This window comes from Anabrus simplex, chromosome 2 (assembly GCF_040414725.1).
Source record: "Anabrus simplex isolate iqAnaSimp1 chromosome 2, ASM4041472v1, whole genome shotgun sequence".
Lineage (NCBI taxonomy): Eukaryota > Metazoa > Arthropoda > Insecta > Orthoptera > Tettigoniidae > Anabrus > Anabrus simplex.
The window spans coordinates 830,958,443-831,030,531 of record NC_090266.1 but is presented as its reverse complement, the minus strand read 5'-3'; the positions used below and the strand labels follow the sequence as shown (position 1 = coordinate 831,030,531).

The 72,089-nt window shown below is 39.5% G+C and overlaps 1 protein-coding gene across 5 annotated transcripts; it reads left to right on the top strand.

Annotated features, from left to right (window-relative positions):
- Positions 1–17,966: 17,966 nt before the first annotated feature.
- Positions 17,967–64,835, top strand: LOC136864494 (uncharacterized). Of its 5 annotated transcripts, none has more exons than XR_010859318.2 (3): positions 17,969–18,152; positions 48,711–51,783; positions 61,310–64,835. XR_010859318.2 is itself a non-coding variant. In XM_067141536.2 (3 exons), exons 2-3 carry the CDS (start codon positions 48,736–48,738, stop codon positions 51,459–51,461), a joined length of 1,512 nt encoding a protein of 503 aa, XP_066997637.2. In that variant the 5' UTR covers positions 17,969–18,152; positions 48,711–48,735; the 3' UTR covers positions 51,462–51,835. The 5 variants fall into 5 exon arrangements, 4 of the variants coding, with proteins under 4 accessions (XP_066997636.2, XP_066997637.2, XP_066997633.2 ...); XM_067141536.2 differs by lacking the exon at positions 61,310–64,835 and having other exon boundaries at positions 48,711–50,212; positions 51,427–51,835; XM_067141535.2 differs by lacking the exon at positions 61,310–64,835 and having other exon boundaries at positions 17,967–18,056; positions 48,711–51,835.
- The last annotated feature ends 7,254 nt before the right edge of the window (positions 64,836–72,089 follow it).

Sequence of the window (72,089 nt, the reverse complement as noted above, 5' to 3'; positions counted from 1 at the left end):
TCCATAGTCTGGGAATAGCCCCTGTTTCATCGGCCTATTGCCTTTTAGGTTTTAGAATGCATATCTAGGAGTGCAAGTACTCGCCTCCATTCAATTTGGTGTTTCGGGCCATTTACTTAACCTGTTCTTTTCTGCTAAGGCCCAGTAGGTTGGGTACAAGATACCCCTGTTTCATTTCTGTAAGTTATGCCTTGATGGCAAGTAATTGTAAGGTTCTGATATTGCCTTGAATAAGCTTGAAAAACTGAGAGCGGGTCAGCTCTTTTCTAGTGTTGTAATAGTGCCTCTGGGAAGCTCGATATTGTAATTAGGAGCAAGTGCTCCATGTTTTAGTGGATTTCTGTACTTTGAACAAATTAGTGTGTTGTAATGTCGAGCTAGGAGCTAAAAATTGTAAAACTAGGGGTTTGTAGCCCAAGAGTGTTAAAATTCTGTAATCTTGGATCCTTCTAAGTCTTGTTTCCAAATTGTTATTTCACTCAGTGAAACGTTGTTATAATTTAGTTGTTTCTTCTGAAAATATAACCTTCGTTAAAATTTTTAAATTAACTTTGACCTTGTAGTTAGACCCATGCATCCCGGTACCTTCTTTCACCTCTGCGTACCACAGATAACCCCGGAACGATAATGTATGGAAAAATTCAAGTTGATGCAAGGTGGCATTTTTAACCACGTCCTTTAAGAGTTGAATAGCCATAAAAGCTTGAATTCGAGAATATATCCGTCATAATAGCTCATGTAGTGATTAGCGTGATTAGCTGCCACCCCAGGAGGACCGGGTTCAATTTTCGGCTGTGCCAAAAATTTGAAAAGTGGTTCGAGGGCTGGAACCGGGTCGACTAAGCCTCGGGAAGTCTGCTGAGTAGGGGTGGATCCGATTCCCACTTCAGCCATCCTCGAAGTGGTTTTCCGTGGTTTCCCTCTCTCCTCCAGGTAAATGCCACGGTAGTACATAAGTTATGGCCACGGCCTTCCTTCCCTCTTCCTTGCCTGTCCCTTCCAATCTTCCAATCCCTCCACAAGGCCCTAAGTCTCACGCTCCAGAACACTGCTCTTGAGGTGGTAGAGGTAAAATCCCTCTCTGAGTCCGAGGGAAATCTCTTGAGGGTACACAGATTAAGAAATAAATAAAGATGATACCTCATGCGATGAAAATGAATTAGACATAAATGATCGGGAGTGACCTTTCCTGTAACTTTTCTTATGAACAAGTTTTAGATTTAGGGGGATGTTTGGAAATTTGTGAAAAATAATATAATCGTGAAAATCTGTTAATATTCCCTACACGGTGAAATCGCTAAAAACGTAAAAGATAGGAAATTATATTTTAAACATCTTTTATGATGTACAGGTTTTCAACACGGCGAGTTTTAACGGAGAAATCTTACGTTTAATGCCTTGGCCTCCATAAAATTACGAACCCATTTTGTTATTATTGTTACCATTATAGTGCACGAGACAACTCTATCGTTGCTGGGAGCGTCTTATAATGTGCTACTTTCAAAGCTGAAAACAAACAATAGCCCAACTTCATTTTAAAACCCTTCCCTTATCTGTTTTTGCACCCATAAGCACAACAGCCGGGCGTAATTTTCTTTCATTATCAGACCTCAGAAATACGTAAATGCAAACACATTTCGAAACTAATAATACTAAATAATCCCACGTGTTTAATAAAAACATATTTTCGGTAGTATGAAAGTTAAAATAAGTAGCCTGTTCTTCGCTGAAACTGCATGAAGTGTGGTCTTACCCCGTGCGGAATACATACGTTTAAATCAGCTGACGGGGCATTTGGCTAAAACATGGCGGAGCCAATCGGAATGAAGCACTCGTTAGCCACAATGTACATAATTATTGAGTCACTGTAATAGCTACTAGCAAATACAGTAGAGACAATACGCGACACTCCCTGCGAGATATCGAGGGAAAGCGATTAGAGCGCTGTCTAGCGGAGTGACCTGGAGTTACTGATTCTGTCATAAGAGCACGCACATTTGTTTGTGAAGTTTTTGGCGTTATTTATGCGTTTGCATTAAGTTGAAATAAGTAAATAGTAGCGTGTGTCATTCCTTTACATCTCCTGTCAATATGAGTGGAAAGATATATGCTGCATTTGGCTGCAATAACTATGAAGTGCAGAAGGATTCGCGGTCTTTCTTCCGTTTCCCTCGTGACAAGAAAATGTAAGTAAATACTGTGTTCGCATATCGTCCCTGTTTTACCAAAACGGCGAATGTAACAATGCTCTTCCTATCTATTATTTCCCCTAAGACTGGTCACACCGCCCAGCCACATATTGATATGCAGTCCATCAGAACAATTTTCGTTGAGTTCATTTTCCTATGCGCGTGTAAAGGAATAGCGTGGATAGGAAGAGCATTGTCACATTCGCCCTTTTGGCAAAACAGGGACGATATATATTCTTCCAGTTACAAAGATATTATTATAGTACTACCTAAACTTCTGACCTGCGCGACCCATATTTTATGTATGTATGTATGTATGTATGTATGTATGTATGTATGTATGTATGTATGTATGTATGTATGTATGTATGTATGTTTAGTCATCAGCCTTAAGGCTGGTTGGATCCTCAACAGTTCCACCATCAGCTGTCACAGATGGCCTAGGCATCACTGAAGAAGCGTACTAGGGAAACGAGGAGTGAGGTAGTTTCCCGTTGCTTTCCTCACCGAGCCAGAAGTTGCTATTACATATCGGTCTGCCAAGCCCACTGAAATGCATGCACCATGAGCAGCAGTTTCACACCATTCATAGCAGGGACTGGGTGCGTAAGGAATGGCATTACTAGTATCGCTCATACCTCAGTCACTTTCATTTTGTCAAAGCCAAGGATAAGACAGAGACAGATCAATGAAAGTAACAAAATTGCTCTAGCCCATACCAGAAGACTTAATGCACTGTAAACACTAGGTCCCGCCAGCAAAGACATCCCATATTTTAACTGGCTTAAAATATAATAAGCTTATTTTATTGTGTTAGTGCAGCAGTTAACCTTCAATACCGATGTGTTGTTGTAGGCGTGATCTGTGGGTTTTGATTTAATTCAGGAAAATGCATATGCATATATGTATGGCTGGTTGTGTTCCATATTGCCCCATTTGGAATGCCGTAATGCGTTGTCAAGCACTAAAGAAAATATGGGTGATTTAAGAAATGTACAAATTTTGTTGAAACAATTCGTACGATGATGCAAATTTGCTTTACCCTAATGCAGAGCCTCTAAGAGTGCATGCACTGTGCACGGTGCAAAAGACGACTTCGCTTGGTTGACCAGAGTGCAGACCTCCATTCCTCGATTTGGAACAATAAATCTCTCTCTCTCTCTCTCTCTCTTTTCCCACGCCTGTCTCGTTCGCTCCGCCTGTCTCCCTCTTCGGAGCTTCAAATCCGAGCCGAGTTGAGCCGAGCTTAGCCGAGTAGACCAGAGGCGAAGCGTTTGTCCGTGCCGAGCCGAATGGGACCGATGCACTGTGCACAGGAACGCTGCGCCTCAATTTGCACGCGTGAGATTTTGGGCGTTTGAGAAGCCCTGCCCTAATACAATGGCAAGTATTGCTTATAGGGAAATTTTGAATGGTTTTGCGCCTAATTTTATAGATTTTCTTTCTATTAGTAGGCTTCAAGTTAAAAGGAAATTTGTCCAGCTCTTAAATGTAAATTCATTGAATCATGTGTGTAAAATGTGCCGATATTTTTATTGACAAGTGTCCTAATGTGATGATACAATGCTTTTCAATGAGAAAAAAGACAAATCTAGCTTAAGCCATATGTTCAGTCTGTGGCACCCCCGAGGGGGAGCATTTACGGTGCCAGTACCGGTATCGCCTAATTGCGCTCCTCTGCTGGCCTGTTTAGGAAAATAGGTATAAGAATAATAAGTTTATAGATGCTGGTATTAATAATAATAATAATAATAATAATAATAATAATAATAATAATAATAATAATAATAATAATAATAAGAAGAAGAAGAAGAAGAAGAAATGGTGAAATGAATTGCCTGTTTCGTGAATTGCGGTTAAGTGAGAATAGGATGAAGAATGTTACATTGCGCGTTGTGTGCCATGGCTGTATTAGGAGTATTTCTAAATATTTACGGACCAGCGGCAAGGGCTGAGCCTGGATGGTGACCCATCCAAACCCTGACCACGCCCGATGTTGCTTAACTATATCGGGCCCTGTCGCTGGATTGTTTTACCGGAATACACGCATGTGTGGATGAATGCAAGTGTCGGGATTGTCTATGGTGTGCCTTAATTGTTTTTTGATAAAGGGGCAGCCAGGAAACGAGGCGGCATGGCTGCCTTGGCAGTTGGCGCACCTTGCCTGGTCCTGTGGCGCCTTGCAATCTGTGTGGCGGTGGGGGCCGCCGCACCTATTACAGCGGGTGGTTTCAGAGCAAGAAGCTGCTGTGTGATTTAATTTTAAGCAATTAAAGCACTGGGTGATAAGTGTTGTGTCTGAGAGTATCTGGGTTCGGTTCTGAGATGTGACTGTGTAAGCAGGTTGGCTACGTCTGCTCTTGGTTTGTGTATGCGTGTCTGTGAGGGATGGCTGTGTGTTGGTTTGGGCTGCTGAAGATTGGGTAGGTGGTGGCTGTGGTGGAGTAGGTTTTGGATCGGTTTGAGCTGCTGTAGACATGACAGGTGTGGGTCTTGTAGGGGTGGGGTGTGGGGGCGGGGTTTCTAGTGGTATGGTTTGTGTTATTTTGGTCTTGAGTTTGGTTTTCTGGATTTGGGTCGGTTTCTGTTTGTCTGTTTGTGTGGTTCGAGTGCGGGTTGGTGGTTTGGTGTCAGTGAGGGAGCTGGCATCGTGAGTTTCTGGGTAAGGTGTAGGGGTGAAGTTGGGGTTGGAGGTGAAGTGGAGGGGGTTAATCATGATAGATTGAGGGGGCCCTGCATTCTGGATTGTTTCCATAATGATGGGAGTGAATTCATTCTTAATTGGAGTGATCAGGAGTAAGTTATTGTGAGTTTCTTCGGCGATTGCAATAAGGTCTTCAAGGATAGGTTTAATTGACTGAATGGCGGTTTTTCTTGTGAGTGGGACCGGGCCGGATGTATGGAGAGGTAAGATGAGGACATCACATTTCTCTGATGTAGGGAAAGGTGAGTCGAAACGGATATAATGGAAGGGGGTTTCATAGTCTTCTACTTCTTCTTCGGTGATGGGGGGTAAGAGATTTCCTGGACCAGTTGCTGTAATCGAAGGAGTCGGTACTCATGATGGGAATGGGAAGGGCCGGGGTTCTGGCTACTCGGTCCACCAGAATTATCCCGGCTCAGGGTTAGGAACTGGGGCTTGGTGGGGTTAGGGGTGCTGTGAAGAACTGGAAACGGTCTAACCCTCTCTTTCGAGGACCGGCGTCTAACTTGCCGCACTCAGTGGCAGGCGCGGTTCTGCCTTTAGGTCACATGGTCACGTGCCCCTCCACCGATTAAAACTATTATAAAAATCAGAACAACATTATGCATGATTACTGCCACGACCACCTTCAGTGAGTTCAAGAGGCTATGATTCACCATGGTTGTTCTTGTTCTAGTAGCCCTGGACTAAACTAGGCAACATAGTAAAGGTCTAATTCTGGATGGGACCGACTCGTTCTTATACCTGAACATCATCCCCTCATTTTGCGAGCTGTGAGGAGTGAAGGGGGTTATGGCAAATTCCATTGACCCGGTCACAGTATTTCTACGACGTGACACTTCGGCGCTAGTTCGTATTTTGAACTTACTTCTCCTACAGCCTTCTAGATAGCACCCAGCTACACTTTCTTGTCGGCATATGTATTATTAACGCGTGCAAAAGTAGTGTTTGTAGTAAACCTGTGTACGTCTGTGACATTAATCGTGTCCATCGATGTCCATTGTAGGCCAAAGTCTGAAAAGTGTGTGAAGATTAGTGTGATGTATCTGAGTGTATTCCTGTGCGAGCATAAGTGTTTTTAAAATGAATCAAGTGAACTACTTACAAACAAAATCTCTTAATTACGAAAACAATTTATTAGCTAAAGAAATGGGCCGACCAAGACCAGAGCTTAGCATAAAAAGAAGAAAACAAATAGAAGGGGTCCAACACTTCGAAAGATAAAAATAGAACCTACAATCGCAGTTTTATATACAAGAAATAAAAGGGTAAGATTAATTTAATTTATTTAATTTATTCCTAGTGTTCCTAATATGTTGAATGTTCTCCACCAATTTTTATCATCACGAGCCGCCGCTGCTCAGTGGGCACCAGTCGTATCAGGTTTAGTTTTAATTGGATCACGCCAAGACAAGATACGAACTAATGACCGCACTGAGCACTAGACAAATTGCTTGTTTGCCCGCACAAAGGTTAGGCAGGCTGGCTGGTGTGGCTGCTATTGGCTGCCGGTCTTGGTGCTGCCCTCTGATTGGCTGGCAGTCCGTGCGGGAGCTTGTGGGATCGCTTGGCGGTAGGCGAGCTGGCTGGTAGCGGGGTGCTGGCTCGGATGGTGCTTGGCTCTCCTTGACGTGCTCTCTTCGAGCGCTTGGCTGAGTGTGTGTGTTCACAAATCTAGCTGTGAAAGTTCAGGCAGGTATGCTAAAGCTAAAAAAGTAATGCATAAATGAAAGATCAAGCCCTTTCACAGCAGTCCATTTCACATCTTGTCCGGCTCAATGGCTAAATGGTTAGCGTGCTGGCCTTTGGTCACAGAGGTCCCGGGTTCGATTCCCGACAGGATCGGGAATTTTAACCATAATTGGTTTCTTTCCCGGATACTGGGACTGGGTGTATGTGTCGTCATCATCATTATTTCATCCTCATCATGACGTGCAGGTCGCCTACGGGAGTCAAATCAAAAGACCTGCACCTGGCGAGCCGAACTTGTCCTCGGACACTCCCGGCACTAAAAGCCATACGCCATTTCATTCTTTCAGTCTTTAAATAATAACCTGTTAAATAATTCTTCATTCATTTATCCAGAAGTTAATATTTTAGTAACACTTTCTTTCTAGACGTAATTTATTTATCCATTTCCGTACATACATTTCCATTGATATTTAAATTTAGCGCGAATTTCCAAGTCATGCCACTGGGAGCGCCACTTGCGAATTGTCTCCCATTTTAACAAGGCTAAATTCGGAAGTGTCGCGTATTGTCTGATGTCTCTACTGTTGTACTGTATTTGCTACTAGCTACAGCATTCTCTCTGGCTACAGCAGATAACAGACCTGTGAACGTGATTCAAGTACATGACGTAAACGATATTTTGTCACAGACCCTTCCGTCACAGCGTACCGGTATCTGATATATCGGCGACAAAGTAGCAGACTGTGTTTTAAATGAGAAGCAAGTAAGGTAGCTACTTTAGCCAAGGACGATGGCGGGTGCTGCTGCGAATCGAACCCACCTCTACTCAGTTGACCTCCCGAGTAGCGCTGTTAACGGAGCGGTTGTTTACAGAGCGGGAGCTGCGGGCGCTTTCAATCGGTGCCTCCGGAGAACCTCCGATTGAATTACAAGCGCATAGTTTAAACTTGGTACGGGAGAAATGAACGAGCATTTGTACAAGAATTTATAACTTGTCGCTATTAATGTGCGAAACGATGTCCCTCCGTTAATACTTAAGTTATTTGGCGATATTACATCTAACATTCTTACGTACAAACATAATAATTATGTAACAGAACCTCCGATTGAATGACAAGCGCGTAGTGTGAACTTGGTAGGGAGAAATGAACGAGCATTTTCTCAGGAACTTATAACTTGTCGCTACTAGTGTACGAAACTAGGCCCCTCAGTTAATACCTTAATTATTTGGCGATATTATAGATAGCATTCTTACGTACGGGTACAAACATTGAATGACAAGCGCGTAGTGTGAACTTTGTACGAGAGAAATGAACGGGCATTTTCTCAGGAACTTATAACTTGTCGCTACTGTTGTGCGAAACTAGGCCACTCAGTTGATACCCTAATTATTTAGCGATTTTATAGATAGCATTCTTACGTACGGGTACAAACATTGAATGACAAACGCGTAGTGTGAACTTCAGACGGGAGAAATGAACGAGCATTTTCGCAGGAATTTATAACTTGTCGCTATTATTGCGCGAAACTACGCTCCTCCTTTAACTCTTTTAAAAATGCTATTTGTTCGGGACGTCGATCTACGAAGATCTCTTGCCTCTACTTGCAACATATGTGAGGAACCTGCGTGTGTTATGTAAATGGCGGAAGTGTAAAGTGTTGAATGTGAGGAAAGGAACGTTCAGGACGACACAAACACCCAGTCCCCAGACCAGGGACATTAATCGTTTAAAAAAACCTGACCCGGCCGGGAATCGAACTTGGGGCCGCCGAGTGACAGACGGACGCGTTGCCATCTACAACGCGGGGCCGGAGCTTACGATTCATTTGTGCCACGTTTTACAGCGCAGCACTCACAGACTTGAATTTCTCCGTCAGCTTGTAAATAATCATCCCATACTTCTGGTCACGTCTTTCGCGTTTTTTTAAATATATGTCCAGAAATTAAAAGCGAATTCAAATTTAACTTGAAACTACTGTATTCTAGCGCCAGTATAATGGGAATATCTCCATAATAATAATAATAATTGTTACGAGGTATCTGTGGAACAGCAGAGGTGAAAGAAGGTGCGGGCTGGAATAGGTCTCAACTACAGAATTAAAGTTAATTTAAAACTTTAACAAAGGTTATATTTTCTTTTCAAAATCAACAAATAACAGATAACAACAATTTCCACTAGGTGAAATAACAACGAAAGGCAGGTACAAAATAATTTTACCCGTTCATGGGTTTTTTACAAGGTTTTGGGGTTTATTACAAGATCTGGGCTTCGAGCCCCCAAGTATAATTTCTGAGCTCTCAGCTCACAACAACAAAATACCAAAGGGCAGAACACCCTTAATTACATGGAGCATTAGCTCCCAACTTTACATCTCAAGCCTCTCTAAGGCACTTTTACCACAACCCTATAAAGAGCTATCCCGCTCTCGATCTTTCAAGCCTATAAAGGCAATAACGGACTTTTACACAAACTGCCATCAAGGCATAATAAAGAAACAGGGGTATCTCGTACCCAACCTACTGGGCCTTAGTGTGCAAACAATAGTTTAATTTAAATGGCCCAAAAAAAAAGAATGTAGGCGTGAATTTGCACTCCTAAATCTACACTTTGAAACCTAAGTGGCTCTAGGCCGATAGTACAGGGGCTAATCCCAATCTATGGAGGTGACCCGTATAAGAAAACTTTAATACATTAAGGAAGAGAAGAAACGGTTATGAAACGTAGTCACCTCAATTTCAAAATGAAAGGGAGCTCGAGAGGGTACAGCACTCTCTATCCCCGCTTTACAGTGAAGGAGATTTGTAGTTATCACATAAACAGAAGAGGAATTTACATTTTAAAGTGGTAGGTTACATATTAAAGGTTTCGAACCCTCCCCGAGAGTTAAACTGCTGAGCTAGCAAGAAATAAAAATGTTAAAAGGCCATTATCTTGTTGAAGAGCTGCTGCTTGAAGAAAGAGGCGCTTCCCGCCCCCTGCTACATATCCACACACTGAGTTAGATGTTATACTAGTGGCACCGAGACAAGAAAATCAGCAGTTTTTATACCCTCGTGGAAAATTCGAGACCTTTCAGGAATGAGTAGACACACCCCCCCAATTTTATTGGTACACAAATAATTACACATGGAAATTCGAAGAAGAAAGAAATGATTGGAGGAAAATTAATTACAGAAATTAGTGATTGGTTAAATTCAAAACAGGCGGAAAGAAAGGATTAATGTTGCCAACCCACAAACCACAGAACAAAATTTAGTAAAAACAAAACTTAGGAATACAAAATTTCTTCATGAGAGTTCATTCCATTACACCAGAGTGTATTACCATAGTTTTTGGTAGAGACATCTGTTAGAGAATGTCCACACTTCTTGATCCATGAAAAACAAAAGCAAATCAAAAACACTCAGTGACATCTTCTGATAAACCGTAGAATTAGTTCAGTAGTAAAGTTCAGAGCTTCTCCTGTAGAGGAGTTTCAATTGGAGCAAGATTTGAACTTGCGTCGTAGAGGTGTACCGCCCGGTACAACAACAACAACAACAACAATAATAATAATAATAATAATAATAATAATAATAATAATAATAATAATAATACACACCATGGCACTACAGTCCTTGAAGGACCTTGGCCTACCAAGCGACCGCTGCTCAGCCCGAAGGCCTGCAGATTACGAGGTGTCGTGTGCTTAGCACTACGAATCCTCTCGGCCGTTATTCTTGGCTTTCTAGACCGGGGCCGCCATCTCATCGTCAGATAGCTTCTCAATTCTAATCACGTAGGCTGAGTGGAACTCGAACCAGCCCTCAGGTCCAGGTAAAAGTCCATGACCTGGCCGGGAATCGAACCCGGGGCCTCCGGGTAAGAGGCAGGCACGCTACCCCTACAACACGGGGCCGGAAATAATAATAATAATAATAATAATAATAATAATAATAATAATAATAATAATAATAATAATAATAATAATAATAATAATAATAATAATAATAATAATAATAATAATAATGAACGAAGTATACTGTGTAAGTTCTGCATAGGTAGGGCCTGCACTTTTCCGAGAAACAACTGAACCTATTTAGATATAGGGTTTTTACCTACAGGTACATGGGATATGAATTATATGTCGATGATCATTACATTTTCTTGATAACTAATGAGAGGATGCATTAATTATTCTGGGGTATTGTATGGAATATCGGTGATATAGATCAATTTTTGTGTATGTAGGCAATGATTTTTTATTACATTTATGGACGTAAGTTTGAAATTACAAACGACTACGTCCTTATACTCGGAGCTACTGCTGCGAATACACTCGGAGCTACTGCTGCGAATAGGAGGCGGGCCTCCGGTTAACCTCCGGAGCTCCGTAAGTTCTTTGCCTCCGTCGGTAGTAAATGAGATCACCGGAGGAGCGCTGTAATCGTATTATCAGATTCAATCAACAGGAGGACCGCCTCCTCTTCACAGCGCTACTCCCGAGGCTGAGTGGACCCCGTTCCAGCGCTCGTACCACTTTTCAAATTTCGTGGCAGAGCCCGGAATCAAACCGGGCCTCCGGGGGTGGCAGCTAATCACACTAACCACTGCACCACAGAGGCGGACAGCACTGGTTTACTTCCTAAATAAATTTGTAACCTTCTGCTTGCTGAGGCACAGACTTCGCTGAAAATGTATGCCAAAATATTGTAGCTGAACACTTCAAACAAATGCAGTAGAGACAATACGCGACACTCAGCGAGATAGGGACAGCTATTAGACCTCTCTCTAGCGGGTAGACCTGAGAAGTACTGATTCTGTCATAAGAGCGCGTGTATTTGTGTGTGAAGTTTTTGGTGTTATTTATGCGTTTTCAGTGAGTTGACATAATTAAATAGTAGCGTGTGTCATTCCTTGATATCTCCTCTCAACATGAGAGGAAAGTATGTGCTGTGTTTGGGTGCAGTAACTATGAAGTAGAGAAGAATGCGCGGTCTTTCTTTCGCTTCTCTCGTGACAAGAAAATTTAAGTAATATTGTGTTTTCAAATATATTCTTCCGGTGACAAAGAGATCTTTATAGTACTTCATAATCTTCTGACCTGCTCGACCCATATTTTAACTGGTTTAAAATATAATACGCATATTTTTTTGTATAGTGCAGCAGTTAACCTTCAATACCGATGTGTCGTTGTAGGTGTGATCTGTGGGTTTTAAAATGTCACAGAAGTGATTTGGATAAGGTGTACAAGAAAGAAGGGACGTTACGCTTATATAAGAATGATAAGATCTGTTCAGATCATTTCCAGGCCAGCCATTTTAGAAATTCTCGACTATACAGCCAAGGGTATGTTACATTTTTACTCTAATTGTACGTAAATATTCCTCAAAGCATCACTATTGACAACATTTTCATACTTTTCTTTCTTTTATCCCTCTTCTCAGATTAAAGCCGGGATTTTATAGATTTTCTTTCTGTTAGTAGGCTTCATGTTAAGAGGAAAACTGTCCCGCTTTTACATGTTAACTCATTGCATCATGTGTGTAAGGAAAGTGCCGATATTTTTATTGACAAGTGTCTTAATGTGATGATACAATGTTTTTTAAATGAGAAAAAGACAAATCTAACCGTAAAAGTACACGCAGGAATGCTAAAGCAAAAAAGTAATGCATAAATAAAAGATCAAGCCATTTCACAGCAGTCCATTTCACATCTTGTTTATATGTCTAATTTTAGTCTTTAAATAATAAAATTTTAAATAATTCTTCATTCATTTATCCAGAGTTGATTTAGTAACTGCGAAGTTAATATCTCAATAATATTTTCTTTCTAGACGTAATTTATTTATCCATTTTCGTATATGCATTTCCATTGATATTTGAATTTAGCGCGACTCTTCAGGTCAAGTCACTAGGAGCGCCACCGTCGAATTGTCTCCCATTTTAACAAGGCTAAATCCGTAAGTGTCGCGTATTGTCTCTACTGCATTTGCTTCAAATAACTTTCTTAAATACATCAACCTTCTACCTTTGGTGTATTATTTACGGATTCCAAGTTAAACTTATAACCTATGTCTACAAATACAATTGAAATTAATAATTTGCCGTACAACGTATGCTTTTAAACGGATGTTGTTTACTTCAAGGTCTGTCTAGGGAGATCTGGTCACGCTACCACAATCCTTTGCGGTGGCGGCCATATTGGGTCTTAAATATCGCTGTTATGTGGGCGTGCCCGTTATAATGATGTGAGTTATAACTTGTATTTTGAAGGAAAATGGGATACTGTGCCGCACCAAATTGTCAGAATAAGACAACTGACGGAATTAGAGTGTTTCGCTTCCCGAGAGATTAGCAAAGGAGAGCTCAGTGGGTACAAAACTGTAGGCGTGACAAATGGTAATCTACAGATAATTCCGTCTTGTGCGCGGTTAGTGAAGTCATACACTCGTATTATTCCTGAATAATAATATGTTTATATGAATGATGTTTTATATTTATAGGCCTTGTTATGTATTTCCTTCTAGCATAATTTTGAAGAACCGCAATTTGAACTAGAGAGGGCAGATGGACGGAAACTACTCAAGTGGAATTCCATCCCAACAAGTTTCAACGTCCCTAATCCACCCGAGTCTTTGACATATGATAGGAAACCTCCCAAAGAAAGGGAATTGTCTTTCAAAACAAGCAAGAAAAGTAACAGGAAATGTGTAATAGTAGTATTGTTGTTTATGAAAATTACCTTTTCATGTGTCCGGCTCCATGGCTAAATGATTAGCGTGCTGGCCTTTTGGACATAGGGGTCCCGGGTTTGATTCCCGGCAAGGTCAGGAATTTTAACCGTAATTGGTTAATTTCGCTGGCCTATCTCTTCAAACCAACAATTTGTGTTCAGCTTGCCATCATTACAACAATAATTGTTAATAGCAGTCTTATACGGTACTGTAGTTATTATTTACAGCTATACCGTATTTCATTCACCTTAAATGCTCTATGGCTGGACAAATACTTAAAGATCACAGCACTCGCACTAACCAACTACTGTAATTTAACGTACCGTAGCCTAACATAAAATCCTAACGTAATCCCTAAAATAGCCTAACCTAGGTTAACTCATCATAATAGTGACTGAATTTCTATTTCTTAAGGAATCGTGTCTACCAATGGCTTTAATTTTCTTAACCATTATTATTATTATTATTATTATTATTATTATTATTATTATTATTATTATTATATGCATGAATGTTAGGACTCAGTTAAGAACTCCGTGGTCGGCAACCCACGCTCCCTAGTTAGGAGCTCCTGGCGCCCCTTTCAGTCACCTCTTATGGCAGGCAGGGGATACCGTGGGTGTTATTCTATTGCCCCTACCAAGGACGCACTAGATAGACAGGCCACAAGGCTCGGATCGTGACGTCACGAGAGTGGCTGGCGTTCAACATGGCAGTGTAGGGCCCGCTCTAACTTTCACCATGATATTGTTCATTTATTCAACCTTAACGATATAATTGAACACTCCTGAAAATGTGGCTTTACTTATAAGGCTTTTATACTACACGAGTTTCATGCGGGGAGAAAACTGGCTGGGCAGTATATGTACATTTCTTTACGTAAAATTATGCTGCCATCTGTCACTTGTTACTGAACACGGTATCATGTAAAAGATTAGAACGCATAATACGTATACAAATAGTTGTAATGTTACTAGGAAAATACATGATGGCAATTCACAACAATAGTCTGAAACCTTTCCTAGAAATTAATCTGCAACTTAAAACTTACATAACAATTCCTAAGGTTCAGTTTATACATTTTTATTTTCCTGAGGATTTCTTCTTCTTACGGTAACTTTTCTATTGTTATTCAATAATATATTACAAAAGATGTATATACATTTGTCAACGAAATGTTTAAAACTATTTTCTTAATCACTGCTTTTTTTAAACATGACGTTTTCGTTTTCCAGAACATTGTTGACAAGCGAAATCAGAATTTATCTCTGAGAATTCTCATGTAAAATATTAGTATACAGGTTTACATTTTGTAGCTCTAAAAGAGCCTGGTACAACACCTTTTGGTCCAGGGCAGGAGCAAGCCAAGGCCGCACTAGATAGACTCAGATAGACATTCTTTTGTCTGACTCAGGGTTCTCAAAGTCAGGATAAATTGTCAGCTTGATTAAGCCAGTTATTTATTAAGATTGTAAATAAATACCAGTATCAAACAATTATTTATTTTTTGTGTTTCGTCAAATGGGTTTTGAAAAGTGGTTTGTAAATTGCTGTTGCACAGCTTTTCAAACATGTTTGTACTAACACTATTATTATTAGAAATTATGCATGCTACTTTATAACCTATAGGCCTATCTGTTAATACTTTAAAGACTTGCAAAGTTAGTTCTTCTGAGAAATGTCACGTTAGGTTCTTACATGGAAACAAATCAACAACGTCTTTATTTTTTTAAAGACTGGATGACATCGTAAAAGTTTGTGCAGTTGTAGCTAATGTAGTGTTATTTTCTCCGCTTTTACTACTCAACGCAACTCCCTCTACCTTTCCTCCTACCGGGCGATTTGGCCGTGCGGTTAGGGGCGTGCAGCTGTGAACTTGCATCTGGAGATAGTGGGTTTGAATCCCACTGTCGGCAGCCCTGAAAATGGTTTTCCGTAGTTTCCCATTTTTACACCAGGAAAATGCTGGGGCTGTACCTTAATTAAGGCCACGGCCGCTTCCTTCCAGATGTTAGGCCTATCCCATCGTCGCCATAAGACCTATCTGTGTCGGTGCGACGTAAAGCCACTAGCAAACACAAAATAAAACCTTTTCTCCTTTATAGTTCGGCTCACGTTTTACGTAGACTCCATCCAACAAGTTACAAAATCTTTCATGCTCCTTTAACAGTTTTAGTTTCTTTTTCAAGTAATTCCAATGTGAATCATCAATACCCGAATTTCCCGTGCCTAGTTTTGCAGTAAAAGACTGTGAATAACCGGGTGAGGCATTGTAAGAAACATTGACTGTCTTATCTTCTTTTAAGCCCCAGGAAATGCGAAAAATATTGAAGTGAACCATGTTATTAGGATACAGGTGTAAGATACTTTCTTTGCAATGGCTATATTTAACTGTTCCTTTCAAAATTATAATTTATCAGTAATGATACACTCATGAACTTCATTTTCAATTTCATCGGTTATTTTGTGCACAGATTCTATTTTGTCGTGGACGGTCACTTTTGAGTTACGAGCAGGTCTAAACAGGAAGTTACAAATACTTTTCTAATTTGACCATTTTAATATTTTTCCCCCGTCACCTAATGCACGTACCGTATATCAGTGTTATCACTCATGAAAATATCATGTTTAATGGCTTTAAAATCAAGAGCCTCGTTTAATGTTAAGGAAGTACCAATTTTCGGAATATTTTCCTCAATCATATACATTTTGAAAATACAGAGACTTTGGCTGTTAAAACTGACGAAAACTTTGTCCAAATCTAATTCGCGTTTAATACTGAAATTACCCTGAACGTCATAGAAGTCCTTGATCCTGTCATATTCTTCCTCAGCTTTCTGTCTTTCTTTCCTTCCTCTTCCCGTTTTTCAATTTCTGATTGTCTTTGAATAGGGTTTTTGCTCGGTGTTGGAAGATTTTTAGACAGTAGGCAGGCACATTTTCAAACTTAGGAATAGCGTCGTTTGAGTTTTAAATGGTTAGGTTTTACAGTTAAAATAGACTCATCAGGTCTTTTAACAGAATCGTCCCTAATTACGAAACTTCGTCGAAGTGTTTTATGCACACAACTGAGCTTGCTGATGGGACGAATTCGGTTCGATGGATGGCTATGATCCACTTTTGTTTCCGAAATAAGTCAGTAGGAAATTTAAACACTGAAATATTAGGCTGTTTTGAACTGTAGTTGATTCTACAACCAGGTATACAACACGACGTGGCCGTGATTCAAAATTTTCACACACGTTTAAATCATTCAACACCATCGATAGCCTCACTGCTGCGAGGTTCAGATCAGCCTACAAGTCACTGGCGAGAAGTGAAGCGGCTGGCGACTTGTGTGACGTAGCGCCCGAAGTGTAGGCTGAGCCTTATGGCCTATCTATCTAGTTGGCCTTGTCCCTACCCACAGGGGAAATCAATTTGGGTTGTTACTACGAGGCCCTTAGCTGAGTCTTTACATTCCTTTTACTTGTGTTAGGTTCTCACCTATTCTAGCCCAACCGACCTCTCCTGGTCAACACTTGTTCTTTTCCGATCGCGACGGCATTAGCGCATTCGAGGCCTAGGAAGTTTTTCATTTCCACGCACTTTGTGGCCTTCATCTTTCTTTTGTCGGTACCTTCATTTTTCGAATGTTGGACCCCTTCCATTTGTTTTCTTCTGATTAGTGTTTATAGAGGATGGTTGCCCAGTTGTACTTCCTCTTGAAACAATAATCACCACCACCACCACTTGGTACTATATAGCTGCACGGGTTATCAATAAACTAGTTAAGAGTAGCTAAGAACATCACTCTTGTTGCACATGTGCAGAGTATTTTGCCTTAGAACCCAAAGAAATACCACATGAATGGATAACAACAGTTACCATACATAATTTAATGCACTCAACTCAAGAGACATTCAGTGTTTGTCAACATACTGGGGTAACCTCTTAGAAACGTAGTATCAGTAATTACTTTCTTAATAAAGAAAATGCTGAAGGTAATTTTTTACAACTGTCTTTTAGTACTTTAAGTACAGTACTTCAGTTTCAGTATTTCATGTACCGGTAATCATAATATGACACAGGTCACAGGTACTGTACAGATTTCTATGTTTCTGTCAATAAGATTACGTATTTGACAGGTGATATTAATAAGAAACACAGTAAGACTAAGTTGTGTAAAAGAGTAGGACATGAGCTTTTCTATTGATTCTTGTTTCTCAAAAAAGAAAATTAAAAAAAAACAGGCTCTGTTAATTATCTTCCTATACAAATAGCTGTGAATGTATTCATATCATTTAAGTGCTATACAGTTATATATACATAACCAGTAGATGGCCAGTTAAAATCTTTATGAAAAATAGTTGGTATTTTGTTTTCCTTTCAATGTACGGCACCGAAATCCTCTAAATTCGAATACACTTGCCTTTGGTTACGCTCGCTTAAAGACCCATAATGGCGGCTCCATAAGCAGCATTCGTGACTTGACCTCCCTAGACAGACCTTGGTACCTGTTTTTAAGGAGATGCCATCTAGTAACTCGCATGTGAACTATGAGCGAAAACCCACGGCCAACTTGTTGCGTCGCGGAAGCTAACCGGCGAGGGAACAAGTTGGCCGTGGAAAGCCAATCACATTGTTCAGCGAAGTCCCTGGCTATATGAAAGCGTTGAACGTGAGAGCTGTGGGAGATTGAAAGGCGGAGTAGTACGGTGAGGTGCAGAGAAGAGTCGGTGGTGAAGAAGTGTGAAGGTAGCGGCTTGACATACGTATGTGAACTGTCTGTTTTCTTCATTGTTCGGTACAATCGCTGGGAATCTAGAAAATAAAACGAAGAGGCTGTTGAAGTGGGAATTTTGAGCCCTGTAAGTGTACTAAATTAAATTAACGCATGGTGTGACAGCTGACGGAATGAATTCCTGCATAAACGTTGCCTCCTAACGTCAGGTGCAAAGTTACATTTTTTTTTTTTTTTTTTTATCGCCACATGGTTGTTTTCAGGCATCGTATACAATCTAGATGGTATCGAGCAGTACTAGGTTGACGGTCACTTCTAATTTTCACTTTAAAGGTGTTATGCATGTTTTTTTCTTCAAATAGTCTTCTCAGAATCTGGCAATGCCCAATGCCGAGTATGTATTTTATACTCTGGATCTAGATTGATTTTGTATGTGTAAACAAATAGGAACTTTGTTTGTTTATGAAATACCTCTTTCGTTGTGGGAATTAGTGTGTGTAATGGTCGATGTCAGAGTTTATTATGGAGCTCACGCTAATGTTTTTCGATGCGCTGGTATATGTGTTTTATAGTAGCGGTGCTAGTAGTATTGAAATGGTTAAGTGTTTGGAAGGAATTCATTTTAATTAATCATTTTGAAAAATCCTTCTTTGTATTATGCAATACAATGCAGTTTACAGTGTTGACTTTATTGATGGGCGAATGTCAAAACATTAACACATGTTTCCTTACGTCACTGTGATCATCATCCTGCCATTTTTAAAAGGAATGCCGCCTTTCAGACGGAGAGTTATTTAGTGGTGTTTATTAATATTTATCTCTTAACTATCCATCGGGATTAGTAATTTGTTCGATCCTCTTGAACTTTTAGCTAATTCAGAATACTACTCTCTAGCGTAACCAACGAAATTCCGTGTGTATTTCTTGAGACGCATTTTACAGGATCATCACTTACATTGTGTAAATAATTTGAGTGCTAATATGAAATAGGCGGGTGCTTTGGAAAGCTAGAGATTGAAAATAAATTAAGGAGGCTGTTGAAGTGGGAATTTTGAGTCCTGTAAGTGTATTCAATTTAGTTATTGCATGGTGTGACAGCTGACAGGGAATGCATTCTTGCTTTTCAAATAAACAGAACCTTACTGGCGAATAACGTGGTTATATTTGTGATAAGGCAATCATGATTTGCATTATAGACCGTTGTGCCTTCTCGAGTTCATTCTGGAAGCCTTGAATCAAGTACATCGGACCCTCACTGTTTGTGACCTCATTGGATTCTGTTCTTTGAAATGATCACTTGCAGCGTAAGGTTATGTTATTTTACCTGTTAGCCCATAGACTTTACAGGTTTTTCAGGTGTTCTAAGATTTTTTCCTTACATGTATGCCTCAGGTACTGTATCTGTATTTTGTTCCTATTGGTTTTATTGCTTTGTGGAAGTTATTAAAAAACTGAAACTGTGAGGAAAATTTATGATTATCATAAAAACATCTCCAGTTACTAATCACTTAACGCTGTGAATAAATGATGTCCTATTCACAAATTATTTGAAACTTGATGCTTAATGCAGTAGATGTATTTTGTTGGAGTATGCTGCATAATCTCTCTCCTCACACATTCTGTTCTTGTTCTGCAAAAGAACAATAAGTCTATTTCAACACAATTACATGTGAAACTCCAAATAAAAATTAAGTAAATCACATTTAATAAGGCACACCGTTTGTGGAAAGGAATGCAATACACTTCTGTATGTACTGTGGTCTATAATACATCTCTCATGCTTTGTATACTTAACAACATTGTGGCTGTTGCAGAGTTCATTAAGGCAGAGCAAACTTAAGTCTTTAATAAAGAGGGCTTTCCAGCAAGCTTGTGAATTGGTCTGGAACATGTGTAGGACGTTTAAATATTGGTAAACTGTCACATTCATGATGGCTGGTAGGGTATGAGTGTATCTCGATGATGATGATGATGATGATGATAATGATAATAATAATAATAATAATAATAAAGGCCAAAGATAAATTTGTTGCAGAAAATGTATTCTTTCCAGACATTTTGTCGTTAACAAAAAGGTTTTCTTTTGCAAGTATTTTGTAGTGTTTTCTTCATCTTCTATTAGTTTTGACCGACTGGAAAATTTCAAGGTTATATAGTGTGTTTTTCTCATCGATTGGCTCGTGGGTGCACGTTGCCTGCCTGTTGTTGACTTATCATTCCTTGCTGCTTGGCTGTAGCAATAAACATGGCTCGTCCTTCACTTTGTCCATGTGTAACATGACATAACAATTAAAATTATGAAAATGAGCTCGTACTTGATGATGGGAGATGTTAGAAATGTTCTATATCCACACATTTTTGACATAGTGTTAGGGAACTGATTTACACACATTACTTCATCTTCCATAATTGAGGCTATTTCTCTCCTGATATGTTTCATAGCTCGCCATGCTGAGCTCTTCGAAACCCTGGTTTCTTGTCCAAATTGTTGTAGGGATTTTGTGGATGTACGTTCTAATTTCTCTGCAATTTCATTTACTTTCTTCTCACTAAGCACGCTTTTTATACCCTTCGCTTCTTATTCAGTAATGAACCTGTTCTCACAATTTGTTTGAGATTCTGGAAATTGTTCCCTGCAAAACTGTTTTCATATAACTATCATACATACATACATACATACATACCTACCTACCTACCTACCTACCTACCTACCTACCTACCTACCATTTCCTATACCGTATACACATGTAGAGGCATTACGAGTATGAAAATTATAACCTGAACTAACACTTCATAACTTGGCAACAGTTGGAGTGACAGACTGACACTTCGTAAACTTTCTAAGCCCAAAGCACAACTGAGAAAATGAGGGAATTGCTGTGATTGTTACTATGCAACGGAACAGGGAGCGACGAGTCAATTGTGGCAGGTCCCGCGTGCTCACCGGCTGACCAAAGAATGAAAATCACAGTATATACTTTAAGCTACTATCAGTTCAGAGATGTCAGGAGTTTGGAATTTCATCCTTTACCGGTTTCTTTTTAATGTGCCAGTAACTTGTTTAATATAGGTCTCTCGCACTTTGAAATACCAAGTAACAGTGGCAGGATTCAATTATGTGACTTTGAGCATTTTGGGGGACTGCTTCGTTCTTTCACGGGTATCATCCTTTTGTTTGATGGTATACTGCAAAAAATAGATGCAGTTATCCAGGCTAAAGAACTTGATAATGAGGATGATGATGATCAGTGCTTGTGTTACAGGATATCTTTACTTATTTGCAATTGGTTTAACATTGCACCAACTCAGCCATATTTTTGGCAATGATGGGATAAGAAAGGGCTAGGGCTGAGAAGGAAGTGATCAGGGCCTTACAGTACGCGCACCTTTTAGCGATACATGGACACCCTAGTGCTGAATCGGTCGACCTCGGGTATCTTCAAGATTCATATTGGCAACCTTTGAAACACAAACTATGAATCCCTTATGCATCGCTGTGCGACATCTGGCGTACACTTTACATTCTTGTACTGTTGTTGTTTACACAGCAAAGCCAAACTACAGAATCATGCTAGGAACAAAATTCGCATCGAGAAATGTTATATAATGTTATGCAATGTGTGTATGACACAGTTGTTGGCTTAAGATAATAAAAGATTAGAAAATTCGTATTGATCGATCGTATTATCGATTCAATTCAGATTTCATTTTCATTAAGTTGGCAGTATTACCAGAACCGGGAGAGCTCCCTCCTTACTCCTCCGCCCCGCACAAAGAAATATCGCTAAAAAGTGCGCGGACTATAGTTAAGGTGATGTGATAATGGGAAACCATGGAAAACCATTTTCAGGGCTGCTAGTAGTGGGGCTCAAATCTACCATTTCTGAATGCAGGCTAATAGCTACAAGGCCCGAACCATGCAGCCAACTTGCTGGGATTTACATTTCAACAATAATTGATGTCAGACTCAAAATTTTATTCTTCAGTTCTGATGTCCATTATGTAATGTGTGAAGAAAGTGTTAACTGTATTTTAATTTGTATATCACACCTTAGTTAAGAATGAAAACATAATATTGTGAAATTCAGAAATTTTTAAGGAAATTAAGTACAAATTAACATTGATTCCTTGTGATTAGATGAACTAGTCAACAAGCATATGCTGCAGTTTGATCTTTAGTCATAGTTTAGAACAACAGCATAGTTTTTATTCTATTGTAAGAAGTTTATGTTCAATCATGTGGTTTCAGTGTTGACTGCCATTATAAGTGTGAATTGTTAGGCATTAAATGAAGGATACATTTGATATTAATATGTTAAAAATAATATTCAGTATCCTTTCAAGAGCTATAGATTTAAAGAGATGCTACAGTATCGGTTTTTTTTTTTTTGTCCTGCAGTTTTAAACATGCCAGAGGCCTATGACGCAGGATTGTTCCATTTGAGCATTCTTGAATTAGTAATTATGGGAATCCTCCATCAAAATTGTTTTAATAAAGATATATCAACCCTCTGTGAGTGGGGGACGCAGATGAAGTATATATCCACGTTATCCCCTGCCTGTCGTAAGTTGAGACTAAAAGGGGCAACTTAGGCGTGGAAATGGATTGTGGCTTTGGTATCATGTGTTGTACCTCCTATGGATGGGAAGGGGTGATTACATTCATGGGTAATCCCTGCCTGTCGTAGGAGGCAACTAAATGGGTCATGTGGTAATAGGGGCCTTTTTTATTTTTTCTTGAGGTTTAGTTTTAGACTGAATCACAATTTGTTGTGCGTACTGCCTGGGGAGGGGCGTGTTATGTGTGCGATTACACTTGAAAGCCCAGACATTATACTCATTCCAATCGGGTGGGAGCTCCATGTACTCAGCAGTAGTATCTGCCTGACAACGCAGGTCCCCGCACAGCTGAATGCCAGAAGGACATATTATTATTAATTTAAAAAAAATCTATAATTATAACTCTGTATATGCTATTGTGGGTGATTGGAGGAAGGGAGTCCTATACCAGCTACACTAGGGAAGACCCTTGGCCATGCAGGGAGAGAAGAGATGACAGTGTCTGTCTTACTTATTTCCTGACTGAGATGTTGCTGGCTCTCCACCCCTCGCCACAACTGACTGGAGATGCGTTTCTGTTGGCATGCTGTTGGATGAAGGTCATATGATTTACCCAGGCGCGTACCAGGCCAAGGGCCTGCCAAAATGGTGACTGTAATGGTGCTCGTTACATCAGTCAGCCCGTATTAGGCATCACACCCCAAGCAGTGCCTGCTACGACCAGGTGGGTATTGCTTTGGGTGCTTGGTTTGGCTAGAGAGGCCCCTGATCGGATTGGGTGGCATGTGGGAAGGATGTTTCCGGGCATGGCTGGAAACAAACGTCTCAGGTCTGCCCGGGGTGTTCCCTCGGGGATAAACACCCTTGGAACAAGCGCAGCGTGGAAGTGTGGGATCCAGCTTTCCTAGGTTCCTGGTTGCTACCAGTACTGATGGGCATGATTTCAAGCTGGTTAAATCCATCCAAATAAGCTTGTACTGGCTAGGAAACCCAGTCCAGCAGAGCAGGGGGAGAAGACAGAGTATCCGTCCCCCAAGAGGTCGGCAAAGCCCAAGCTGGCAGAGGTGGCATCGTCAGCTGGGGCTGGGAATCCATCTCCCAGCCCATCTAACCAAGGAAAGAAGCCGGGAAAAAGGACACCCTTACCAGGGACTCCCTCACCCCTCCTGCAAATGGGAAAAAAAATGCTCTCAATCCAGAGGGTATGTATCAGCACCAGCAGATCCATCTGCTGTAAAATCTGCGTGCTCCCCTCGTAGGAGGAAACTCTGCTCCGAAAAGCATCTAAAAACTCAAGTTGTACATCTATCTTCATTTTTGGATGGAGATGTTAGTGTAGGTTAAAGGGAGTCTCGCCGCTTATAACCTAGAACTCCTAAAAATGGCCACACTATGTCGCCGTTACACTGGAATTGTAACTGTTACAACAGACATCGAACTGAACTGTGCCAGCTAATCAGTCAGTTCGTGGCTAGTCTAGTCTGTGTTCAAGAAACTAATCTCAGACCAGGTCATTGTATGGGCCTGAGAAATTGTTGACTGTACTCAATGGAACAGGATTATGCCTACCCGTGGCATTGGTATTTTCACTCGTTCTGACATCTATAGTGAAGCGGTTCCAACACAGCTGAAGGCAGTAGCGGTACATGTTTCATTACCTGTTGTAACTACAGTTTGAAATGTTTATTTCCCACCAGGCCAGCCCCTTAATATCAATGATGTAATTGACCTTATAGATCAGCTCCCCCCTCCTTTCCTTTTATTGGGTGGTTTTAACACCCATCAGCCTTTATGGGGCTCTGAAATGTCTTGCCCCAGAGGAAAGGTGTTGGAACAGTTAATAGGAGAACTGGATCTGTGTGTTTTGAATACAGGGGAACCAACACATTATAGTGTAGCTCACGGCACTTTCTCCTGCATTGACGTTAGTCTGTGCAGCCATGCGCTTGTTCCCTGCTTTGGTGGGATGTACACCTCTGTTCCAGTCACCATTTCCCCATTATTCTTATTTTGTTGAAATAGGAATCCATTCAGGCTCCTCCCGGGTGGATTCTTAAACGTGCTAATTGACAAAGTTCACATCACCAGCTGCTTTTACTATGTGAATAGCCGGAGTGAAGAAGACATTATAACTTTTATCATACAAGTTATTCTTGCTGCTGTTGAGGAGTCCATTCCATCTTTTTCTGGCACACCTCGATGAAAACTTGTTCCTTGGCAGAACAACGCAATTGCAGCAGCTATAAAAGAACAACATCGTGCTCATAAACTTTATCCCAGGCAGTCTGCTGTGGCCAGCTTAGTAACATTTAAAAATCTTTCTGCTAAGGCATGAGTTCTTATTTGACAGAGTAAGAAAGCTTCATGGGGAAGATATGTGTTCTCCATAACATCACATACACATTCATCTCAAGTGTGAACTAAACTTAGACACATTTCAGGTGTACAAGGACTGTCCTCGGTACTGGAAATTTCCATTGCAGGCAGTATTAACACTAATCCACCCACGGTTGTCAATGATCTAGCAAGTCACTTTGCAGAAGTGTCTGGTTCTGGGAATTACCTTCCTGATTTCCTGGCTCTGAAGCAGGAGACAGAACGTTGTCCTCTTTGTTTTGCCACTCTAGCTTCAGAAGACTATAATGTGCCATTTACGGATTGGGAACTCTGCAGTGCCTTGGTATTTCACTTGGATATGGCTCCTGGACCAGATAATGTCCATAACCAGATGTTGAAACACCTCAGCGAGGATGGCCTCTTATATATTTTTGGGCTGTTCAACTGAATCTGGATAGAGGATGAGTTTCTATCACATTCGTGAAAGGGAATAATAATTCCTCTCCACAAGCCTCACAAAGATCCTAAGTATACAGGAAGTTACAGACCTATTTGTCTGTGTAAACTATTTGAGAGGATGGTGAATTGTCGACTTATGTGGTGTTTGGAGAAAAGAGGACTTTTATCCAAGTACCAATGTGGTTTTCAAGCTGCCCGCTCCACCACCGACCGCTTGGTGTGCCTGGATAGTTCTGTCCATGACTTGTTTCTACGAAAACGTCATTTGATGGCTGTTTTCTTACATTCAGAAAAGGCCTGTGGTGCCACATAGTGATGTGGCATCCTTTCAGTCCTGCATCGGCAGAAATTCAGAGGTAACTTGCTGGTTTTTATTGCAAAATTTTTATCCCTCCATCTATTCCTTGTCCAAGTAGGGAGGGTGTATGTGCAATATCGTGTTCAGGAAAACTGAGTCTGACAGGGATGGGTTCCCAGTGTCACTCCGTTCGCAATTGCCATAAACTGTATTACAATTCAAAATAAAAAGATGATCCACTTATTTAAAATTGTAATTGTTCATCAGTATGGATCACATAGAAAATTATTTCTTATGACAACTGTGTTTTGTCACTGCTGCTGGTTCAGCAGTAATACCATTGCTGTAGGTGGATGATTTTGCTTTGCATTATAGGTCACAAAATATGGCAGTTTGCAGAATGACAATTACAACAAGCTATTAGGAAAGTGGAACAGTGGACTTTTGGTTTTCAACTGCAAAGACCTCTGTTGTTCACTTCTGCCAGAAGCACACTCTTCACCCGTATCCTGGGGGGGGGCCACTTTTCTTGTAGTTGACACATACTGATTTCTTGGGATCCTTTTGGATAGTAAATTATCATGGGAGCCACATGTGTATCAGTTAAAAATGAAATGTGCTAAGAAACTGAATATTTTGAATTTTCTTCGCGGCACTACACGGGGGCAGGCCGCACGGTGCTCCTACGCTTTTACAAGGCACGTATTTTATCCAGATCGGACCATGGCTATACGACATGGATCAGCAAGGCAAAGCCTCCTTTTGAAACTGAATAGCATCCACCATAGCAGACTTGGGTTGGTAACAGGAACATTGTGTACAAGCCCCATTGCTAGCCTGCTTGCTGAATCTGGTGTGCCACCTTTACACCTGAGATGCCCACAAATACTATTGTCCTATGCTGCAAATTTGCGACAGATACCACTTCACACAAGCTATCCCTGTGTATTCGATAATGCTATCAATAGGTGGTATGCGGCTTATCCACAAACAACACAGCCGGTTGGTGTATGCTTGGATATCATTTACAGATCGTTTCATATACCTTCACTTCCATGTCTTGTTAGACGACCATGTAAAGTACCTCTGTGGTTAATTCGACGACCTGAAATTATCCTGGATCTGCTCTTCCTGTCCATTGTTGACCGGTATCCAGGTTCAGTAGTTATTTACACGTGTGGTTTGAGGGCAGAAGCGAAGGTAGGCTGTTCATTTGTTGTTGATAATGAGTGGTTTGCTTTTCCTCTTCCGGAAGCCTGTGGCGTGTATAAGGCAGAGCTCTATGCTATCCTTGAAGCTGTGCAGTATGTGCTGTCCAAACGCTAGCACATTTTGCCGTGTACCAACTCCTTTAGCTCATTACAATCTATTGTTGCATGTTCCCTACGGCATCCTCTGGTGCAGCAGATCCAAGACCTGTTGGCTGAGTGTTGGAGTGCTAGCACCAGAACCATATTTTTTGTGGCCCCAAGCCACATGGGTGTAACGGGAAACAAGTTAGCTGATAGGACTGCCACGGAGGCGGTCACACTGCCCCCCTTGCCTTACAAGGTTCCAGCCAGTGATATTCGTTCTCAGCTGAGGCATTTGGTAATGTCCCATTGGAAGCTGGAGTGGCAGGCCACCCCTGTTTCAGATGAGCTGAGAACGATTAAAGGAACTAAGAAGGTATGGAAGACTTTCCTCCAGGTTTCTCGGAGGGAAGCAATGGTGTCTTTAGATCGGTCGTGGTATAGCGACTAGCTCCTACTTACTGAAGGGAGAAACCCTTCTCCCTGGTGTGTACTTGCGGTGGTCATCAGACAGTAGTATACATCCTTATGGAGTGCGTGGACCTGGCCGATCCGCACTGTAGTCTCAAACTTTCGAGTACCATCTCCCTCATTTTCATAGATGACGAGCGTTCAGCAGACCTCGTCATCCGTTTTATGAGGGATACTTCCTTGTTTTATTGTATTTGAAAGCGAGTTCTTTATTTTTAACTCTTATATTATTATCAACTTCATTTTTTTTTCTGTTGACTTGTTTTATTCTCTCTTAATATATATTAATGTGTTTTTTTTACTTTGATGAAATGTATGATTTCATTTCAAAGACATTGCTTTATTTTATTTTAATATAATTTTAAATCATTATATAAGAAAATAAGGCATTGTGAATTAGATCCACTGATTATTTTAAATTCATGATCATTTTCTTCATCTTTTAAAATCTAGTCAGTCGGTAAATTTTAAATGCTAATAATCATTCCGTTTCTATCCATCTCTTACAATTAGGGGCCGATGACCTAGATGTCAAGCCCCTTTAAGCTACAATAATCATCATCATCATCAAAGATATATGATACTGTGAATTTACTCCTTGTGGATTGTTTGAGTAGTCTTATCACTTTGCAACATTAGGTATGATGTAACTTTGGTTAATCTGTAAATATGTCTCGTGTGCGTTTTTTAATTCCTTTGCACCAAATTCTTCCAAGTGGTATATTTCTCATAATTGGCCAAATATGCATTTGCATCATCAAATAACATAACATTGGCTATGTAACAGCATTTCAGAGAGCTATGAAGTAAAATGAAAACCGTTAGGTATTGATTCGGTACAGAATGAGCTACTTTATGGGAAATGTTATTTACCTTGTTCAATGGCCTGTTGACATATATTGTATTATATTCCTTTGGGAGATTTTGAGAAGGAGAAATATCGGAAATGAATGTTGAATGTTAGTTGCCCAAAAATCAAGCCTATTTTTGCTAGTTATGAATTTATTTAGGCATATACTACAATAATTGTACTCTTTTGTGACCAAGTTATTGCAGAATTTCATTACAGGTCAGTTATAAGAAAATGATAAAAATAATTTATCTAACACCTTGACTGAAGGACATGAACAAGGACTGGTTACATTACAGATTAAAACTCTTGTACATTTTGCAGTATTGATTACACTTGGGTAAGATATTTCTTCCTTCTGCTACATTTGATGAAATCTGCTATTTGAACAAATTTGAACATAGAATAAAAGACCCTTGCCTTGTTACCATTATGATCTGAATGGTTTGAATACTATTTTAACCACCTTACTTTTCAAAAGAATGTAATAAAAAAGATTGGAGAGAAAAATATTACGTTTATGACCAATCTTTTTAATTTTACTCCAAGCAGTATACTACAAGTAGAGCACTGCATTCAGTGGTAATTGTATTCCGTGCAGCAGTAAATTGTCTTGGCATTGCTGCTTTGTAAAAACACTCACCTGAGTGAGATTTCTTCAGTGTTTTTTTTAGCATTCTGGAATTCGGTGACTTGCATCAGTTTTATTGCAACAGAGCGAGTTGGCTACGCAGTTTGGATCACGTGGCTGGTAGTTTTGATTTGGGAGATAGTGGGATCGAAACCCTGTCAGCAATTCTGAAGATAATTTTCCATAATATTTTCACACCAGGCAAATGTTGGCTGTACCTTGCTTAAGGCCATGGTTTCTTCCTTCCCTGTTCTAGCCCTGTCCTATCCCATCGTCGTTATAAGACCTGCCTGAGTCAGTACAAGTTAAAACAAGTAGGAAGAACGCAGTTTTATTGCACCTGTATTTTTTGGATATTTACCTGGTTCATGGTGTGGGTTACTGTAGTCACGTCCTAGTTCGTGAACCATGGGCAACGGCTGAGTGGCCTAGTATGTGGTCCTGAGAGTCAGGATGCCAGTTGCTATGGAATGGGAGTGGGCATCTCGGACATATTGAGTCATGGTCCTCCTTGTGCTCAGGCGGCTAGGACTATACAATCCACTGGTGATCCATAACCCGTTAGAGAGACATCCTCACTTGGACTATGTGTAAGTAGGGTAGTATCCTGCTTCATGAATTTACAGAGCTCAGAACATTTTAAGCAAGCCTCGGACCTATGGGAGTAACGGAGTCCCACTTCCATTTGACAGGCGAGGGACTCCTTGGAAACAACTTGGCAAACAAAATGGAATTCGATGGGGAGCTATCAATATTAATGGGGCTTATGGAAGAAAGTAAGTAGAACTGAGTCAGCTAAGAGGATGCATCTGGATGTGCTAGGAGTAAGTGATATTCGGGTAACGGGAGATAACGAGGAAGAGATAGGAGATTATGAAGTGTACTTGACGGGTGTTAGAAAGGGAAGGGCAGAGTATGGGGTAGGACTGTTTATCAGGAATAACATTGCATGCAACATAGTTTCTGTTAGGCACGTAAACGAGCGAATTATGTGGGTAGATTTGGCAGTTGGAGGAATTAGGACAAGAATTGTCTCAGTGAATTCACCATGTGAGGGTGCAGATGAGGATGAAGTTGACAAGTTTTATGAAGCATTGAGTGACATCGTGGTCAGGGTCAACAGCAAGGAAAGAATAGTGTTAATGGGCAATATCAATGCAAGAGTTGGAAATAGAACTGAAGGATATGAAAGGGTGATTGGTAAATATGGGGAAGATATGGAAGCTAATGGGATTGGAAAGTGTTTGCTGGACTTCTACGCTAGTATGCGTATAGCAGTTATGAATACATTCTTCAAGCATAAGGCTGTTTACTGCTACACCTGGGAGGCTAGGGGTACCAGATCCATAATAGACTATATCTTAACCGACTTCAAATTCAGGAAATCTGTTCGGAATGTACAAATTTTACGGGAATTTTTCGATGATACAGACAACTATCTGATCTGCAGTGAACTAAGTATCTCTAGGCCTAGGGTAGAGAAAGTGAAATCTGTCTGCAAACTAATAAGGGTAGAAAATCTCCAGGACGAGGAAATTAGACAGAAGTACATCACTATGATTGGTGAGAAGTTCCGAACAGTGGACAGTAAGCAAGTTCAGGATATAGAAAGAGAACAGGTGACATACATGATGTAGTAGAAGCAGCATTTGAATGCCTATGAACAGCTGTGTGTAAAGACGGGAAAAGGCGAACATCTTGGTGGAATGATGAATTGAGAGCAGCTTGTAAACGTAAAAGGAAGGCTTATCAGAAATGGTTCCAAACAAGGCCCGAGGCAGACAGGGATTTGTACACAGATGAAAGAAACAGAGCGAAAAAATTGTTGTTGATTCCAGAAAGAAGTCTTGGGAAGATTTTGGTAATAACCTGGAAAGGCTAGGTCAAGCAGCAGGGAAACATTTCTGGACAGTAATAAAGAATCTTAGGAAGGGAGGGAAAAAGGAAATGAACAGTGTTTTGAGTAATTCAGGTGAACTCATAATAGATCCCAGGGAATCACTGGAGAGGTGGAGGGAATATTTTAAAAATCTTCTCAACGTAAAAGGAAATCTTCCTGGTGGTGTTGTGAATAGCCAAGCTCATGGGAAGGAGGAAAATGGTGTTGGTGAAATTACGATTGAGGAAGTGGAAAGGATGGTAAATAAAGTCCATTGTCATAAAGCAGCAGGAATAGATGAAATTAGACCTGAAAGGGTGAAGTATATTGGGAAGGCACGGATGAAATGGCTTCATAGAGTAGTAAGATTAGCATGGAGTGTTGGTAAGGTACCTTCAGATTGGACAAAAGCAGTAATTGCACCTATCTATAAGCAAGGGAACAGAAGAGGATTGCAACAACTATTGAGGTACCTCATTGATTAGTATACGAAACAAAGTTTTCACTGGCATCTTGGAAGAGAGGGAGCGATTAGTCCTTGAGAGGAAGTTGGATGATAACCAGTGTGGTTTCAGATAAGAGAGGCTGTCAGGATCAGATTTTCAGTATGCGCTAGGTAATTGAAAAATGCTACGAGAGGAATAGACAGTTGTGTTTGTTTCGTAGATCTATAGAAAGCATATGACAGGGTACCGAGGGAAAAGATGTTCACCGTACCGGGGGACTATGGAATTAAGGATTGATTATTAAAATCAATCAAAGGCCTGTATGTTGACAATTGGGGTTCAGTGAGAATTGATGGCATAATGATTTCTTGGTTCAGGGTACTTGCAGGGGTTAGACAAGGCTGTAATATTTCACCTTTGCTGTTCGTAGTTTACATGGATCATCTGCTGAAAAGTATAAAGTGGCGAAGAGGGATTCAGTTAGGTGGAAATTTAGTAAGCAGTCTGGCCTATGCTGGCAACTTAGTCTTAATGGCAGATTGTGCTGAAAGCCTGCAGTCTAATATCTTGGAACTGGAAAATAGGTGCAAAGAGTATGGTATGAAAATTAGCCTTTCGAAGACTAAATTGATGTCAGTAGGTAAGAAATTCAACAGAATTGAATGTCAGATTGGTGATACAAAGCTAGAACAGGTCGATAATATCAAGTATTTAGGTTGTGTGTTCTCCCATAATGGTAATATAGTAAGTGAGATTGAATCAAGGTGTAGTAAAGCTACTGCAGCGAGCTCACAGTTGCGATTAACAGTATTCTGTAAGAAGGAAGTCAGCTCCCAGACGAAACTATCTTTACATCGGTCTGTTTTCAGACCAACTTTGCTTTACGGGAGGGAAAGCTGGGTGGACTCAGGATATCTTATTCATAAGTTAGAAGTAACAGACATGAAAGTAGCAAGAATGATTGCTGGGACAAACAGGTGGGAACATTGGCAGGAGGGTACTCGGAATGAGGAGATAAAGGCTAATTTAGGAATGAACTCGATGGATGAAGCTGTACGCATAAATCGGCTTCGGTGGTGAGGTCATGTGAGGCGAATGGAGGGGTTTAGGTTACCTAGGAGAATAATGGACTCTGTTATGGAGGGTAAGAGGAGTAGAGATAGACCAAGATGACGATGGTTAGACTCGGTTACTAACGATTTAAAGATAAGAGGTATAGAACTAAAGAGGCCACAGCACTAGTTGATAGAGTTCACCTGCATGCACCCCAGTGTCAGTGGGTAGGGTCTGACACATCCCACTCTGAAGAGTCTAGTGTCAGACCTAAGACAAAACGCTGGTTAATAGAGCAAACGCCTGAAAAATCTTACATCTGATATGTTTACTTCTAGCTTATCAATAAGATATCCTGAGTCCACCCACCTTTTGCTCCCATAAAGCAAAGTTGGTCTGAAAACACACCGATGTAAAGAACGTTTAGTCTGTGAGCTGACTTCTTTCTTACAGATTATTGTTGATCGCAACTGCAAGCTCGCTGCATTAGGTTTACTGTACCTTGAATCAATCTTGCTTACTATATTACCGTCTGCCTCTGTAGCGTAACGGTTAGCACTATTAGCTGCCGTCCTTGGGAATCCGGGTTCGATTCCCGGTACTGCCAGACATTTAAGAATGGCAGGAGGGGTGGTATCTGGTTAAAATGGTACATGCAGCTCACCTCCATTGGGGTTGTGCCTGAAAAGATCTGCACTACCTCGGGATGAGGACAAGAGTTTTTTAAATTTTTTTTTACTATTTTACCATCCTGAGAGAACACACGTCCTAAATACTTGAAATGATCTACCTGTTCCAGCTTTGTATTCGCAATCTGACATTCAGTTCTCTTGGATTTCTTACCTAGTGACATCAATTTAGTCTTAAAAAGGCTAATTTTCATACCATACTCATTGCATCTATTTTTTAGTTCCAAGATTAGACTGCAGGCTTTAGGCACAATCTGCCATTAAGACCAAGTCGTCAGCATAGGCCAGAGAGTTTATTACATTTTCACCTAACTGAATCCCTCCCTGCCATTTATTACCGTTCAGCAGATGATCCATGTAAACTGTGAACAATGAAGGTGAAAGATTACAGCCTTGTCTAATGCTTGTAAATACCCTGAACCAAGAACTCTTACTGTCAATTCTCACTGCAGTCCAATTGTCAACATAAATACCTTTGATTTTAATAATCTACCCTTAATCCCTTAGTCCCCCAGTACGGTGAACATCTTTTCCCTCGGTACTCTGTCATATGCCTTCTCTAGATCTACGAAACATAAACATAACTGTCTATTCCTCTTGTAGCATTTTTGAGTTATCTGCCACATAGTGAAAATCTGATCCTGAGAGCCTCTCTGTGGTCTGAAACCACACTGGTTTTCATCCAACTTTCTTTCAACCACTGATCGCACCCTTCCTTCCAATATGCCAGTGAATACTTTGCGTGGTATACTAATCGGTGAGAGACCTTGATAGTTGTTGCAGTCCTTCCTGTTCCCTTGGTTATAGATAGGTGCAGTTACAGCTTTTGTCCAGTCTGAAGGTATTTTACTAACACTCCATGCTAATCTTATTATTCTATGAAGCCATTTTATCCCTGCCTTCTCATTATACTTCACCATTTCAGGTCTAATTTCATCTATTCCTGCTGCTTTATGACAATGGAGTTCATTTTCCATACTTTCCACTTCATCAAGTGTAATTTCTCCAACATCATTGTCCTCCTCCCCATGAGCTTGGTTGTTTGCGACAGCACAGGGAAGATATCCTTTTACTTTGAGAAGATTTTCAAAATATTCCTTCCGCCTCTCCAGCGATTCACCATGATCTATTACGAGTTTGCCTGATTTACCCAAAACACTATTCATTTAGTTTTTCCTTCACTTCTTAAGATTATTTATTAGTATCCAGAAAGGTTTCCCTGCTGCTTGACCTAGCCTTTCCAAGTTATTACCAAAACCTTCCTATGACTTCTTCGTGGACTCAGCAACTATTTTTTTTTTCTCCCGGTTTCTTTCTTCTACATACAATTCCCTGTCTGCATTAGTCCTTGTTTGGAGCGATTTCTGATACGCCTTCTTACTGTCTACTGTTTGGAACTTTTCTCTAATCATATCCATGTACGTCTGTCTTGATTTTCTCATTCTGGAGATTTTCTACCCTTATCCATCTACAGACAGATTTTACTTTCCCTATCCTAGGCCTAGAGATACTTAGTTCACCACATATCAGATAGTGGTCTGTATCATAAAAAAATCCTCGGAATACCTCTTAACGCCGACAGATTTCCTGAATTCAAAGTCGGTTATCATATAGTCTATTATGGATCTGATGTCCTCCCTTCCCTTGTGTAGTGGTGAATAGCCTTATGCATGAAGAATATATTTGTAACTGCTAATCTCATACTAGCATGAAGTCCAGCAAACTCTTCCCATTCCTATTATTTTCCATATCTTCCCCCTATGTATCAATCACCCTTTCATATCTTTCAGTTAATTTCAAACTCGTGCATTGAAATTGCCCATTGGCACTATTCTTTCCTTGCTGTTGACCCTGACTATGATGTCACTCAAAACTTGTCAATTTCATCCTTATCTGCACCCTCGCATGGTGAATACACTGAAGCAATTCTCGTCCTAATTCCTTCAACTACCAAATCTACCCACGTCATTCGCTCATTTACGTGCCTAATAGAAAGTAAGTTGCGTGCAATAGTATTCCCGATGAACAGTCGTACCCCACACTCTGCCCTTCCCTTTTTAACACCCGTCAAGTACACTTTTTAATTTCCTATCTTTTCCTTGTTATCTCCCCATACCCAAATATCATTAACTCTCAACATATCCTGTTTGCTGACTCAGCCAGTTCTACTTTCTTCCATAAGCCCCATTAACACGTTGGCTGCCAGAGCGGTACATTGTACCGCTGAGTGAGTGTCTCATGAGTCCACAGCGGTACAAAGTACTGCTGACAGGTGTTGCTATATGAATTTCTCTGCCGGGCTGGTGGACCGCTGAGCTGTTGAATTCCCTATGCTAGAGTACCACTATGGCCTCGGAGCAAATCCTGGCGTGCTTGGTTTCCAAAATATAGTTTTTTTTTGTTTTGTTAATCCAACCTTTTATTTGCAATATGCAAGTATTTGTCCAATCAGTTTAGCCATGCGCTTAGGTGTGCCGGGTTAGCTAACTCACCAGCTCAAGATTTTGAAGATGTGGGTTTGAATCCTACTGTCGGGAAACTAGATTATGGTTTCTGTGATTTCCCATTTTCACCCCAAGCTTATGCTTACCCAATCAATAGGCCACACTGATTCCTTCCAAATTGTTGCACCCGTACCTGAACTGATTTCTATGCCTGTCGCAGTGAATATAGCGTAAACATGAGCGTATTTGCATTTTCTAAATTGACAACATTCATTGACAACATAGCAACATGTTATATTACCATTGAGCATTTGGCAAGGAGTAAAGAGAAAGTAAATATATTTCCGTTCGAACATGTTTTCATTCCTTACACCCTCCCTCTGCCCAGGATAATATATTTCAAATTTAATTTGGTGAAGAGTTTTTTGTGTTGCAAAATGTGTAGATAAGTTTGACATGGACACTACTTACCAGAATTCTCATACTTCTGAGTGCGAGAAGAAAACTTTCATTTTTATAACTAACCTCTCCGTTCACTGGGTAAAATAACTTCGAAATATCTCTCAAGTATTTCAAACACACTGTACTGTAAAATAATGAGTGCCTTGCACTAGTAAACAAATCGTGGCATGCTCTGTTATCTACAATGTGTACTATCAAGCAATGCAAGCTTCTAGTACCGCTAGACTATACCACTGTGGCCGTCTAGGTAAAACCATGCAGCGAACTTTTCTGTGGGGCCACAGTGGTACCTCGGGGTACTGGGAATTTTATTGTATTTCGTACGTACATTGAACAATTAAGTGAAATATCACTTCAAATTTTCCTTTACTAATTATTTACTAGCCTACATGCATAGAAGAAAAAATGCTTTGGCCACCGGGACATTTCTTGGTATGTGCCCAGGCAGTCAACGTGTTTATTTTGATAGCTCCCCATTGAATTCCATTTCGTTCGCCAAGTTGTTTCCAGGGAATCCCTCGCCTGTCAAATGGGAGCGGGATTATGTTATTCCCATAGGTCCGAGGCTTGCTTAAAACTTTCTGAGCGTACTCTGTGGAAATTCTGTGAAGCAGGATGCTATCCTTATTTACACATAGCGCAGATGAGGATCTCTCCTCTAATGGGTTAGGGACCACAGTGGATTGCATAGTCGTAGTCGCCTGAGCAGAAGGGGGGGCCATGATTCAGAATGTGTGAGGTGCCCACTCCCATTCCATAGCAGCTAGTATCCTGACTCAGGACCACATTCTAGGCCACTTAGCCATTGCGCATAGTTCACGAACTAGGACGTAACTACAGTAATCCACACCATGAACCATTAAATATTTTACTATTAAAAATTACCCAGCAGAGTGGCTGTGTGTATTGACGTGCTACGGCTTTGGAGCCAAACTGCATTCGGGAGACGCGTGGGTTCTGTCCTGTGAATGGTTTTCTATGGTTTTCAGTTTTCACTTCCAGGCAGATGCCAGGATATTTCCTAAATATAGGCCGCAGCCGATTCCTTGTACCTCCTTATCCAGTTTAATTCGCCATCATTCATTTCATCTTCATTAGCTCCTCCACTGAGGTTGGCATCGGGAAGGGCACCTGGCCGTAAAAATTTGCCATATAAATTCATCTCTCCTTATCCCCGACCTGGTATTAAGAAACAGGACAAAGGGGTAGGTATACAGACTGTTCAAAACCGAGATAAGTGACTCGCCTACAGTATTTTGAAGAAAATATTCCATTCCCCTATCCTTGTTGGCAGCAAATAGATCAAAATGGATGGAAAACAAAACAGAGCATTCTGCAAAACCAGTCATAATTTTCAAATATACCAGCATTGAACATTCTATGAAAATTACAATTGTTTGTAGAAGTTTAGTGTTGGTTTCCCAAGCCTTTTAGTCTCTATTTTCTGCTGTAACTTTGATAAAATGTCTGTGACTACAGATGAATTATCTAATTCATCTCTATTCCCTTGTAATAACTTTTACTGCTATGAGGAGCACTTTGCAAGGAACAGGACGAGGGAAACAGCATTACGGCATTAAAAAAATTGTGGTAGCCTGCAGTACATTGGTGAAATATCTCTGAATTTAGAAATTATTAAAAAAATTAAAATTTTACAGTTTATTTATTCATATAAATTTTCATTTCCACAATTTTAAGCAATTATCAAAATTTGATTGAACAGTGGTGAATGATATGAGAAGTAAGAGGTGTAGGATTTACAATATCATTTAATTCGTTATTACAAGAGGTCAGCACTGAAGGCTCATGTTCGCGATGCTCCTATAACTGTTTCATTTATTCAGCAAATGTACTTTTGGTCTTAATCAATCCCTTATTATGCCTGGATTTTTCAAGCATACATTTTATATGGGCTTTTGTCTGCTTATTAGTCTTATGTTTGGACATATTTGTGAAATTTGGCAGAATTTGTCTATTTTCATTTACAAGTCTACAATAGTTTTCTTTACTTTCAGCCACATTTTAAATTTTCTGGTGTTTTCTGGTAGATATAAAGAAAAATCAATTTACTCCTTACTCATCTCTGCATTACATCCACACGCCAAGCTACACCGTGTGGTAAGCGACTTTTGACTGCCAAAAATATACCTAAATTTGGCAGCCATCTTGTGAGGGCATCGTGCAGATTAGGTCAGCAGCCCTAGTCCTATCTTGTGCTTTAAAATAGTACTCTATATACCATTCCTGTATATGCATTACTGTTTGAGCTATAATATTTTTAAGTGTTTTGTCTAAAGTGTTGCATTGATTTTACACTTCAGACCTCCAAACCCAGTATGAGACATTTCACATGAAAACTTGGTAGGGCTAATACCGTGCTATAATATCGGCACACAGTTGAAGTTTTACAAAATGTAATGCACAGCATGGTAGTGCTATATTAAGTGCCTTGTACAACTGACCTGAAGATATTCTGGTTTGATTTATACTGGGCTCCATATAAACGGTCAGTTTTATTTTCTTATATTTATTTATTCATTCAAAGAAAACTGACACGTTATAATTTTTGTTACAATCCACAGAGGAACAGGGTTTAAGCGTACATACTACGATTTACAATTCCTTGGATGGACACAATAGTATTTCCAGTTTTTGAAAGTGAAATTCCTGTTATTCATTAAGCAGAAAGTAATATAATTACATAATTCAACAATTTTACTGCTACCCCCTGTGGGTTGGGGGACGCAGATGAAGAATACGCCCACAGTATCCCCTGCCTGTTGTAAAGGGCAACCAGGTGGTGATTGAATTGGAACCATGAAACTACTTGCGATTAGTACCATCATGCGGGGAACACCATGGGTCGCCTTTACTTACAAGTAGTACCACTATGTTAGGTACACAATAGGTTTGTGATTAGTAGCAATACAGAGCTGTTCCTGTGGGTTTCCATTACCTGTGATTAGTACCACTATATGCGGAACATCACAGGCTTACGTTGCCTGTGATTTGTACCATTATGTGAGAAACACCATGGGTCTGGGCGTTGCCTGTGATTTGTACCCACTATGTGAAGAACACCACAGGATAGTATGAGTCCCTATGATTAGTACACCTATGTGAGGTGCACCATGGGTTTGCAATGCCTAAGAGTGGTGCCATTATGTGAGAAACACCATAGGTCTGTGTTATCTGTACGACGTACAATACTTGTGAGTAGTACCATAATGTTCGGAACACCGCGAGTTTACGTTACCTTTTGATTAGTACCGCAACTTGAGAAATACCATGGTTCTACTTTCCTAGCGATAAGTGCCATTATGAGGGACAGTTGACCTGGATATTGAACCCCTTCAGACTACAAGCATCATCGATTCAGGATTGTGCTTTGGAAGCAGTCTCTTGGTCAGTAATATTGTTTCTGGGAAGGAGAGTCATTGCGGGACGGATCCACTGATTGTTTTAAATTCATATTCATCCATTCATTCTTCATCAAGTTTTGAATTCTAGTCAGTGGATGAATTTTGTACTTTTAAATTGTCATTGCATTTCTTCTAATTTCGTACCATTAGGGGCCGATGACCTAGATGTTAGGCCCCTTTAAGCAACAGGCATCATCATCAATTTTACTGCTTGATTTTGGTCAGTGTTGTAGTATTATGACTTTCTCAGTTCACTGAATTTCTGAAAATAGTATTTAAAATTTCACATACATCCGATGATAATAGCTAGCCTCTAAATGGCGAGAGGGAGTTTCATCACGAGTGAGGACATAGATATTTACTATCCAAGATTAAAGTATCCGCAGCAATGGACGGAACACTTCCAGGAACTATTCGGATTGAATTTGAAATAAAGGACTTGCCAATACACACACATTACAACCTATCACAACGGACGAAGTGAAGAGATGTGTAATGGACTCCAAGGGCAAAAAATTCGCAGGCCCGGATGGAATTCGCTACGAACACCTAAAGACAGCACTGATAGACATCATAGGGGTCCACTGACCCTACTATTCAATGAATGCATGAAAAGAAAAACAATGCCCAGCATATGGAGACAGGCACAAGTAATCGCGCTATACAAAGGAAAAGGCAGCAAGAATGACCCCATTTCATACAGGGGGAGCACTAGAGTGTAATATCGTCAAGCTTTTCTCAAAGATCATACTACGTCTCATACGACCAAGAATAGCAAGAGAGGTACCACCAAGTCAGTTCGGGTTCATGGAAGGTAAATTGACCTTGCAGGCCATCGAAGAAATCATAGAAGAAATAGACAGCACACTAACCCAACTAACCAGCCCACTGTATGCCATTTTCATCAACTACGCAAAAGCATTTGACAGCATTGACAGAAAAATACTCATACAAAAACTTGAGAAAGCACTACCAAACATACAACACAAATGGGAGATAATAAAGGCAAACGCAAAACAGGTGGAAATATACGATGAAACCTCCACCACGCCCGCCCTAACGCAGACGAGAGGAGTTCTGTATTATATTAGAAATGTATCTAAAGCATCCTGCTTCATGAATTTACCGAGCTCAGAACATTTTAAGCAAGCCTCGGACCTATGGGAGTAACGGAGTCCCACTCCCATTTGACAGGCGAGGGACTCCTTGGAAACAACTTGGCGAATGAAATGGAATTGGATGGGGAGCTGTCAATATTAATGGGGCTTATGGAAGAAAGAAAGTAGAACTGGCTGAATCAGCAAGGATGCATCTGGATGTGCTAGGAGTAAGTGATATTTGGGTAAGGGGAGATAATGAGGAAGAGATAGGAGATTATAAAGTGTACTTGACGGGTGTTAGAAAGGGAAGGGCAGAGTATGGGGTAGGGCTCTTTATCAGGAATACCATTGCATGCAACATAGTTTCTGTTAGGCACGTAAATGAGCGAATGATGGGGGAAGATTTGTTAGTTGGAGGAATTGGGACTAGAATTGTGTCCGTGTATTCACCATGTGAGGGTGCAGATGAGGATGAAGTTGACAAGTTTTATGAAGCATTGAGTGACATCGTGGTCAGGGTCAACAGCAAGGATAGAATAGTGCTAATGGGTGATTGCAATGCGAGAGTTGGGAATAGAACTGAAGGATACGAAAGGGTGATTGGTAAGTGTGGGGAAGATATGGAAGCTAATGGGAATGGGAAGCGTTTGCTGGACTTCTGTGCTAGTATGGCTTTAGCTGTTACGAATACATTCTTCAAGCATAAGGCTATTCACCGCTACACGTGGGAGGCTAGGGGTACCTGATCCATAATAGACTATATCTTAACAGACTACGAATTCAGGAAATCTGTTAGGAATGTATCAGTTTTCCGGGGATTTTTCGATGATACACACCACTATCTGATCTGCAGTGAACTAAGTATCTCTAGGTTAGGGTAGAGAAAGTGAAATCTGTCTGCAAACTAATAAGGGTAGAAAATCTCCAGGACGAGGAAATTAGACAGAAGTACATGGATATGATTAGTGACAAGTTTCGAACAGTAGACAGTAAGCAGGTTCAGGATATAGAAAGTGAATGGGTGGCATACAGTGATGCTGTAGTAGAAACAGCAAGGGAATGCCTAAGAACAACTGTGTGTAAAGATGGGAAAAGGCGAACAGCTTGGTGGAGTGATGAAGTGAGAGCAGCTTGTAAACGTAAAAAGAAGGCTTATCAGAAATGGCTCCAAACAAGGGCCGAGGCAGACAGGGATCTGTATGTAGATGAAAGAAACAGAGCAAAACAAATAGTTGTTGAATCCAAAAAGAAGTCATGGAAAAATTTTGGTAACATCCTGGAAAGGCTAGGTCAAGCAGCAGGGAAACCTTTCTGGACAGTAATAAAGAATCTTAGGAAGCGAGGGAAAAAGGAAATGAACAGTGTTTTGAGTAATTCAGGTGAACTCATAATAGATCCCAGGGAATCACTGGAGAGGTGGAGGGAATATTTTGAACATCTTTTCAATGTAAAAGGAAATCATCCTGGTGGTGTTGTGAACAGCCAAGCTTATGGGGAGGAGGAAAATGATGTTGGTGAAATTATGCTTGAGGAATTGGAAAGGATGGTAAATAAACTCCATTGTCATAAGGCAGCAGGAATAGATGAAATTAGACCTGAAATGGTGAAGTATATTGGGAAGGCAGGGATGAAATGGCTTCATAGAGTAGTAAAATTAGCATGGAGTGTTGGTAAGGTACCTTCAGATTGGGCAAAAGCAGTAACTGCACCTATCTATAAGCAAGGGAACAGGAAGGATTGCAACAACTATCGAGGTATCTCACTGATTAGTATACCAGGCAAAGTATTCACTGGCATCTTGGAAGGGAGGGTGCGATCAGTCGTTGAGAGGAAGTTGGATGGAAACCAGTGTGGTTTCAGACCACAGAGAGGCTGTCAGGATCAGATTTTCAGTATGCGCTAGGTAATTGAAAAATACTACGAGAGGAATAGGCAGCTGTTTGTTTCGTAGATCTAGAGAAAGCATATGACAGGGTACCGAGGGAAAAGATGTTCGCCATACTGGGGGACTATGGAATTAAAGATAAAAGCAATCAAAGGCATTTATGTTGACAATTGGGCTTCAGTGAGAATTGATGGTAGAATGAGTTCTTGGTTCAGGGTACTTACAGGGGTTAGACAAGGCTGTAATCTTTCACCTTTGCTGTTCGTAGTTTACATGGATCATCTGCTGAAAGGTATAAAATGGCAGGGAGGGATTCAGTTAGGTGGAAATGTAGTAAGCAGTCTGGCCTATGCTGACGACTTGGTCTTAATGGCAGATTGTGCCGAAAGCCTGCAGTCTAATATCTTGGAACTTGAAAATAGGTGCAATGAGTATGGTATGAAAATTAGCCCCTCGAAGACTAAATTGATGTCAGTAGGTAAGAAATTCAACAGAATTGAATGTCAGATTGATGATACAAAGCTGGAACACGTCGATAATTTCAAGTATTTAGGTTGTGTGTTCTCCCAGGATGGTAATATAGTGAGATTGAATCAAGGTGTCGTAAAGCTAATGCAGTGAGCTCACAGTTGCGATCAACAGTATTCTGTAAGAAGGAAGTCGGCTCCCAGACAAAACTATCTTTACATCGGTCTGTTTTCAGACCAACTTTGCTTTGCGTGAGCGAAAGCTGGGTGGACTCAAGATATCTTATTCATAAGGTAGAAGTAACCGACATGAAAGTAGCGATAAGGATTGCTTGTACAAGCAGGTGGGAACAATGGTAGGAGGGTACTCGGAATGATGAGATAAAGGCTAATTTAGGAATGAACTTGATGGATGAAGCTGTACGCATAAATTGGCTTCGGTGGTGAGGTCATGTGAGGCGAATGGAGGGGTTTAGGTTACCTAGGAGAATAATGGACTCTGTTATAGAGGGTAAGAGAAGTAGAGATAGACAAAGATGACGATGGTTAGACTCGGTTTCTAACTATTTAAGAGGTATAGAACTAAATGAGGCCACTGCACTAGTTGCAAATAGAGGATTGTGGCAATGTTTAGTAAATTCACAGAGGCTTGCAGACTGAACGCTGAAAGGCACAACAGTCTATAATGATTATGTATGTATGTATGTTTGTTTCTAAAGCACCTCTTAAAATTTGATAAAGAAAATTGTAATTCATTATGTACATTATAAAAGTATTGTAGGTTGTAGGCTTAACTCTATTGTATCTGGTCAAAATACATCAACTGCAATGAACGTGAATAACTTATTTCTTACAACATAAATTGAAAATGATGTGGATTTCTGCCCTCTTTCGTTCCTTTCATTACTTTCTGCCTCCATTTCAAACTCTGGTATCACCGCATTGATCGAGAGTGACTGGGAGAACTTCGTCCAACCTTCACGGCCTGTGACATAGCCACAACATCACTGTGGTTGAATAGCATACACTGCGCTCATCGCCTGCCAGCCTGTCCACTTACAGCGCAGGGCGCCCGCGGGACGGAATGCCGAGCGTGAGCACCTCTGTTCTAAATGGTCCATTTCTAAATTTAGCAGAAACTCATTGTACAAAACCATATGTGGATACTGAGATGTTCTTTTAAAATGTAAATATTTCGAGTATTTTCTTTTGCACATTTTCAAATTGATACACATGCATCACATGCATTTTTTCACATAGGGCTCCACACCATGCTCGCATATTCGAGTTTTGGCCATGTTTTTATGTTTTTAAATGACTTCACATTTATCACAAATTCTGATGTTCTACATGCTTCTGCGACCACCTTCTGTACCCGAGGAGTGAAAGTGGGCTCCTAGTCGAATAATAGTTTGAGGTCTTTCCATTTTGTTATAGCTCTCAGGTCATCCTACCCTGTCTTGTAAGTAAAGAGGGTGGGTGTTTTAATTTGGGTGAACAACACAAACACACATTTTGAAATGAGTAGATATAATTTTTCTATCATCCAGTCTGTCTAACTGATGATGTTAATGGTTGTCAGTGATGGAAATGGCTGTGAATATGTTGAAGTCATCAGCAAATAGTAGGCAATCAGAATAATTCACTTGATCAGATAGATCATTGGTCAATGTAAGAAATATTAGCAGGCCTAAAATAGACCTTTGAATTACTCCTGATTTTACCAGGTACTCACTAAAATTTTATCTTCCATATGATAGTGTTTCCTTCCACTCAAATAGGAAGAGAAGAAACGTAACAATGAATGAAAGAACCATATCTTATTTAATATATTTAAAAGTATATAGTGAAGAATTTTGTTGAAAGCTTCCTGAAAATCTGTGAATATAAAATCCATTTGATCAATGCTGTTCAGTGCTGTGCAAGGCTTTACAGGTGGACACACGAATCCTCTGCAGATAACAAGGGAATTTGTTAATAAATTGGTTAGTTTTTCAGTGTTATTGCTTGGAATATTGGTTATGAAAATTTTGGGAGTAGCGCTGACTTGTTACTCCCTTCTTGAGCTGTACGTACTAGATATAGTGCACATAGTGTTTTTCTTGTGGTCAAGAGTATGTCAAATACAAAATTGAATGTAAACTTTTCCTGTAGTTCAGCTTATGACCACTTTTTTCAAAGAATCAGAAGTGGAATATGGGGATAATACTACTCTGTTCAAACAGTAGTGATGGAGTACGGCAATCTAGTTGCTGCTTGTAGTACAATTAATGTACTGATCATTTTGCAGAAGTGTCAGACCTTGTCTGTGCTTGTCAGATGGTTGTGGGTTGGGTGCTCTTATCACAGTACCTGCAGTGTTTTCTTTGTTGTTGTTTGAGGATGCTCTCACTTTTCTTTTTTTCTTTATTTTTGTTTTGTTAAAGATATAAGGTAGCTTGTTTACTTTGCGCTGTCTCTTTTTACACCAAGACAACAGATTTCTTAGAGCTCATGTAGCATCTCTGTGTGCAGTCTCCCAGCCAGGGTTAACCATGTGGAATATAGCTTAACTTGTGTGGTTATAATTCATGAATTAAAATTTTGCACGATTTGTACCCCCTGTGGTTTCCAAACCACGAACCACTTCTCAGAGTGTCAGTTGCCTCTCTGAAGGATTTCAGGTCCTGTGCTAGATGTCTCACCATGTTCTTAACATGTCATTCTCAAGAAGTGTGAAATTTAACTTGATATCAAGGTTACCACATTAATGTATGTTTCCATTTTAGCAGCAATAGTACATTGACATTACAACAATTTATTGTTGAGCAGGGTGCAATGGTTTAAGTCAGTTGATTTTTAGAATACAAATCTATGATTTAAATCAGTTGATTTAATATAAAATATATATGATTAGGATAAGTTGGCTTACTTATTTTCATCGTATTACATGCTGTCCATTGTTCAAATTCATATTATAAAAATCAACTACTTGAAATCAGTTTGCTTTCTTATTGTTTTCTTAATTCTTGTAGTCTCTGGGGGTGGCACTTTGGCACTCATTCCACATGTTTGGAACCGTAAAAAAATAAAATAAAAAAAAAATAAAAAATTAAGATACCTGAAGCGGCAGAGAGGATTACTTTATGCTTGCTAGGGCCCAGCAGCCTATAGCAAGAAGTTTTCTTAGTTATACAGAAGAATGAAAATTGACAGTGTACAGCATTGCCAATATGAGTCCCCGAAGGACTCTTTTAACATTCTGTAAGTGGCTTGTTGTTCATATTTAAAGTTAAGAACTTCATATTTGGGTTCCGTATTGTTGTTGTTCATGTTTGAGAACCTGTAATAAAACACAGTGCTTGGGATTTTTTGCAAATAAAAATTTGGCGTTTTCAAATTTCAGATTTCTGTATAATAGATTATAAGTACGTAGGTGCTTTGAAAAGTTCTCGGAATGTACTAGAATTAAGTATCTTACCTCGGAACTGCTTTTATTTTTCAACATAGTCTCCCTGTAGACTAATGCATTTGGTCCAGCAATGTTCCAATGCCTTGATCTCATCTCGAAAATGAGATTCCTCCAGACCTGCAAAATACCTATCCAATTCGGCTGTCAGTTTTTCCCTTGTAGAAAATCTCCACCCACCAAGGAAAATTTTCAGCTTGGAGAATAGATGAAAGTCTGATGGTGCCAAATCAGGTGAATAAAGTGGATGTGGCAACAATTCATACCCCAGTTCATGAAGTTTTGTCATGGCAATAACACTTGTGTGCGGCGGAGCGTTGTCCTGATGAAAGATGACATTTTTCCTTGCCAAACCAGGCCTTGTTTCGCGTATCTTTTCCTGTAGTTGGTCTAGGAGGTTTGCATAGTATTGTCCCGTAATTGTTTGGCCAGTAGGAAGATAATCTATCAGCAGAATGCCTTTTGCATCTCAGGAAACTGGGGCCATGACCTTTCCGGCCGAACGCACTGCCTTTGCTTTCTTTGGTGGTGGTGAATCAGCATGTTTCCACTGCTGTGACTGCTGTTTTGTCTCCGGGGTATAGTAGTGGACCCAAATTTCATCTGTAGTCACAAACCGATGCAAAAAATCTTGTTGGTTGCACTGAAAACGGGCCAGACTTTGTTCGGACATTTCCAATCTGGTGCATTTATTGTCCAATGTCAAGAGCCGCGGCACCCATCTTGCAGATAATTTTTTCATACCCAATTCTTCGATTAAAATATAATATACCCGTTCAGAAGACATCCCTACAGCTTCAGCAATCTCCTGCACTTTCGGTTGACGATCCTCCATGACCATTTTATGCACTTTTGCGATAAATTCTGGGGTCGTAACACTTTTTGGCCATCCACTCCGCGGATCATCATCCAAGCTCTCCCGACCAAATTTAAACTAGCTGGTCCACTTGGCAACAGTTGAAAATGAAGGAGCTGAGTCCCCCCAGTGTGTTCTGAAAGTCGGCATGTATTTCCTTTGCTTTCATACCTTTCTTTACAAAGTATTTAATCACTGCTCGAATTTCAGTTTTTTCCATTGTCACAAATCACTACGCGGGAACAACAACAAAGAGTCGTCACTACCACACTCCTGCAGCTAGAGCACTGACGCACCACATGTTCACTCACAAAGGATGTGTGATAAAAAATGAAATGAAATGTCGTATGGCTTTTAGTGCCGGGATATCCCAGGACGGGTTCGGCTCGCCAGGTGCAGGTCTTTCTATTTGACTCCCGTAGGCGACCTGCGCGTCGTGATGATGATGAAGACAACACATACACCCAGCCCCCGTGCCATTTGAATTAACCAATGAAGGTTAAAATCCCCGACCCGGCCGGGAATCGAATCCGGGACCCTCTGAACCGAAGGCCAGTACGCTGACCGTTCAGCCAACGAGTCGGACGGATGTGTGATTATTGCGCGGGAACCTCGTTGCTCTAGCACTGACATCTAGTGGTGATTCCGAGAACTTTTCAAACCGTCCTCGTATTATTCAGGGAAGATAATTTAAGACAAGATAGTGGAGTACCAAGAAATAGGAGCACAGGGATGCAGAGGCAGCGAGCGCAGTGCCCGCGATGGCGAGCGGACGTAATCGGCTCAGAGAAGCAGCATAATTATGCCTATAGAAACTAAACGAAGCTGAACTCGCCAGTTTCATGCTCAGGATGAATGAATGAATAAATAAATGAATAATAATAATAATAATAATAATAATAAAGTTCGGATCCAGGATACTGTAGTGAACACACTATTCATTAGCCAATTGCAAAATTGTATTCTTGCAATGAAATTTGTAGGCGGTATGTTATGGTCTGAATGAGATCCGTCAGATTTTAAATGTAATTGTTTTGTTGCATTATGTGCCGAAGAATGTGAAATATCAGTTTCCCGAGTTACTCTCGGAAGTGAATTTCGTGGACTGACCTGCAGTCCTGGCTGTTTATCTTGTAACCTCTCCTGTGCGAGAGCTGTTCTCCTTCCCCGTCTTCTTATTACGTATGGGACCAGTACTACGACACATGTGAACGAGTTATCGCATGTAACGTTTTGATGGTACTGTTAGGCCGGGAAACTGTCTACGGATTTTTAAAAGGCACCTTTTAACTGGTTTCTTCTTCTTGTGCAAATAACACTTAACCAAAAATATTCTCTGCACTTCAGTGTACTTGACCGTCAAGATAATAACCTTATAATACACCTTAAAAAGTCCAATAGTTATTAGCGAACTGAGTGAGAGAGCCAAGTATCTGCTGCGTCAGCTGTCAACACTTTTTATCAGGCCAAGCTTGACACAAGCGATACGGCGCTGGGTTGGGGATTCCTGCGGCCTGTGACCAGAAGTGTGAAGCTTTACATTATATTCCCTGTATTTAATGGAAGTATTGTGTAAACTGAATGCCGTTTCTTATTTTAATACAGTTTATGACTTTGAATATTCTTTTATTTTCAGGTACATAATTCCAAGTACCAACAACATGGAGCTGGATGATGATGATACTAGTTCCCCAGCTGTTGTTGAAGAATCTCAGAAAAATGAAGAAGTCAGTTTTGTGTATTCATCCTCTAATAATCCCAAGGAGGAAATTAGTATTCTGTATTCATCATGGAATGATGCTACTGAATTTTCACCTTTCTCTGCCTTGGATGAAAATCAGTATAATTTCAGTAAAGAGTTGAGTAATGCATCACTTGACTCTCAAAGTGTATTTCCAAATGAATGCAAAGATGATGATTTCTTAATTCCAGGAAATGATGATGATAGCACAAAAGATGAAATCAGCATTCTGTATTCATCCTCAGACAGTGAAAGGAAGCTAACTAGTAATATGCAAAATCGGGAAATGGAAAATTACCAAGAACTTGCTGATTCATATTCAGACTTACAAATATTAAATGAAACATGCAAACATAAATTGCGTACTGACTTCTCATCTCAATGCATGCCTGCTTTTTCAGGTGCAGGTTTCAGTTTTAATGATTTTGAGACTAATGATGCTGCTCAGAGGAATACGTTACGTAACACTGTAAGGAATACAGCATCTCTACATCAAGAATCCGTCACCAATTTTTCTGAGGAGAATGTTTATCAGAATGATTTCACTTGGCCTGGGACTCCTGCTTCATTGCAAATGGAAGCACATGAAGTTGGACAAAGTGGAAGAACAATTTTTTCTGACTGTATTACATCACAGACTAATGCAAGGAAATACCCTAAGAGAGTCTGGTTGAGAGGATCACAGCTTGTTACACCCCAACATCAGGCAAAAAAATATCAACGCAGGTCTGCTGGAAATTATGTGAATAATATGCAGTGTCCTCCTTTGAGACGTATCATACTGAGTTGTCATATTTGTGGTGAAATAGGTTTTCATTCATTGGAATTACTTTATGAACATCAATATACTTGTGAGAGAAATATTTCATCTGAAACAAGCTATAGTTCTCCACCAAATGGGGGGAATACTTCTACTGAAGATAGTGCTAGATCCCAACCTACAGAATGCCGCCCATGTCCCCCTTTGAAACGCATCATTAAGTGTGATATTTGTGGGGAAATTGGATTTCCAAATCTTGCTGTGTTAGAAGAGCATCAATTTAATTGTGTGACCAATTTATCTGTAGACTCAGACAGTGGTTCGTTTAAATATAATACATATAAGGAAGACGTAAATTTTGAAGAAATTATGGAACTTGACCAAAACAGGCTTAGGCCTGGTACAGAGTTGAGTAATCTCATCCCTTTTGAACAGATTGCAAAGTTGGCTTGTTCTTCTTGTGATGCAACCAACTTTACTTCAATGTCTTCATTACTTGATCATAGACTTCACTGTAGGAATAATTATGCTGAATCATCTGCTTATGAACACTCCTTTGCTACAAATTTAACATACGATGGACATGAAAGCGAAACTAACTTGCAGTATAATGCTGGACAAGAATCATCAGAAGGAAGTGAGTTAGTTACACCATACTCAGAGTTTGCTCAGTATCTTGATGTACAGCCTGTAATAAAATTTAATTGCTACATTTGTGGTGGGCGTGGTTTTCCATCAATGTCTGATTTGCAGAAGCATCAGGATGCTTGTATAAAAAGGTATAAAGCAATCTCCAAATCAAAATCGCCTGTAGAGAATCCTCCACCTTCAACAAAGGACAAAGTAACCCGCCAAATTTATAAATGTAATCTCTGTAACACGTACTACGAAGGGTGGACACTGTTTGGCCATTTGTTAGATATTCACAAACTTCTAGTTTGCTTGTATTGCTTTTCTTCTTTTTCTCATGCTGATGAACTGAGTGTGCATTTATTCAAAAAACATGGTAAGGAGGAATATTTTTATAATTCGTTGGACCATTTTTTAGCTACTTTTGAAAGTGGATATATTCTCGTATGTTGTAGATGCGAGCGTATGTTCACTGAAGAAGATAGGTTTTTAGGTCATGTTTGTAAGGAAAAAAGTCATATGAAAGAGTAAGAAAGTTACATAATTTATATTGTGCAACTATCTATCATTATCTTGAAAATTTGTCAGGAATGTAAAAGATATTTCAGTGCTAAAAGATAACTACAGTAATTCTGTAAGATGACACTTAGATGTAGATGGTTCACTAGGTCATATAACTATTTTCATCTTGATAAATATTGTTATTGTTTGCCTCTGTTGTGGTTAATAATTTTTTAATCACTTAAACACTCATTAAGATTTAGAAACTTGTTGTTCTTCTGTGATTAACACAATGTGACAGAGGAGTAAAATTTAAAAGTATAACATATAAAGTTTGAAATATCTTGCAACATTAATGAGCAGAGTTCAAATGTTAGGGATTTAAATATCTCTTAAGAGAACTGGCATAAAATTTAACAAATTGGAATTAAACTGTAGAATGATATAAAAACTTTCATTATTTTCTCCAAAATCTGCATACTAGCATTCTAGGAAATTTTGAATATGAGAAAATTTTACAAATTCTTGTGCACTATTCTACCTAGGTACAATATATGCAAAATATCAATAACACGAGGGAAGATTTGATGGAGTGCATGCTTCTTCATTGTTAGTTTACTTCATTGTGAATTTTTAAAATGTGCTTATATTACTTTGTATTTCCAGAACTTCCCAAGTATATTCAGGTTTCTTTACTAGTCTCTGAAATTCTCCTTTCAGGTTGTGTTCAATATCTTGCCAGAAGTACTGATTAAATGCAATGAGAAATGAGCATGTAAGATATTAGGATGCCCTTTTGTATCGATAAAATGGGGATTAAACCCTCAGACCTGGCAAAGAGACAAACAAACAAAACAAACTCCATGGCGCTACTGTCCTGATGAGCCTCGGCCTACCAAGCGACCTCTGCTCATCCCGAAGACCAGCAAATTACAGGGTGATTTGTTGTCAGCACAACAAATCCACTTAGCAGTTATTCTTGACTTTCCAGACCAGATCAGCTGTCTCTTCATCGGATAGCCTGACAGCTGTTCTCACTCAGGCTGTGTGGACTTTGAACTGACTCTCAAGATCCAGGTAAAAATCCCTGACCTGACCAGGAATAGAACTTGGGGCCTTCGGGTAAGAGGTAGGCACACTATCCGTAGACTGTGGAGCTGCTGTGAAGAAGAGACAACAGAAATAAATTGGGTTAAAAAATTAAACTTGCTGAATAAAAACATGAAATAAAACTTTAAAAATTGGTTTTATATAATATTAATGAGACAAACGCTCAAGCAGGATTATCTTTCTAAATTTAATCAGATTGTCATGAATCTCCTGAGGTACATGTGTTGCTTTTTGGGGAGGGAGGGGGATAATTGAGTGGAAATGTGACACATTTTTCTTCTGTTGTGCCATATACATTTATTTTATTTTCACTAAAATAATCAGAAGGCATGCTACATGGTCTTCGAACTGTTGTAGTAAACTTAACCTTTTCAGCACCAGTCGCTTATAGGTGGTATGTGTGAAGAATGCCAGGTTTCTTCTTAAGAAATAGCAATGCTTCAGTAAAATAATTATATCTTTCGTGTTGTTAAAGATATATCCCCAAAGTTTTTACTGATCATAGAAATGGAGTTACCTTACATGTTTACTAAGTCAAAAAAAAAGTCAAAATTGAGAGGGGAAAAAACAATTAAAATTACATGCCCAGTGCACAAGATTATCAGCAGCTGCATACTGTTGGTTTACTCTTTGGAAAGAGCTTGCATCCAGGAGATAGTGTGTTCGAACCCCACTGTCGGCAGCCCTGAAGATGGTTTTCCGTCGTTTCCCATTTTCACACCAGGCAAATGCTAGGGCTGTACCTTAAGATCATGGCCGCTTCCTTCCCACTCCTAGTCGTTTCCTATCCCATCGTCGCCGTAAGACCTATCTGTATCGGTGCGATGTAAAACAGATTGTAAAGAATACTCTTTGGAAAGTTTCAGTATCTTAGGCACTTCAGTTTCTAATTAAAAAAGTATTGTATATCACCATACGCTATATTTAGGATGGCCAGGTGGAAGGATGATACTGTTGTTAATAAAGTGGAAAATTTCAGAATTCATTGAAATCTATTGCAGGAAAATGTGGTACCAAACCACGGCATTCGTCTTGAATTAGTTGACCAGTGTGAAAGTATATATGTTTGGCCTTCTTGTGATACCCATTTCCATTAATACTTCCACAAAGGCTTATATTTCTGCAACTCTGACAGGTCTCCATTTTCAAGCTGTTGAACAGGGTGATAGTTGCTTATGAGTAGATGGAAATTGATTTGCATACCTGTTCATTTCGTTCACTATTAAACTCGTGTCAAAGTAAAAATGTGGGATGTAAAAAAAAAAGAATAAAAAAATAAATAAAGAAGTTTCAAATACTGCACAGGGTCTGCATCATTCATCATTGGGAGGGGCATATTTAGGATGTGATGTTTTGAGATACAGCAGGGAGGGTTGCAACAGTGTGTCGCTTTCAACTGCAACTTAACCAAACCCTGTATTATGCATATAAGTAGGATTGTTGTCATTACTGTCTACACCACAGCCTATACTGTTTTCATTTGTATCATTCTCTGAATCAGTAAACCTGCCACTTTCACTAATGACAGTACCACGAAGTTTATGGTACTGTGGAATGTCATTGCTGTTGTCACTTCCTGTCTTAGAATAACTTCACCGGCATTACTACATGACTATGGTACTGCTGCATCTTCATCAGACTCGATTCCCTGATCATCACCACAGACTCTATTAATATACAGGGTCTCCCATATAAACTAAGGCCGCCCAAGCGGCATTTTTACTTTCCGATATATAAACTGCAGTATTGGAGGCGCGTGCATAGTTCTTGATCTTGCAATCAACATGCACGTGTTTGACATCAGAAACATCAGTTGCCAGTCTGAATCTCGGCTGTTAACATGGCGAGACTCTTATCATTGCAACACCGTATTTTCGTATGTAAAAGTTATTTTAAGTACAAGCCGGCTCGACGGGTACATGATGCATTTGTTCACCTTCACGAGCTTTTAATTCCTATCTTTAGTAATCATGTCTCAGATAAAAATAATTCTTATAATCTCTTTAAATTCCCCTCTCGGCAGCAATATTTCTTTCTGCATCCTTCAGCCCCACCTTAGACACCACTTCTCTCCTTCACCCCTCCCTCCCCTCCTCCCTTCTTTACCCCCTCCCCTCCCTATCTGCTCCTTTGTTTACATTGCCTGCTTCCTACAAGAAGTCGGTGCTTGTTCTTAATCCACTCCTTTGTTTACATGGCCTGCCTGCTCCCTCCAGCAAGTCAGTGCTTGCTCTAGATCAGACATTAGAGGTGAGTCTCATAAATAATTTTTCTTCTTTTTTAATTTCTTTTCTGTATATTTATTCATTCCTAATTCTGGCTATCATTTCCAGATTTACTTCTTTGCCTGAAGTCCTAAGTCAACTTAAAAACATCATATCATGACAAGAAGATCATAACCATAATTTTTGTTATTATATGTAATTTAATGTTATAATTATTCCTGCAACATTGTCTTTGTCTGGTATATATATGTTATCTTATGGTCTGTTTAATTTTTATTTGGCTGAAGATGGCTACTAAGTGGCTGAAAGTAGTCCCAAAACTGATGTAATGTTATTTACTTGATCTAGTGTGTTATTTCTTATAATAAGTGAAATCTAAATGCATGGTAGTATGATAATTGCAAATGAAGAAGCATGGCAATGCTGTATGTAGTCCATAAGGTTACCTTCACGACTCCGTCAGAAACGGGCTTGCAGTGTGCCAACAGTAGGTAGCAGTGAAAGATGGAGTGGGGAGTGTATGAGAATTGTATTGCTTTATTGGCGGTATTTCATTGCGAGAAGCGAACTGAGGAAATTTTTTCTATGCTGAAACCTCTCTGTATCAATGAAGGATTTGTGTTTCGGACAATAGCACTGTTTAAACAAACGGGTCCAACTGTTGATCGCGTTGGATTGTTCCGTCCTAGGTGTGTACGCAGAAAAGAATTTGTGAATGCTGTTCATGCACGGATTTGATGCAGTCCTTTGAGTAAACAAACAATTTTGTCTCATGAAATGGATATATTTCCACGAACTGTCACGTATTTCGAAGGATGATTTACATGTTGGTGCATATAAAAGGTACGGCATTTACCAACTGAAAAATTCAAGGAGATACACCTGGTTTTATCCCAGGCTTCGTTAATGACGTATAGGGAGAGCTAGTATCGTGACATCCTATTTACAGATGAAAAACCATTAACTGTGGAAGAGTCATTTAACAAGCAAAACGATCATGTGTACACAGGGTCGTCCAAGGAAGCAAGAGAGAAAGTTCCATGTGTGCCATGTGGACATCACCCTGTTTCTGTCATGGTATAGTGGGCGGTTTCTCGGCAGGGAGCATCGGAGGTGCATTTTTTTGTGAAGGTGGAGTAAAGACTTCTGCAGTTGTCTATCAGACATTGTTGGAAAAGGTGATACCACATATCAGTTCAAAGCTATATGAAGGAAAATTGTGGATTTTTCAGCAGGATAGTGCTCCTGCACACAAAGCAGAACGATGCAGCAATGGTTGGCAACCAATGTCCCACGGTTCATCACTGCTGCTGGCTTGCCTAGTGGAAGTCTGGACCTCACTCCATTGGATTATTCTCTGGGGCAGAGGCTTGAGGCGATAGCATGTCAAAAACAGCACCGCAATATTGAAATGTTAAAAAAATCAATCACGTCTGCTGTCAAAAAGAATTCCACTGGACACGATTTGTGCAGCTATTGATGAGTGGTCTTAAAGTATTCACCACTGTGTTGCCGCACATAGTGATTACTTTGAATAAGATTATATTCATTCTGTAGCATTTTTTTTGTGTTTTTTTTTAGAATATAAGTACATTATTGGGTTTGTGTAGTTTTATTTAGTAGTTATATACATTGAAAGTACTGACAAAACTTATGGCAGTATTGTGTGTATAAATCACATGAAGAGGATATAATTGAAAATTGTGTTTTACCATTATCAGCAGCAAAAATTGAAAATTTTTTCACTGGTATTGCTTCATAATAATATTCGTGTCTCTACACCTGAGCAAATTAAGATGTCAGTCATTTTTAAATGGAACAAAGACTTTTTTTGCTAGTGGCTTTACGTCGCACCGACACAGATAGGTCTTATGGCGAGGATGTTATAGGAAAGGCCTAGGAGTTGGAGGGAAGTGACCGTGTCCTTAATTAAGGTACAGCCCCAGCATTTGCCTGGTGTGAAAATGGGGAAACCATGGAAAACCATCTTCAGGGCTGCCGACAGTGGGATTCAAACCCACTATCTCCCGGATGCAAGGAACAAAGACTTGAAGCTGGGCCATTCCTATTTTTTCCTCTTTTGTTGTTAGTAGCTCACAGGCCTAGTTGGGAGTGTTTTCGTAATCTCTTTGGAGCATCAAACTTCAAAATATTACAGTGTCTAATGTGACTTTGCACTTCTCTCTCTAAATCTCGTAGTTAGATAACATTTTCTAAATGTTAAACTTCCTTAATTTGTTAAAAGAACTGAAAGTTGAAGACAAATAACTAGGTCATTACTAGGACGGAAAAAACAAAACAAAACCAAACCTTTCCATAAAATTGAGATTTATAATTAATGAACTAAATGCAGTGTTTAACAAGTCTTTCAGCAAAGGTAATCCTGCTTAATGATACTTCAGAAATATACATTTGTTTCCAGATGAAAAATGCTGTGTACTTCTTCAGTGATCCCTTGAGTCGTAGACAGCTACTTATTTTGTTTGTATTGAATTCAGCTAATTGTCCTTGGTTGCAGCTGTTGAGAAAACTTTATTCCTTGTTGTGTATAACACCAATTGTTATGTAATTATTCAGAAGATCAGCTCCTTGAATTGGGAATATACTCCAGGCAGAGTAGCTCAGATGGTAGAGCGCTGGCCCTTTGCGCCCAGCTTCGCAGGTTCGATCTTGGTTCAGTTCAATGGTATTTGATGGTGCTCAAATACATCAGTCTCATGTTGGTAAATTTACAGGTACATAAATGAACTCCTGTGGGACAAAATTATGGCATCTCAGTGTGTCTGAAAACCTAAAAAAGTAGCTACTGGGAAGTTAGACTATTATTATTATTATTATTATTATTATTATTATGATTATTATTATTATTATTATTATTATTAGTATTATTAGTATTATTATTATTATTATTTTTTTAGTTCCGTTTGGGCCTGCTATGGACCACGTGGTTCTTATCTCTAGCAGCTTTCTTCTTTGACCAGTACTCCTTCATCCTTGCACTGTGAAAGTCTTTTCGCTCCTGGGTCCATTTCACACCTCCTCCCGGACGTACCTTTTTTTCTGTTAGTGACTGGAGAGAGTTTGATGTTCTGATCAACGTTCTGTACCTATTCCTGTCATAAATTTCACTGGGAGCAATGTCCAATTCTTGAAGGTCTTTTCTGACGAGTCTTGCCCACTTGGCATTAGTCGCTTTCCCTCTAGAGATGGTGTGGAAGATTCTGGAGGTGAGCCTCTGATTGTCCATTCTCATGATATGACCAAAGAAGTTCAATCTCCTCTTCCTCATAGATGTTGTAATGCTCTCCAATTGTTGGTACAGTTCGTTGTTGTGCCTGATTCTGTACTTGCCTTCTTCTTTAATAGGGCCCGTGATTTTTCTCAGGATCTTCCTTTCCTTCAGCTCCAGTTTTCTAAGTTGCCCTTTTCTTACCATGTTTAGGCATTCGGAGGCGTATAGTACTGATGGTCTCACTACAGTAGTGTAATGCCTGATTTTGAGGTTAAGTGAGAGGGATTTGGATTTGTACATACTCTTACATAGGTGGTAGGCATTTTCCAATTTGATGCATCTGCTGTTCATGGCCTGATCTTCATTCATGTTTGGGGTTATCCATTCTCCTAGGTATTTGAAGGAGTTAGTCCTTTGTACTGTTTTGTCCCCCAGTGGGATTGATTTGGGTGCATCTTTGATGTTGGTGATAAACTGTGTTTTGTTGATGGCGATCTTCAGCCCTACTTTAGCTGCTATGTGGTCGAGAGAGGATAGTAAATGGATAGCTTCCTCCACACTGGATGCCAGGAGTGTAAGGTCGTCTGCAAAGGCTAAACAGTTAACTGTTAACTTGTCTTTCTTGTAGCCAATTCTCAATCCAGAGCCATCCTTTAGCATTTTCGTCCACTCACTAATGACTTTCTCAAGTAGGCAATTAGAGGATTGGAGATAGGCCATCCCCTTGTCTAACACCTGTTTTGATCTCAAAGCTCTGGGACAGTTCCCCTATGAATTTGATTCTGGCTGTAGTGTTGGTAAGAGTTGCTTTCACTAGATTCAAGGTTTTTTTATCTAGTCCCAGTTCAGCAAGTGCCTGGAAGAGTGACTCTCTATCTACTGAATCGTAGGCCTTCTGAAAGTCAACAAATGTTGCCACGTAGGGTGAGGCGCTTAGGTTTATGTAAGTGATGATGGTTTTGTGGTTCAGGATTTGTTCGGCGCATGACCTTGACTTGCGAAACCCAGCCTGGTACTCTCTGATGCAGGAGTCTAGTTGAGCCTCTACTCTTGTGAGTAATACTTTGGAGAGTATCTTGTACGTCACTGATACAAGGGAAATCCCTCTGTAGTTGTTGAGATCTGATTTGTCGCCTTTTTTGTGTAATGGGTGGATGATAGCTGAGGTCCAGTCGCTAGGTAACGCTTCTGTCACCCAGATGTTTGATATGATTTCATGGATACTTTGGATTGACTCCTCATCAGCGTATTTCCAGAGCTCTGCTATGATTCCATCCTCACCCGCTGCTTTGTTGCATTTCAATTCTGAAATGGCTTTCTGGATCTCCCCCTTTGTTGGTGGGAGAGAGTCCGACTTAGTAACATTCTGAGGTTTGAAATGCAGTTTCTCCTTGGGTTCCCTTGAATTTAGAAGGTTGTTGAAATACTCTGCTAGAACTGTGGTGCACTCTTCATTGTTCATTTTCAGCTTTCCGTCAGCTCCCCGAAGGTGAAGTGTAGGGGCTGAGTAGGGTGTTATTTGAGATTTAAAAGTTTGGTAGAAGTCTCTAGTGTTGTTTCTTTGAAAATCCCTCTCTGCTTGTTCAATGATATTTTTATTGTACTGCCTCTTGGTGTTCCTGATAATTTTAGTGGCAGTTTTCCTAACTTCTAAGAAGTTTTAATGGTTTTCCAGACTTTTGTTACGGTTCCATTTTAGCCATGCTTGTTTTCTCTCTTCTATTGCTTTGTCACACGTAGTTGTCCACCATGGATGTTTGTTCTTTCTGACCGCCGGGATGGTGGTTGTCGCTGCATCTATTAGTGCCTTCTGTAGTTGGGGCCAATCTTTTTTGTCTTTGTTTTTAGCCAGGGTCTCGGTGAAGTTATTGTTATCTTTCAGCTTGGCTGGATTGAACCTTGGAATTCACGACTTGATGCAGTGGTTTTCTCTGCTTCTTTTAAGAGGGATGAAATTGGTTTTGATCAAAGAAAGATAGTGGTCTGAATCAATGTTTGCACTTCTCAATACTTTGACATTCAGCACTTCTTTGCTGTTTCTTCTACTGATGGCTACGTGGTCCAGCTGGAATTCCCCAAGCATTGGGTTAGGGCATCTCCAAGTCATGGCTTTCCTAGGAAGGCATTTGAAGGCTGTAGATTTGAGGACTAAGTTGTAATTTCTGCACAGGTCAATCAGCCTTTCTCCATTCCTGTTGGTCCTCTTGTGGGCTGGGTAATCTCCAACTATGTTCTTGAATTTTCTCTCTTTGCCAATCTGGGCGTTAAAGTCTCCCATTAAAATAGTTATGTGGCGCTTTGGGATCCGGTCCATTGTCTCTTCTAGTACCCTCCAAAAGGTTTCCACATTTTCAATATCTTTCCTGTTGGTGTCATTAGTAGGTGCATGGAAGTTAACAACTGTGTATGCTTTGTTGAGAGTTTTAAAAGCTGTAGTGGACGTTCTTCCATTTGGAGATGAAAAGGAGATGATGGAGTTGATCATTTTGCTGCTGACTATGAAGCCTGTCCCCAATTGAGGCACATTCATCATCACTCTTTCACCGGGTTGCCCTTTGTAGATCCGATAACCTTGTGATTCTATCACTTCTTGATCGAGGAATCTGGTCTCTTGCACGGCTGTTATCAGGATGTTGTGTTCAGTTAAAACATCTAGCGTATTATTATTATTATTATTATTATTATTGAGAATAACTAATAGTTACAAATTAAACTTTTTGTAGTTTGACTTGAGTAGGGTGAGCCAAATGCTGCACAGAGTGCAAAATGTCTGATTCTGTAGTTACAATGGGAATAAAGAAAGATCAAAGTTATCTTGCGTTATCTATATATTTGGTTCAGCATATGTATGTTAAAGGTTCATTTTGATTAGTAAGAGTGCCGATGTTCAACAAGGGAAGCTACGCAGGATATTGCAACAATTAGTAATGCTCAGTGGAATAGGGCAACTAGAGAGTAGATTCTGATGACCTTTGGGTAGTTTTGATGTTTTGTGTATGTAGTAATCCTATTAATATGAATTATAGATATAAAAATATTGTAGTACAATCAATTTCTCTGATTCAGCAGACTGTTATGGACATCAGAGAAAGTGCTAAAAAGTTTCATTGCTTCAGGAAAATATACTTCCCTCTAGATTTTACCTTGGCCAGCTCTGCTGTGATATTTTCCTGATACATTTGGACTCTGCTGCAATGAATGGTGAAAGTTCAAAAATTTAGAAGGATCCTCAAATCATTCAAATTATAGATTAGAGTGAATTTAGCTGCTAAATTTGTGAAGTATGTCAGTTCTGGCTAAGGTTGTTGGGTCAAGTACCACGTTCATGGTTGAACAGTAAATTTGCTCTCTGCTCACAACTTGGCACTGCATGTGTGGGGCATGCTTGGTTGCTTTTCATGCTGACATGAGTTATTGAGCCTGGTTAGTCATTGGGAGCAATTCTCTACAATTTCAACTCATTACATTGAATTGTAAGTTGTTCCATTAAGAGAAAAGCAATACTTGGCATTGCATTTTATTTCTGGCGGCAAATATTCACTTACAAGAAGGACTTTGGGATTTGAATAACATACCAAGGGAATATATTCAATAAATTTCCAACATGTTTGAAATTAACTGATAGGGAATCTGCCACATGGGTGATGATTGATTGATTGATTGATTTGATTGACCAGATAGAAACACAATTGCTGATTCGGAAACAAACAATTGAAATTGAATACTTTTTTAAATTTACATTTTGAATTTCTGTAATAGTTGTTTTTCTCTCAAATGAACATTCTGTTCTACCTAGTTTGTTGAAAACCATTACACTTACTAATGGTGCTATTTAGTGTTCAATCAAATGTTAGTTTTAGAGCTTTGGACATTTCTGAAATTCGGATAAATTGAATCATAATTTATCTGGGATAGTTCTTCATGTCTGGTGAGAAGTATGTTAATATCAAGTCAATGGACAGAAGCATCAGTGCAGTATTTAACTTGCATTAGATCAGCGACAACCAGTATAACAGTGAACCTTTCCCAATTTTAGTGATGATGCATTATTGCTGTGCTACATCTGAACGCAACATTCTACAAACAAGCAGACTTAGTGAGAGAAAATGGGTTGAAAACTCAAACTTGCTCAAGTAGCCTGGACAGACGGAAGCTGAGGTATGCTGTAGCATCAGTGTGTAGAATTCTTGGCTGGCTCTCACTTGGAGGATTCATTTGCTAAAAATGTGACAGGAACTAAATATTTTCTTACAGTGATAAGAGACATGTATTTTATTTTATATGAAAGCTCTGAAGTTGTAACGACTTAAGTTTGAAGTACCTGAAACAGAATAAGAAGTGATAATAAGAGTACCAGACATTTAGGAATGCCATTTACTAATCACTTGATGATAAAATATGGATTTTGCTTGTTATATAGCTTTTGGAAAACAGTAAATCACTGTGTATTAGTTGAGGAAATAATTATAAGATCCATTTCTACTGAGACTGTGTTACATATATGTGTAGTTATTTAATGAAGGAATGACTCGTGGATCAAATGTATATAGTGATAAAAAAGATTTAGGCTATATTTTTCAGCAGTTGCACGAGAGCAGGCGTTTAGTCACGTTTTGGTGTAGATTTTTTTGTAAAACCTTGAGATGCTTTGATATACTTATAAAAAAATGAGCTCTATGAATCTCATTTAATGAATGTTTTGCTGAAGTGCTAGTGTTATCTACCGTTGTGGAAGGATGGTGAAGTGTTAACAGTAGAGAATACTTACTGACTGTGTACGTCAGTTCAACATATTTCTATAGATACCAAGTTACTGACATTAATGGGGAGAACATTTCTCTCAGGCAGCAAGTGTTTTAAAACATGAACTTTCGGACACTGAACTAGGTAGTTCCTTCTTACGAAGCGTGGACCGTCTTAGTACTGAAAGATGTTGGGTATGAAAGGCTGATTTCTAGGGATGTTGCAAGTTGATATGCACACTAGATAAGAAACCTCTGTGCATTTTTGCTAATGGCTAGACTTCATTGTTTTTCTAGTTCGTGTTATGAGAACATTCATATGAAATTAGGCACTAACATTGCTAATTAAAACAAGAGTACATGCTAAAGGTTTTAAACTTGCAAGTACCCAGACCTACATAATGGATTGTCATACAGTAATATGTTGGTAGTTTGAACCAAAATTTGTATGTACAAGCTTTAATGTGAAGAATGACTATTAAAATGTAATTTTACTGTCAAATTGATGCATTTTGTTTATAGATTTTCATTTTACTAGTCTCCCTAGGTCTGTCCAGGGTGTAGATTAATATTTTTACATGTCATGCTATTTGAGTTGCAGTGACTAAACCGCATACTTTCGAAGACTCTCAGCTTGTAAGATTGGGAAGTTGCAATCCCAAGATGTCTAGAACTGGGATTGTAATGTGTTTTATTCTTGTGACTTTGAATGGAATCTTTCCCTTCCCTCTTTTATATGCCATTGTAGATCCAACTTCTCTCATGTTTGTGATACAACTGCATTCTGTTCATAGTTGATTACAAGGTACTGTCTTATTTTGTAACAACAACTACCACCACCACCTTCACTACATACAGTATTGGTGTCTAGTGAAAATGGCTTCTTTTATCAGGTCTGTAACTTTTTTTTTTTCCAGTTTCCTTTATTGTTGGCAGTATGTGTTATATTTTTTTCTCCACTTGTACACCCTTGTTTTATTCAACTACGTATGGAAGATCGTTCAATCTGTAATGTTGTGTTTCCTTGGTGCCTAGAAATGGTATTAAAATGTTAGCAATTTTTTTGTGTTTTTCATTTTTTCTTTCAGTTCTTTAGATGGATGTTACTCTGGTGTGTGTGTGTGTGTGTGTGTGTGTGTGTGTGTGTGTGTGGGTGGTTTGTTCAAAATCTGTGTTAATTGCTGTAGGAATTGTATTAATGGATATGTATGTAGTAATGTGTGTTTGCATGAAAACCAGAATTGTGTTTATATGTACAAACTACAGCATTCATCAGTATCATTCGTTGACTTGGCTATCTAAATACCTATTGTGCTTGCAGATCTTGTGGAAAGATTAATGGGCTTCCTTTGTCCTGCCATCTTTGGATCTGCATTTAAACATGAAATTACAAACTGAAGCTACTCTGTTGTATATTTATGTTGATAATTGGGGCATTCTTTTTTTTTTGGTCAAACTGTATCACTGTTCGTTGTGCTTGTAGATATTTTATCCATGTTCCTTAGTAAAATATAAGTACCAATTTTAAGACAGATGGAAATGTGCTGTCTAAATAACATCTCATGTGCTATTGGTGAAATGTTTTATAATTTTTTGGTAAGAAGTTGCACATTCATTTTTTTGTTTCAACCAAAAAGGAAGTGAAAATGTATCATACCTCCAGAATTGTACCTTGTTTTCCTGAGTAATTCATGCACTATTTCTGGAAGAAAAAAAAAAGTAAAATTTCCGATGTGAAAATTACTCACAGAATTCTGCATGAAAACTGTATTAACAAAAAAAATTATAAACTAATGCACATAAAGAATAGTATAGTATAGAAAAGAATAGATGAAAGTTTGCATCATTCTACATCATTAACTTATTTAATTAGGTTTGTTTACAAGTCAGTGTCAGACTCCTTGGCTGAATGGACAGCATTGAGACCTTCGGTTCAGAGGGTCCCTGGCTTGATTTCTGGCCCGCTCGGGGATTTTAATCGCGTGTGAGTAATTCTTCTGGCTCGGGGACTGGATGTTTGCACTTGTCCCAACTCTCTCCTCTTTATATTCATACAACACTGGGCGAGTTGGCCGTGCGCGTAGAGGCGCGTGGCTGTGAGCTTGCATCCGGGAGATAGTAGGTTCGAATCCCACTATCGGCAGCCCTGAAAATGGTTTTCCGTGGTTTCCCATTTTTACACCAGGCAAATGCTGGGGCTGTACCTTAATTAAGGCCACGGCCGCTTCCTTCCAACTCCTAGGCCTTTCCTATCCCATCGTCGCCATTAGACCTATCTGTGTCGGTGCGACGTAAAGCCCCTAGCAAAAAAAAATATTCGTACAACACACCACACTAACAACCACCACAGGAACACACAATAGTGATTACATCCCTCCACATAAGATTGGCGTCAGGAAGTGCATCCAGCCGTAAAACGGGGCCAAATCCACATGTGCGACACAGTTCGCACCCGCGACCCCACAAGGTGTGGGAAAAGTGGTAGAAGAAATTTACAAGTCAGAGGGTCCAGGAGAAACAAGTCATATTTCCCTAGACCATTCAAATCCAGTCTTGTACGAGTGACGTGTCCATCCAGCCTTTATCATGGGTGCGGACATGGATCCCTCGAGGAATTTTCACTTTTGGCATGTTTTCTTTTTCTTTTAAAAACTACATATGGCAGCAATTTTCTGCCATCAGCTGTTATAGCAAGCTTAACTAACTTAACATCTATTTCTCTCTTCCAGTCATCTATTTTCCTTTCACATCAGTCGTTCAACTCTGGGGTTTATCGAAACTGATTGGTGTCTGCTCCGCATTGCCGATTTCGGAGGGCAATTAGGGCTTTTTTTTTTTTTTGCTTGCTATAACAAACTGATAAAATCACACTATTTTGTTACAATTACTTGCCTTCATTTAGACAATGAAGTTCTCCGTCGAAGGGAAGGTCCATTTCTATTCATAAAATTTATTACCCAGCCTTGGCTTAACCTTAAGTTTTGTCGCTTGATACCGGTACCATGTTTTGCAGTTACTTCATGTTCACAAAATGCTTTTCGAGACTTGCTGGTAGTTTGAAGTGCTGATTTCTGTTCCTCCATTACTGTACATTACCTTCGGACACTGAATATTCAAGGCTCACTGCGTTATTCCCATGTACTTTGGTGTAGTTTATCACGGCAAGCTTAAATCAGGCATTATTACTTGAATTCTTGCTAATGGTTCTCTAACAATGATTACTGTCCTGTAAGAACCGTATTGTACGCACAAAACATTAGTGAAGTGCAAAAGCTCAGCATCACTGTGTTAGACCAGCACTATATCTTTCACCGAACTACCGGTACTCATGGCTGCCTCATAACACAGGAATTGTGCATTCCTCAGTGCAGAAATTCCAGGTTTCTGAATTTGGAGGTTGCAACTACATCATCTATATTTCGAAACTCGTCCTGAACTGAGCGATAAACATTTGAGAAAACAGATGTGTAAAATATGCAAGTATTTCTGTTAACCAGATTCACCTTGAAAAAAAAAAATCAGGGCATATGATAAACTTCATGTTAAATTCAGCATTGATGTTGGTTTCAATACAAAACTTGATACATTATATTACTAAGTTAACAAGACATTAAAAATATAGTACATGTTTTGTCCTTCTGTGGGACATCTTCAGCTACACAGATTACAGTACTAAATTACACATAATTAAAATAACACTATTACACTGTGAAGTGGGAAATTTTAGAAAGCCCCTCTGTAGTCTTAAAAACACTAACTATATGCTCGACAATGCCTCAGTAAAATACAGTACTGTTACAATACACTATTGTATAATGCAAATGCACTAAGAAGCTTCAACTGATTATTAATAGTGTAGTTGTGTCGAAGTCACATTAAATAGCCAAGTGTGACTTTGACAAAATTCCTGTACCGGTACTATTAATAATCAATTGAACTTTAAAGCCGGGCTGAGTGGCTCAGACGGTTAAGGCGCTGGCCTTCTAACCCCAACTTGGCAGGTTCGATCCTGGCTCAGTCCGGTGGTATTTGAAGGTGCTCAAATACGACAGCCCCGTGTCGGTAGATTTACTGGCACGTAAAAGAACTCCTGCGGGACTAAATTCCGGCACCTCGGCGTCTCCGAAGACCTTAAAAAGTAGTTAGTGGGACGTAAAGCAAATAACATTATTATTATTGAACTTTAAAAAATCCCCACTTCAATTTGTATTACAGTGTTCTTTTAATTATGTGTAATTTTAATGTTCTATCTGTGTAATTGAAGATGTCCCATAGAAGGATGAAACATGTTTTATATTTTTAATATCACTTACAGTTTTTAATATGCATTGTTAACTTAGTGATCTAATGTAGCACAATTATTGACAAGGTGGTTTTAATACATCTCTTAATAAGTGAAAAATCATGCTCTGTGAATTACACACTGGCATAAATCACTCCAGGAAATATGGTAATTCAAGTAATCAGCTCTAGCCTATCATGTCTTTTTCACTACACAAAGAAATACGTTATTTTAAAGATGTTGAACATTTTCACTTCATATTTGTTGGTTGGGAAGTAGATTTCAAATCCTTAACCCTAAAGCACCTGTCGTTACATTTCCTTGGCTTATTTTTAAAATGTCATCTTCCTTTCATCCTAATTGCAATGAATGCTTTAGTATATATAGAATGTATTTGTTCAATATCTATTATAATAAATATAAAAGTTGTAGTAACAAATGTATAGGTAAAAAATATTATAGAGGAAGCAGCGATTTATTAAAAATCCTGGCGACACAGAGGAGAGCCCGATGCTTTTATCTCTACTATTGCAAATTACTTGCTGAGAGTACATTGGTTACTTTCAGTAAATTTGAATAAGACTTCCTGGGATGAGAGCACAAGGGGAAATAGTATTATTTTGCTACTTACATATTGAATTTTATATTAGTGGAAACATTTCTTTATGTGAGAGTTATGCCACTCTTGCACAAATTATCAAGCACATAAACTCAACCATGCAGTGGGATGTGGGATTAATTTTTTTCTTCTTCCTTTTACTGTCATTTTATGTAAGGACAGGTGAGGTATCTACCTGTAATGGATTTTTCCTTCCATTTATATGGGGTGAAATCATAACTGAAACCATTGTTCATCAGATATACCACTACATATCACTCCAGATACTTATAAACTATGGCTATTTTAACATTACATTGTATGGAATTTACGGTTGTGCTGTTCATTATTTGAATGAAATCATTTTATTTTTGTTATAATGTGGTAACTAATGATGATTAGTGAGAAAACAAAATGCAATATGTGTAGGATAAGAATACCCTTACATGTTTTTTCTTATACATGGTTTTCATGAAATTTATGTAATTTATCACGATTTCTTGTTCAATTATTTTGGACCTTATTCTTAAACAGTTTACAAGATGAATCTAATCCAGATTAGGATTGAAACTTCGAACCTCAAATCTTGTCGCTGTTCACTCAAGACTATAGAGATACTGGAGGACTGATTGTTTACTGGGCTTAACACGGCACTGGGAATTCAAATCTGTTCGCTTATCACTGCCGTTATAATGAATTATCTGACTAGTCTTCATCTCTTTAGTTTTCTTTAATTATGTTGAAAATGTGCAAGATAACTGAAATAGGAGCACCAGGATTTAGACTCGGAGCATTTATAAACAATGATGAGAGCCTGACATAGAACTAGCAATCTTTAGCCAAATTAATGTTTTACGTGCGATTTTTTTTTATCAGCGGAAAACTTGTTGAATTGATCCGAATGAACAAAAATCTGTTTAAAAATATCGTAACAAGGATGTAATCAGTATCTCACATTTCGTGTATTATTTTCGAATTTGAATTGTGGCTGAAGTTAACTGGGAAACAGGGTAACTTCGGCCACTGAAGAAGACGCAAAGGCGAAGTTACGCTATCTCATCACTTCAGCCAATCCAAATGTTCATGAAACCTTTTTTTCATAGCTTACTTTTTAGAGCCATACAACACCATTGAAATACTTCAAATAATTATATTTGTATTCAGGATTTTAAAACAACTTATTTTATTTGAACAGTTTTGCTTTTGTTATTTTGTCCACCCAGTCTGAATGAGAAAGTTACAGTATTTAAAGGAAGACTACAACAAATAAAAAAATGTTGGGACTGTCAGAGAATTTCTTGAACGTTTACCTTCCACATCTTACAGGACGGAGAAGTTCAGTTTTCTGACAGCCTGATTACTCTGCACACTACACACGTCCTCACTGTCCAAAACACGGAAAATGAGATCTTTCCCCATATTCTATCTTAATCACTGAACTGACTTGTCTCCAAATTGCAAATTTCAATTGCATAGAATCGCAGTATTCTCGATCAGGAACTTGACAGTGAACGATACCGCTGATGGTACATGTACGTCTTTCTTAGGGTCTTTATGCTCCTCTATGAAAGCTTATACCACTGGTGGAGCATGGTTGCCTTGTTTTTACTACACTGCTCAAAAAAGTTATTTGGGCACGTCTTCAGATGTTCCTGACTATTTATGAATGCATAGTGGAATGAGGATGGGACTATGGCAATAACTAGTCCTATTTACGTAATGGAGGGCTCTGCGGATGTTTGGGAGGTGGTGTCAATTGAAAGGTACGAGTGCCTCAATTCAAATTAAATGTGTGGATTGTAGTGTTTAGAAGTCATGGCAGATCATGTGGACCAAGGTAGGTAACGGGAAAATCTGTTGTCGAATGAAGCTACTCTTGCACTTACAGTGCTTCGGAAAAGTATGACAACCGGGCGAGTTGGCCGTGTGGTTAGGAGCACGCGGCTGTGAGCTTGCATCCGGAAGATAGTGGGTTTGAATCCCAGTGTTGGCAGCCCTGATGATGATTTTACGTGGTTTCCTATTTTCACACCACGCAAATGCTGGGGCTGTACCTTAAGGCTCGGCCGCTTTCTTCCAACTCCTAGGCCCATCCCATCGTCGCCATAAGACCTATCTGTGTCGGTGCGACGTGAAGCCAGTAGCAAGAAAAAAAAAACTACGACAAAACAGACTACTCGCTGAAGTAAGTTGCCAGAATGCTGAGAATACTATTTGGAATCTGTGGGAACGTTTGCAGGAGACGAAGTATTGCCAGGCACTACTTAATTAATGTTTTCAAAGGAAAACATCCTCAGGGCAGAAACATTTTGTGCAAGCTCTCTAAAGCCACCAAGTTACAGCACAAGCACTACAGGTGGATCTACAGTAGGCTTCTAGAGTATGAGTTTGCGACCAAACATTGAGAAATGGGCTTCAAGAGGCCAGTTTAAGGTCCCAGCGACGTGCACTGGGCAGACATCATGGCAGGAGACTGCAATTTTCTGGAAATCATCTGCCCTGACAGGTAAGATACTAAGACTGGCGTTCTGTACTATTTTTGGATGAATCTTTTTTCACGTTACATCATTCAGGTGGACAGCTTATTGCTTATTGAGGTGGATGTTGGCAGGCATGAGTTTTGACATGAAAACAGATATGATCTTTTGCAATGGATGCTGAACTGCTTGACGGCACATTGATGAGATCTTAATAACGCACGATTCCTCACACGAGGCAACTTGGAGGAAATGCAGTATTCATGCATGATAATGTTAGAGCGCACAGTGGCAACATCATTTGGAGATTTCTGTAAGAGTACCACTGGCATCGAATGGAGTGGTTATCCAGACGTCTCAATCTGAATCCGATCTAACAAATCTGGGACCAACTGGAGCAATGCATCTCAGCGAGAAATCCACCACCCCAAACGCTAGAAGCCCTTGAAGTCGCACTTTTGGAAGGGGGAGCACAACTGCCTTAATTAAACGTGCAACACGTTACCAGAAGCATGGGAAGGCGTTCTGAAGCTGTTATCCATGCATGTTTATTACATGTACAATGACACCGTGTATAGTGTGTGTGAAGAATGCTTTTTCATTTCAATATATAATTATTGGAAAGGGTTTTTCATTGCGTATCTTGTTTTCATTAACATATATACATATCGTATCCCGCTTTAGAAGTGACACAACTCAAAATTTGTCGATTTGTTTATGATGCAGCCGAAGCAAGCAGAGCAGTCTCCTTATTCCGGTAAAACAATGTATCTTTACTTTTACGAATTTCAGGCAAGTGTCAGTAACGTCGATTCTGAGCAGCGCGAAAAAGCGGTGTCCTCCGTCAGCTTAAAGGACAAATTTTTTAATACATCAGTAGTGCGTGGGAAGTCGCAGAGAGTTGGAGCATAGAAGTGTGTTACTTGTGTAACATTTTGTGAACTATTTGAGAGTCATAATGCGAACTGTGCCTCATGGATTGTTAGCGAAAGGCATCATTTTTGTTAATAATGACTATACATTAAATTCAATTGTGGTGAATATGGTTTTAGAGTGAATGAAGTTGTAGGCATGGTGTCCATTTTTGGTTGTGGCAGTTTTAAAGCCGCAAGCGAGAACTCTTTGTTTCGTATTCAATTTATGTCTGGTTGAACACAGAACTGAGAGATCTGTCAGGACAGCGTGCTCAATGAAATATCAATTTTTTAAGTGTGCACTTGCTCTGGTAAGTCCTGAGCAAGATCTTTCTGATTGTGTTAGTACCTGCATTACTTAATTTCCTTTGGTGATTGCTTTTTTAATTTTTATTTTTATTATTATTATTTTATTTCAATATCTTGGTTTCCATCTCTTGAAATGCTGAATGTCGGCATTCAGACAAAACTGTCGATTCTGCTGTAAATGCCTCTGCTTACTAATATCTGACCATTATTGCATTTTACCCAGTTCCACTTGCGTTCCGGCTCCTGTTATTGTACGTATTAAGAATGAAGATGTCAGAACGGAGGTAGAAATAAACTTCCCTTTTCCAGATGACTATCGTAATTTCGTTTTGTTAGTTTCTGGTTTCAGTATTAGATATACGATCTTCTAAGTTGATAAACAGAGTTGTTACAACTCAAAATGTTGATTAAGAAATGCCAGTTTAGAAATGACACAACTTGTTTCCTTCCTCTCTCTTTAAGGTTGATGAACCTGAACCAGTCGTTTCGCAATGAGCGATGTTAGTGTCGCACTACGGATGTTGAGTGAAAAGTGTACGTAAATTCAGTACTCCATCTCAGGCATTTCGATTTTAAGCGATTTTGTTTTGCCTTCTGCCGAACATCGGTGAATTTTGAATTATGTCGCTTCTGAAGTAGGAGTGCGATACCATGAAGGTACAAATATGTTTAAAAAAAGCGACCAAACTAATTTTTTTGAGCTGTATAGTCTCCATATGGCTGAAGTTACCTTAGCCAGTGAACATCCTGGACATAAAACCAGCTCTGAAGTATTCACTATGAAATTGACTTCCTATATTTCCTTTCAAAATAATATTCAAATTAGACTGATATCAAAAGTAAACTTCAGAGTACTGTTGTAGGTTACTTTGTTTCCAACTTTCCTCAAATTTGTGGTTTCCTGTAGTAGGTTATCTGATGACTCAGTAACTGTGTTTGTGCCATCATTTCTATGCATTGAGAGGGCTTATCTATCAATCTTCTTCACATTCCTCTTTAAAAATTGGTCAAAATGTTGCATCGCTAGACAGAAACACAAGAAAATAATATGTGCAACGTAATGGTCAAATTTAGCCAGTTAAATGGTACATGCTGTTATGAATGATGTGCTATAACAAAATGTATCTACAATAATTAAGTCTTGCACTGTCTAAACTGACAGATGAAACAAAGAAATACAGGTCATACGCCCATTCTGTTTTTGTTTCTTACTTCCACCTAAAACTTCTGAATCTTGTGCTGAAGTGCTCACAAAGCATGTAACTCAGTTTCTTTCAGTGATTCAAAAGATGAAGAAGATGATAAAATAACAATATTACTGCATTCTTCTCTTCTGTGTTCAAAACATTAAATTGTTGCTTCCCTGTACTCATTTCATTGTCTAGTAGATTTTACATTATTAAGCTCAATGTTTTATTTGTTTGACAGTCGTCGTTAGTATAATGTTCCTTATACATATATGATACAATCATTTTGATTTATCATTGCATTGAT

Coding starts and splice junctions, on each gene's coding strand:
- LOC136864494 (XM_067141535.2), top strand. CDS start 48,736: ATGGAGCTGGATGATGATGATACTAGTTCCCCAGCTGTTGTTGAAGAA.